This window comes from Melanotaenia boesemani, chromosome 2 (genome assembly GCF_017639745.1).
Source record: "Melanotaenia boesemani isolate fMelBoe1 chromosome 2, fMelBoe1.pri, whole genome shotgun sequence".
NCBI classification, from domain to species: Eukaryota; Metazoa; Chordata; class Actinopteri; order Atheriniformes; family Melanotaeniidae; genus Melanotaenia; species Melanotaenia boesemani.
Window position 1 is genome coordinate 7,366,519 of NC_055683.1, and position 72,089 is coordinate 7,438,607.

The window sequence follows — 72,089 nt, forward strand, 5'->3', positions numbered from 1 at the left end:
TGGGTCAGAGTTGCCGTGGAGGTAGGAACATTTTCCCACCAAGTTTGGTTTTTATAAATCCCAAAAGTTGACTATGAGCGGCGTACGCCGGTTTTTGTTGCTACAGGTTGATAAATGAGGCCCCTGGTGTAGCTGCAAACTGCAACAACATGAGGTGCAGTTAGTAGCTGCAGCAGCAGATGGCAGCATTTCCCACATGAGCCGACAGAACTACAGTCTCCACTGAGAGAAGAACAAGAGTTTTTACAACACCTGGTCTAGTCTAGTCCGTCTAGTCTAGGGACGGTGGTACCAAAATCTTCCCCGTCAATACGATACCATTAGTTTATGGAACTTTTCAACGATACTGATACCGATATTGATGCTTCTTGGCCCTTAAAGGAGAATCATGATTGTACAGTGTGCATTATTATCTTTATTACAACGGCAGCATAAAACATAAATAAAACCCACAAATGTAAATACCTGAGAGGCTTTTAAAGCGATAATAAATTAGTGATTTACATTTAAAAATATAAAATCTTTTGAAATAATGATAAAAAATAGTTAAACTACAGATTAATAAGATTATACTAATTAAATGGGAAGTTAATAAAGTATAAGTAATAGTAATATGTTAAATATAATAAAATATAATGTGTAATAACCTGCATTAAATCAGTAAAATATCTAAACCTCATCATCACTTACAGAAGCAGCATCATCATGACATCCTGACATCTGAAGCCACAATCAGCCGCCATGATCATGTGACACAGAAGGAATAAGTGTTGCTGGACTTCACACACAATTTTAGTGTCTAAAACTCTCAGAAGTGAAAACAAATGGCTTTTTTGTCTCAGCAGAGCGGTATCTCCATATTCACACAGTATCAGACCTGATATCTGACTGGCTGAAATCAAAGTATGGACTCCAGAGTATGGATACACCATCCCTGGTCTGCAGGGATGCCCACAGAGATTTTTTTTAGGGGTGGCCATATGGTGGCCAGAGAAAATAGCAGGGTGGCTAAAGGTTGTTAAGTCTGCGATGCGTAACTACACAAGTCCATGTAGTCTGCTGAACAAAAACATGAAGGGGGTCAGTTTGAGCTTATGGCACATAAGAACTTCTGATCAGAAGTGTTCCTAGAAAAAGACTAAGTGAAATTATCTGCCATTATATAGGGAAGGCTATTTTCATTTATTACAGCCTTGGTTGTGTGGGTGGGGGACCAAATTCAGCTAGGGGGTCTGGGGGCATCCCATACAGGGTAATATAATAATATTATATTATCCCATAGTGGCATATTGGGAGGGACATTTTGGGCATATCTGAACAGACTTGTTCCTCTCAATGTATATGGCAACTACAGTGTTGACCTACTCAAACAACCTTAATGAACATCAGCACACTGACTCTTCTCTCCATTAGATTGCACATTTATTATCAATTTGCATTTATTTACATTCTCATGTGTTTATTTTATCGATATTTGTGACCAAAGACAAAATTACAGGGGCAAAATGGCAAAGAGAGGGCACTCACTCACTCACTTCTGTGTGACCAATTAGCAGTAAACATGGAAATTATTATTCACCAACAACTCATGAATGGAGAATCACATAGTTGAAGCCCCGTCTCCTGTCGTTGTACACGGTCTAAGGGTAAACCTTTACATTTGGCTGTTTTGGTCCATCTGCTCGTGACTGGGACATGTCTAAAACAACAGAGAAAAGTTGTCATTATTATAAAAAAGTATAATGACAAGACCTTCTTTCAGAACTGATCTGCTAAACATCAATTCTGCCACCAGGAAAACATCATCCTCACCTGCTGGTCTATGAGCAGGTCCACTACCTGGAGACCTGGGCTGGTCGGGATCCAGCTGTTCTGAGCCCTCTACTGTAAAAGATATTGATCATCATATGCAAATAAACAGAGCCTGCTGTTTTTATAAGATGATTTAGTCTCAGAGTGTTACTACAGCCCCCAGATTACAACATCAGGATATCATTTTTAACTATTATTATTCATCCCCAGAGGAGAAATTCTTGTCAACACAGCACTACACTCTCAACATTACACTATAGCTAAAGCTGGAGTAATAGACAAATAACAGTTATGGAAGAAGCACAAGGACGGTAATGTTATACTCCAAGAAAAGGTCTAGGATTCTATCAACTCTGTGATATTGTTCTGAGAAATAAATCTAGTATAACTGATGTCCGTAGAAGTCAGGGAAACATTTGCGGTTGGCTTTAGTTGCCTTCAGGTGTAGCCACAGTGTCATTCTCTCTGATTCTTTCTCTGGCTGCCTAGCATTTGCTCTGTGCTGCTCTCCTGTAACTGTCTGTCTCTTAGAGAAGAAGGAGGCAATATCTTTGGAAGACTTTCTCTTCACTGTCTGCAAAATGACATACCGTTAGCACACACAGTGACTAATTAAATCATGACGCTATTACAGCAAATTCTTTATAATGTTAGCTGTCTAGCCAGTAGCATTCAGACAGCTAACAAGGTTGTTACAAATGTTCTCCATCTAACGAAGATAAGGTTAATAATGTTATTAACTACCTAACGTGTGCAAACGTTAACTTATGAATGGCTTGATTTGCTGAACATTGGCTAACGTTTCCTTCGTAGCATTAGCGCATGTAAAGGTAACTATATTGCCATTCATTCCAGGTCATCTACATCCACATGTTAGCGCTAGCCATCATCCCTGTAACTATTTAAACCCCACCAACAGTTAGCAGAAAACCATTAAACTGAAGTACTTGTGGTTTTATCATATACTTACTGACAAGTCTTTTGTAGAGCTGATTGTTAGAGTCCATTCTATTACCAGTGGCAACATTGCTCTTTGATCTTCCGAGAAGGGTCTGACTGCAGCCGGGGCTTCCCTCAAAGCCACAACAAACCACGCCCCCTACAAACTACGCCCCTTAAAGGCGGCATAAACAATCGAAGATTACTAAACGCAGAGGAAGCGGAAGAAAAAGGTGGCATAAACAATCGAAGATTATAGACGCGATGTCAATGCCCGTTCAGGTGAGACACATTTATATTATTTTGAAATGAAATGGCTATATCAAAATAACAGTGTCAATTAAATAGTACATTCGCCAACCAACCGCAGCTGCCAGAGAATAGTGATATGTGTGTTGATGACGGTCGAAGTGCTTTTTACAGTTATTTTTATTTATTTTAAAAATTAAATGTGTAAAGCATGGGTAGGCAACTCTAGTCCTCGAGGGCTGACATCCTGCAGGTGTTCAGAATTTCTCTGCTGCAACACAGCTGACTCTGATCAATGGGTGATTAGCAGCGCTTGGTGACAAGCTCTGCACAAGGTGGGTTACAACAGTGAAACTCCTATGCCGACCCTCAATGACTGAAGTTGCTTACCCCTGGTATAAAGTAAGGAAGTAGGCCTATGAGTTTTTTAAAATGGTATTTTATTCTCCTATAGACAAACAACACAACATTTCAGGATGGCACTTGCCCGGAGCTCGTTAAATTGGGAGTGGACACTTTTCAGTGTCCAATGTGCCAAAAGGTTGGGCCATACATGCACTTGTTCCACATTTACAAGGCCACCAGATTTCTGTGGTTAAATATGGAGGTAAGTTCAACCAGAATGTTTATTGCTAGCTGGAATCAGTGGTACTCAACTGTACATATTTCTGATGAAAGCATCTTTTCATAAAAAAAGTTATTACTTCACTGTATGATGCTGTTTTGTAAACATCAACAGGTAGGGAATGGGTGCCTCAGGTTGGTCAGGGAGATGGCAAATATCCAGGTTGGTTTAAAAAATCTCTGATATTTAATACTGACCAAGATCAAGTGAGTAGATGAAAAGGGAATTTCTAGACTTGCATCCATTACTTGGATGTATTCATAAGTGACACTGAGTCATATGCTTGACCATTTTCTAATATTTAACACTCTTGGTTTACTTTCAATCGACAGGGAAGGGATGTTTTTGTTGCTGACCTGTACGTCACCCCAACATGGCTCGATCCTGGAAACACTGATCCCCTGCTCCATTTCCCAGTAATTAAACAATCTAAATTTTCATTTTGTAAAAAGTCTTTGCTGGTCCTAAAATACTATGCATCAAGGCAAATGTAATGCAAGGATAATTCAAACAATTAGCTAAGTGTCAGTACAATCAGAATTTTTTTTAAACAGAAAGATGCTGACCAGAAAGATGCCCTAATCATCCCCCTTTGGATTCCAGGGCATTTTCTTCTGAGTGTAAGGACATTATACCATTTCAGATACCGTATACTGGACACATTTTTATGATTGCCATACAATATTAACAGAATATGTGAAGACAAGTAATTTTTGAATTTGCTGTGGCTTTTTGGTTACTGTGCAAACTGTATATTTTCTATAGGTAATGAGGCCACTCCAGAAAGAAATCTTCTTTCTGGATTCGCTGTACTTCAGAAGAGCTGATGGTTTCTCTAGTCAGGCCTACAGGGAGCTGTTGAGGTTTTTCGGTGTTGTCTGTTCTGGCGGTCACGTTACCCTGACCTGCCACTGTTTTGAAAACATTCCAAACATAAGTTCATCGTAAACACGGAAAGTTTTCTGTAAGATCAGACAAGATTTGTTTCTAGAGAGCTGAAATGGGCTCAAATTGACAATTTGTCAGTGAAATCAAAAGAAAAAGGGTTATAAACAAATCCTCCTCCATGAACTTGAAATGTTCTTATTTGCATGGTCCCGTTCTTGGACATGTTCCCCGTTCTGTGGATTACAGATTTTGATACTGTTCATATGTTATGTATCAGTTTTTTTTTCTCTCCCCAACAGAATCATAGCAGTGTATACTTTTTATGTTTTACATTGCTCTGTTTTTTGTTACTCAGAGGTCTTGCACAGCAGATTGTTGCGGGAGCCTGGACAGAGAAGACTGCCCTGGATTTGAAGGTATTTCCTGCAATATCACTGACAAATAGATTTGTAAATAATTATGCTATATTGTTAACTGTAACTGTCTGTTACACAGGATGTTCCTAAGCAGACACATGGCAATGACTGTGGTGTCTTCATGATAATGGTGAGCGTAATGTCATAAAGTAATTGTCAGGTAACCCTTGTGTCTTTATATGTATTTATTTCTATAATTTGTCATCACTACAGTATGCCTGGTACTTTGCCATGGATGCCTGCTTTGACTTCGGTGTTGTAAGTATCCTATGAAATTGAAAAATTATAACTAATTTTTTAAAAATTTTACCTATACAAAAAATCAACTGTGGTAGTAACACTATCTGGTCTTCATTAGGATGACATGTGTCTCCTTAGAAGATGGTGGTGCATTGTTCTCTTGGAGAACTTTGGGCTGAAAGGGTATGGTTCAGGGCTTCCTCAAAGATAATTCGATTTTTAATTAAATTATTAAAAACCCTTTATGATAACACTTGTCTCTTTTTATTCTGTGTCATGGAAATCTGTTAATTGCAGGTATGGAAGGAAGTTTGCTCATTTTACAGATGAAGGAAAGGCAACTCTTCGTGACAATGTACCACCAGTATTCAGGATCACACGCAAAAGAAAACTTGAAAGCCCCATGGTCAGTGAGGACCTTATACAGTATCCATCACTCCAGCCTGTTTGAAAATAGATCACCACTCAAACAACTATTAAATGAACATTTATAGCACACAATGTCTGTTGTTGATGGTACTGTTATTATATGGTTGCATTCATTCTAGTGACATCTGACACACACTTCATATGCTATTGATGCACCAGTTTAGCTAAGCTATACTATTAATGGACATTAAGTTACTGAGTGATTTTGAAACATCAGTTGTCCTGAAGAACACATTTATATTTTGCCTTGAGCTTTACCCATGTTTTTTGGTTGATCTCTTTTCAGAATAGAAAACTGTATATTTTGTCAAAAAACAATTTGTGATTGGTGCATAATTTTAATTGCAAAGCATCAATCCCCTCTGGATCCCCATAAAAGCGACGCAATTATTATTCACTTTCTGCAGAATCCACAGCACACTGACCCTGAAATTGATCACATGTACTGTAAGAGGCCTTACAGTTTTCCATCAAGAGAGCAGGTTCAAGTGAGTGAAGATCGGTGCATGACAACAACATAGTGTTTACAGCTGTGCACTAAGTCACGTGTTTTGCATGTCTTGATTAAGGACAATAATGACAGCAGTGACCAACGCCAGGATGTGTTCACCACAACCAGAGATGCTGGGATCCTGAGTGAGGACATGTCTTTCAACAGGCTAGTGGTAAGGACATGCAAACGATCAAGAAACCGAATGATTGTTTGCACTTGGTCCTCTAGTTGTGCCCAGTGACGGCTCTGTGTGGACAGCTCCCATAGAATAGCATGGTGTTTTCTCACCCCAGGTCTCTGTGGTCAGCCATGTTACAGTATTGGGGTGGGGGTGGATACGTATGTGTATTGTGCTACTGCATGTGTGTATGTACTGTACATAGGGTGTGGAGGGCAGGGGTGTATTTTTTAATATGTAAATCACTTTTTTTCATCTAATTTTAGGAACGAGCTCAGCAAGCTGAACAGAAGCGAATCCTTGCCAGTGAGCTTCTGTTAACATTTATCACTCAGGATGAATGCCTGCGACAACACCTCCAAGTGAGCTTAAAAATTCATTTTGATTCATACTCTTTAATTCAGTCAATATGACGAATGATTAAAGTGAACCTCTTTCGGTTAGCCTAGTGTTTATTTATTTGAGGAACCTCCCAAAAATGTTTATTATATTTACAGGCAGTCATCGCAGGAAAACTCACACCGTCCTGGGCATCAAAGGGAAGAGTGAGAATTTTCCTCGAGAAAGAAGACCAGCTTGACAGAGTGATGAGCTTCTTGGCCAGTCTGTTGGAAGCACAGGGAACCAAATGTCATGATCAAGTGGCATTTGTTATGGACGTGCTTCTGCCAGAGGTACATTTTTTTAGAATTGATCATGTTAACATGTTTTGTATGTATTACTATTGTAAGTCTTTTAAACTTAAGTTGTATATCTTAAACATGCCAGACTGATTTACAGTCTAAATGAAAGATGTCCTTTTTGTTCTCATGACACAGGCAACACTCCATGCTATTGCTGGTGTACATGCTGTTTCCCTGCACAGGGCCACAGAAATCTATGAATGTGGACTGCAATATGACTACAGGTATACTACAAACATGAGGAGTGTGCTAATACTTACATGTATTTGGACATTTATTATGAAAACCTCTCTGTGTGAATTTTCTGTGATTATTTCTTTCATTTTGTCTCATCAGTGAGAAACAGCTGTTTGCACATTATGCATCAAAAAACATGAGCAAGGAGGCAGAGCAGAAAATGCTGACATACAAAGAACAACTCCAAAGAGCACTCGAGTCCAAGGACTTTGTGCAGATGCTTTAGCTGTTGCCAATAAAACACTAAACTGTTGTTGGTTTCATTTGTTTCATATTTTTTAAAACTTTTAAACATTCTGTTTTAAGGTACATATTTTAAATATTTGTGAAGAGCTATTTATTTCACTAGTCTAAATTTATATAATTAAGAAATATTGTTTCAAAGGGCCAGCATTCTTTTCAGTTAAGCCGTAAGATCTTTTATTTTATTTATGAACTGTACAAATGGGACATGTTATGGCAGGCGGTGTAAGAGAGAGAGATTGCCATATATGGTACAGTATTACAGAAGCACTGAAAAAGAAAAGTAACTTCAGTCAAAAATAAGATACATCCATCATTATTTAAAGACTGGTTTAGAAATCTTTCCTGCTCTTAATGTGATTTATATGGGTTTCATGTGCTTCATTTCTTGCAGAAAGTGTTCATAATTGGGATTGGCGGATTACCACTTCTTTCTTGTGAAATTGGCCCAAAAGCAAAAACAGTTGACTTAGATGAATAACTTAAATAGCTAACCTCTTTGCCTGTTTATTTATATATATATATATATATATATATATATATATATATATATATATATATATATATATATATATATATATATATATATATGTGTGTGTGTGCGTTGGTGTATTTACTTGGTATTTTATATCTGGTGGTGAATGAAGTCAGTGGTGTAGATGGAGAGGAGCCAGAGCCAGAACTGTCCCTTAAGAAGTCCCCGTGCTGCAGAACACAGTGTCAGAAGCGCAATCCCTTGACCTCACACACAGACCTGTTGGTCAGGAAGTCCTGGCACACCATGATCCAGCTTATCCTTCAGGAGTTCTGTCTGGATGGTGTTGAAAGCACTGGAGAAATCATAGAACATGATTCTCACAGTGCTTCAAGGCCTCTTCAGGTAGGATGTCTGCAGAGGGAAGATGACAACATCCTCAACTCCAGTGTTTGGCTGGTAAGCTAACTGTAGAGGATCTGCTGAGGGTCGTACCACAGAATGCAGAGGATGGAGCACCAGCCTCTCCAGTCTTTGCCAGGTGAGGTGTCAGGGCCACAGGTCAATAGTGACTCTGTGGGGTGGGATGACCTGGGCACTGGATGTTTTCCACATCTGTGGCACCCTGTGCTGCTGATAGTTTAATGGGTAATTTTTCAATTTCATAATCCCTTTTTAGTATAATAAATCATTATCTTTCAGTGATATTTATGGCATGTGATATAGTAGACCAAGCTGTGACACGGCTCTTGGAAAACTGCTGGAGTAAACAACCTATTTAAATCTAAATAACTGCTACTAATTATTATTATTAGAAATATTAATTTTAGTTCATAATAACCTTCTGCACATTTGCCTCTTTTTTATCAATTGTTTCAAGCCCATTGTTTGCACTGAAAGGCATTTAATGTGGTGAATCAACCGTTAATGCTCCTGGTATGGTTTTATTTCCCATCTGTTTGCTTTCGGCATGCTTTGGAACTCCACAGCCACCGTAGCGGCTTGTGGGCGTGGTTTGTAGTGGGCGTGGTTTGTAGTGGGCGTGGTTTGTAGCGGCTGCGGGCTGCAGTCAGGTATTATTGGATCTTCCAGCTTCGGTGTCCTCGCTCTAAGGCCCTTTCAGTAGGACCCTACATGTGAGGTGCCCTCTGTGTGCCTGATTAAAATACTTTTTATTTACTTTTTTTTATTAGCTTTTGAAATAGTTTGACATTCAAATATAAACAAAGTGTGCTGTGCCGTGTTAATAGTAAAAAGAAAAAAAAAAGAAAAAGAAAAATACAATATTTTCTGGGGTGGCCAGCTTTTTGTTCAGGGTGGCACTGGCCACCCCTGGCCACCCCTTGGGGGCGTCCTTGCTGGTCTGGTCTAAGTGTCCAGTCTGCTCCAGAACCTTCCTTACAGAGTGAAGAACCTGGAAGTGTGTGAGCAGCAGCCATGGTAAGAGCTGTCTGAAACCATCAGATGCTAATGAAAGCTGCTCCAATGCTTTCTTTATGACCTCTTTGAGGAACAGCGTAGCTTCCTTTATGAAAGGAGATAATTCCATAACACACTTCATTCTGGCTGCAGCCTTGGAAGCAATGCTGGTGTTTATCCAGTTGTACTAACTGGTAAACGTGTGGACATATATGAGGACAGTGGGGTGAGTGTGAGCAGCTGTGACAACATGTTTTACTTTTCCTTCCCTTTAATCACCAAGCTTGATTATAAAGTCATATTATATATCTGAACATGTTCACATGACATATAGTTTCCATGTCAGTGTGATCAGACTGCATTAGATGAAATATCTGAATCCCTTTCTGTAGAATATTTATTGAACATCTGTAGTTTCAGAGCTGCAGAATAAAACCACAGGTGAGGCTCATTGTGGTCGGATTCTCAATGCAACGCTGTCATCTTTTCTTGGATCCTCTGAATTTATCCCACCACCTTTCCTAAACTCCATGATGTTTTCCATCAGGGTAAAGGAATTTAGGCAGGAAAAAGCATTGGGGGTGATTCTGTTTACTATGTGACTGAACCACTGGATGGAAACAACGTGATCAACAAGCAGGACGAGCAACGTTTCAACCAAAGCTGAGAGACAAAGTAGAGCATCTTTATTTAACCAGAGGCTCATTTATACCTTTAAGTCCTAAATAAAACACATGTTCCTTCATTTTAAAAGACGCGTTACTCTGGACATATTTCATTCAGAATATTTCAAAGTAGTTTAGAAAACTTTGCAGATTATTCCATCACAGAGATGTTTGAAGCTGAAACAGAGGAAAAACACGTGAGAGCAGCAGAGAAACCTGACCTGAGAGTTTCCAGTTTCCAGTTTTCCAGTCCATCACACAGCTTCTTCAGTCCTGAGTCCTGGATTCTCAGGTCCAGGTCCTTCAGTCTGGAGGACGGAGAGCTGAGAGCTGAGGACAGAGCTGAACATCCTTCATCTGAGAGGGAACAGCTGCTCAGTCTGAAGAGGAAATAATAAGACAAGTAATAATCTGTCCCATGATGTACCCTTATACCAGCAGCAGAATATTTCTCCACATCCTGCTATATATGTACTTACAGAGCTTTGCTGGAGGCTTTGACCACTGGCAGCAGCCTCAGAAGAACCTCCTCTGAAGGAGAGTATTTCTGCAGGTCAAACACCTCCAGATCTTCTTCAGATGACAGTAAGATGAAGGCCAGAGCTGACCACTGAGCAGGAGACAGTTCATCTGTGGAGAGACGTCCTGATCTCAGGAACTGATGGATCTCCTTCTCTAGAGAACGATCATTCAGTTCATTCAGACAGTGGAACAGATTGATGCTTCTCTCTGCAGACACATTCTCACTGATCTTCTCCTTGATGTACTGGACTGTTTCCTGATTGGTCTGTGAGCTACTTCCTGTCTGTCTCATCAGGCCTCGTAGGAGACTCTGATTGGTCTGCAGTGAAAGACCCAGGAGGAAGCGGAGGAACAAGTCCAGGTGTCCTTTTGGACTCTGTAAGGCCTCGTCCACAGCTCTCTGATGGAGATGTAGATTTGGTTCATTTGAACAAATGGAATCTGTTTGTTTATCTTCCATCAGGTTGACTCCAGACTTGATGAAGGTCAGACGGACATGAAGAGCAGCCAGAAACTCCTGAACACTCAGATGGACGAAGCTGAACACCTTCTCCTGGTACAGTCCTCTCTCCTCTTTAAAGATCTGTGTGAACACTCCTGAGTAAACTGAGGCTGCTGTGATATCGATGCCACACTCTGTCAGGTCTGATTCATAGAAGATCAGGTTTCCTTTCTGCAGCTGATCAAAAGCCAGTTTTCCCAGAGACTCAATCATCTTCCTGCTCTCTGGACTCCAGTGTGGATCTGTCTCAGCTCCTCCATCATACTTGACCTTCTTGACTTTGGTCTGGACCACCAGGAAGTGGATGTACATCTCAGTCAGGGTCTTGGGCAGCTCTCCTCCCTCTCTGGTTTCCAGCACATCCTCCAGAACTGTAGCAGTGATCCAGCAGAAGACTGGGATGTGGCACATGATGTGGAGGCTTCGTGATGTTTTCATGTGGGAGATGACCTTGCTGGCCTGCTCCTCATCTCTGAACCTCTTCCTGAAGTAGTCCTCCTTCTGTGGGTCAGTGAACCCTCTGATCTCTGTCACCATGCCAACACAGTCAGGATGGATCTGATTGGCTGCTGCAGGTCGTGTGGTTATCCAGAGGCGAGCAGAGGGAAGCAGTTTCCCCCTGATGAGGTTAGTCAGCAGCACATCCACTGAGGTGGACTCTGTAACATCAGTCAGGGTCTCATTGTTGTGGAAGTCCAGAGGAAGCCGACTCTCATCCAGACCATCCAAGATGAAGACAACCTGGAACTCTTCAAAGCTGCAGATTCCTGCTTCTTTGGTTTCAGTAAAGAAGTGATGAACAAGTTCCACCAAGCTGAACTTTTTCTCTTTCAGCACATTCAGCTCTCTGAAAGTCAGTGGAAATGTCAACTGGATGTCCTGGTGGGCTTTGTCTTCAGCCCAGTCCAGAGTGAACTTCTGTGTTAAGACAGTTTTCCCAATGCCAGCCACTCCCTTTGTCATCACTGTTCTGATTGGTTCATCTCTTCCAGGTGGGAGTTTAAAGATGTCTTCTTGTCTGATGGTTGTTTCTGGTCTGTCTGGTTTCCTGGATGCTGTTTCAATCTGTCTGACCTCATGTTCATCATTGACCTCTGCAGTCCCTCCCTCTGTGATGTAGAGCTCTGTGTAGATCTGGTTCAGAAGGGTTGGGTTTCCTGCTTTAGCAATCCCCTCAAACACACACTGGAACTTCTTCTTCAGACCACATTTTAGTTTACGTTGACAAGCTGCAGCCAGAAGTTCTGAAAGAAAAGAAGAAATAAGAAGAGTCAGTAAAGATTTGAAGCCTCTGAGGAATGAGGATGTGAATATGTGATGTTCATGTGTTGAGACATCAGTAAATGTGTCATTTATCCAGCAGCTTCAATCTTTAGAGAAATCCTCTTACTGCTCTGCAGACGCTCAGCCAGCTCCTCCTGCTTCATCCTCCTCAGGAAGTCCACTGTGATCTTCACTAACGCCTCTCTGCTGCTCTTCCTCTGCTCCTCATCCTCACCCTCCAACACTGAGCATTCTGGGTAATCTGGACTCAGAAGCTTCTGGATCTTCTTCAGCTCCTTCTTCATGAAAGTGATCATGTTGTCCTCCAGCAGCTGGAAGAGAAACGATATGAAGGACACAATCAGACTGAAATCATAGAGCCAAACATCAGATCCATGTTGGACACACTGACAATCCACTGGTCTACAAAGGTCAGCATGGAGATGATGTGGACAGAAGAGATGGAAAAGTAGTTGTTGTACATGTACAGACCATAAATATGGAGTCCAGCTGTGTTTGATGCTGCTGGGCAGACTGACCACTGGGAAGCTCTGAGCTCTGCTGGTCCACTCTGTGGAGGAATCAGGAAGAATCACATCACATTCTGTCACATGGAGAAGCTGCTTTCAGCTTTTAGGAAGCTCTCACCAACACCTTCATGAAGCTCTGTGCTGAGGTGCCCTGGAGCAAGGTAGCCACAGCCAGTGTGTGCTTGGATGAGACTGACTGATGTCAGATGGAGAACCATGAGAGGAACTGTTAGAGTTTAAACCAGAAATAGTTTTGGTTTGTTTGTGAGTCAAAGAAAGTTTTAGGGAATATTCTTTCCATGTGGAACATGCAGGAATTCTGTTTCCTGGAAGGTTTGGAAGCTTTCTAAAATAAAACTTAAATCTGCCTCTGAATGTTCAAGTAAACCAACTCAACATCAAGTTCAAACTATTATTTTCTCCATGTTCACAGAGCAGCTTTTCTGTGTTTAGGAAATGGAAACAAAGGTTTTATTGGAAGCAGCAACACGTTCAGCTAAAGTTGTTAAAGAGACAAAGTCAGCCAGAAAAAGAAGCTCTACATGGAGCAGCATGTTATTTCCTAACAGTGTCAGGACTGGATATCATATGTAACACACAGCATGAACAGTAAGGAGGAGCTCGTTCACACTGGAAACATGAAGCTTTCTGAATTCTTAGAGAAATCCAGCTGAGTTTGGAAAGAACTGGATCAGACTGGTCTGACTGGATTTAGGATCAAACTGCAGCTGTTTGCTGGTTGAACCATCTGATCCAACTCGTCTTAACATCTGAGCCCATCTGAATGTCCTGATTCTCAGAAACTTTAGAAGCAAAAAGATTCACAACACAAAGTAAAACCTGATTCTGAGAGTTCAGCTTCAACTTTTACATTTTAATACTGACAACTACTTACTGTCTGTTAGATCCACGACTTTGATGGAAATCAATCAAATGTCCTATTGACTGGTCGCTCTTCATGGACACACAGCTGGGTCCAGGTTCAGGTCTAACTTCATATCCAGGTCCAGTTTTAAGTCTCTTAACGTTCCTGATATAAAAAACAGAAATGTTATTAAATCTCAGAGTTCAGCCTAAAACCCATCAGAGACCTGCTGAAGTTCAGAACAGATGTTTTCAGAGGAGCTCATGTCTGATGAAGAGGAGCTGATGTGTGATGAAGAGGAGTTCATGTCTGATGAAGAGGAGCTGTCAAAGAGACCAGATGGACGTTGATGACAGACTCAGAAGTTCTTCCAGCCTGATCAGAGATCCACATCCAGCTCAGCCTGCTGATGAAAAGCCTCTGAAAGGCCTCAGTTCAGTCTGGAACCATACTGACACACTCATTCTAATTCTCTGATAAAGTCTTTACTGGTTGGTTGATCAGATGAATTCTGCTCTTTAGTTGACAAACTACACTGGAAACAAGCAACACTGGAACATCTGATGTTTGCAGGTAAACAGTGGAATTAAAAAGAAAGAAAAGAACTTTAACAGGATGATGTGAACAGATCTATGTGGAGAAAATGAATCATTGGAAAGTGATTGAGCTCATTTTGATGGAAAGTTCTGCTGAACTAAAATAAATAGAAAACACAGATTTCTGACTTTGGACGTGAACTTTAATGCTGTTCAATGAAGCTGTTTTCACACATGAACTGCAGCCTTGAAATGTTCCAGAAATGTTCTGGATGCAGGTGAGAAGACAAATTCCTGCAACATTCCCTCCTGATTTCTTGCAGAGATTCTGCAGCCAGCTGTCTGATCAGAGATCCAGAAACCAGGAGCTGCAGCTGCTTATTGGAGGTGGAACCATGGAGGAGGAAAGTTAGGACTTCATCTAAGAAGCAGCTCACTCTGTTAGAAGTCATAGATGTTAGAAGCTCCAACAGAGTCAGACTGATGTCCCAGAATGTTCCAGAAAAGCAGCAGCAGCTCATTCAGACACCAACATGTTCTTCCTTCTTCATCCAGCCTGGTTTCATGTCCACATCTTCTCCTGAAAGCTGCAGCAGATCTCAGCTGATGAAGCTGATGTGTCTCTGCTTTGATCGTTGGCTTACGGACCAGAAGGAGACAAAAATGAAAGACTTTGGTGACACAGCTGATCTGAGGAAGCTGCTCAGCTGTTTTCAGGGAAGAGAGCCACCAGATGTGTGGCAGCTTCCACAGCTAATGATCTCTGAACTGACTGGACTTTCTCCAGCTGATGAAGACCTTGGACCTGAACTTTAATCTGCTGCATCACAGATAGGATGCAGTTATTGGAGGATGCAGGATTTTCAGATGTGATCAATGCAGCATCAAAGATTCACAGTAAAATCTCTGATTCCTTCTTTTTTTTTTTGGATGATGCTGTGAAGGAGGAGGAAGCTGTAATGCGAGACTCAGCAAGACTTGGCAGGCCCTACAGCAAGACTAACAGAGGAAAAATAAAAGAAAAACAAGTTTGATATTTCAAACCACACCAACCCGGTCACTGTGGATCACAGTGAAGGAGATCTCACCAGCCAGACAGATTTCATCTAAGAAAGCTTCCGGCGGATTGTAATGGGCAAGTCCAACAACACTGTGGCGACGGCCTCCAAAACCAGCTCCAGTTCCAAAAGAGTTCGCCCGGCAGATTCCGTCGAAGTGATCAGTCAAGTTTCTGCAACCAGCAGCGATACAACGGATGTCTTAATCTCCATCGACACTTCCAGAGCAAAAGGTAAAAGCCATCTCCTTTCATCGGGTTCAACGCATAGGGAAAAAAAAAACGGAGGGTAGACCCAGGCTGATAGTAGCTAAATTCGTTCTCCACAAAGAAAAAGAGGAGGTGAAGTGTTGCGGCAGACAGCTTCATTGGACTTACCTTAGTATGAACGAACAGTTTCCTAGAGAAATCCTGGAGCGTTGCAAGACCTTGTTCCCCATCAGGAGGAAATTCCTTGACGGAGGAACCCGCGCTGTCATCTCGGTGGACAAACTTTACGTCAATTGACAGCTACATCGTGACCATAACACCACTCCCTGGCTCTACTGACCTCAGATATGTATCCACACTCTGCACACTTTGCACAGGTGTTATAAACGCTAATCAGACTCACTGGGCTTAAGTCACAGAATTTAATGTTTTTTCACATTATACAATAATACTGCCCGTCTCTAATGTTCACAAAATGGACAAATTTTTTATGGGTTCATTTTCTTTTCAACACAGGCACACAACATTACACATACATATTCATACACTTACACACACACACACACACACACATACACATTTATATTAACAAGAAGCATCCAACACTCACCTTTTCACCACAAGCATGACCATACTTAGATTTATCATGTGGAATGTGCACGGAGCTGGGACCAGAGAGAAGAGACTAAAAATCTTTAATAGATTAAATGATCTGCAGGCAGACATTGTGTTCTTACAGGAGATTCATATGACAAAAACATCAGTGAATGCCCTCTCTACAACCCAGTTTCCTCATGTTCACTCAGCCTGTTATAACTCCAGACAGAGAGGGGTAGCCATTTTGATAAATAGAAAAGTAACATTCAAAGAAATTAACATAATCACAGATCCAGCAGAAAGTTTCATCACAGTAAAATTATCTATTCAAAATATGAAGTTATGCTTAGCTAACTTATATGGCCCAAATGTTGATGTTCCATCCTTCTTTCACATTTTCTTCCCATCACTTTCTGAACACACAGATAGCACACTGATCACAATAGGGGATTTTAACATGGTTCTGGTCTCAGCTGATAGATTTAGTAACACTGTAAATCATCGCAACTGACAATCCACAAACACTGTTAAACAATATATGGAGGATTTTGGACTTTGCGATATATGGCGGTCTTATCACCCTAATATCAGAGAGTACATCTTCTTTTCCTCAGTTCACCATTCATACTCTAGGCTAGATTATTTTCTGGTTAGCAGCTCTTTGGTGAGTGAGATTTCAGAGACCCAGATTCACCCCATCACTATCAGCGACCATGCCCCAGTTTCCTTTACTTTGAGGAACACGAGAATCACACCACCGACTAAAAGCTGGAGATTTAATACAGCGTTGCTTAAAGATCCCGACTTCATCAGCTACTTCACAAAAGAGCGGTCTATATGCTTAGAAAACGATGACAAACCAGGAGTCTCAGCTTGGCAAAATTATCTCTTTTGCATCACATAAAAAAAGGAAAGAAAACTAAAAAATATTAGAATTAAGAATTAAATCATTAGAGGACGCCTACAGTGCTTCACCAGAACCAAAGATGACCCAAATAATGAAGGCTAGACTTAAATTAAATAAAATAATTAACAAGAGAACAGAATTTCTGGTGCAAAGATTACGCTTGGAGACATTTGAACATAGTAATAAATCTGGAAGATTTTTAGCTAATCAGTTCAAAATAAATAAAGAAAAATCTACCATATTAGAAGTTAAAGATTCAGTAGGTGATATTATGCATGACCCCGATGCAATAAACAAAATCTTTAGAGATTTCTATAAAACTCTGTATACATCACACTTAGATCCATCAGACAATGATATCCATAATTTTCTTAACAATATAGATCTTCCAGGTTTACAGCAGGAACAAGTCACGGCCTTAGATTCCCCCCTCACAGTGGAGGAGCTACATGAAGCCCTTAAACATATGCCCTGTAAAAAAGCCCCAGGTCCGGATGGCTTCCCAGCAGAGTTCTAAAAGAATTCTGGTCAATACTGGCCCCAACATTTTTCAAAACATAACAAACTCTGCCACCATTACTGTACTATTAAAACCAGGTAAAGACCCCACAATACCATCTAGCTACAGACCCATATCACTGATAAATGCTGACCTTAAAATAATCTGCAAAGCATTAGCTGGAAGGTTAGAGAAAGTAACTCCTCTCATTATACACCCTGATCAAACAGGCTTTATAAAGGGCAGATATTCCACTGTTAACATGCGGAGACTAATTAATATAATAGATTATTCTACCATCAATAACCTGGAAACAATAATAGTTTCTTTAGATGCAGAGAAAGCTTTTGATCGTGTTAACTGGAAATATTTACTAGCTACTCTAAACAGATTCGGCTTTGGCCCATCTTTCATTAACTGGATTAAAATCTTATACAGTTCTCCTAATGCGAGTGTTAGAACAAATGACCAGACCAAGTTTTAATCTACAAAGGGGTACCAGACAAGGTTGTCCACTATCTCCCTCACTTTTTGCTATATTTATTGAACCGCTAGCCGCTGCAATTAGACAAAATAAAGCTATTAAAGGCATTCAGTCCAAAAATATATTTCATACAATAAGTCTTTCTGTTGATGACGTTTTACTATTCCTCCAGAACTCACAAACCTCTCTATCTGAAACAATCTCACTAATTAATAAATTCTCATCACTGTCGGACTACTCCGTTAACTGGTCTAAGAGTACAGTTCTACCCATCAACTGTAGCTTTCAAAATCTACCCAGCATCACCTTACAATCGGGTAACATTAGATACCTGGGTGTAAATATTCCCTCCAGGCTCTCAGGAACTAACAAAACTTAATCACACTCACCTTCTTAAGACTATAAAAGATGATCTTGCTCGCTGGAAATCTCTACCCATTTCACTCATGGGGAGAGTTGCCACCATAAAAATGATGGTTCTACCCAAAATCAACTATTTGTTTTCTATGATTCCCATGAAACCCCCCTCTACCTGGTTTAAATCGCTAGAATTAGACATCTCCCGATTTCTCTGGAAAAATAAACCTCCCCGGATCAGTTTAAAAACTTTACAGAAACCGAAAGATAGAGGAGGATTAGACCTGCCTAACTTTCTTCCTAGCTAATAGGTTGCAATATGTCCTAAAATGGCTTAAACCTAGTCCACTAGATGACCTGTGGATAGACATAGAACAAACATTTTGTAACAATTTAGAAATTTGTAATCTTCCTTTTGTCAGCTTAAGTATAAAAAAGCTAAAGTGCTTCAAAAGTCAGCACGTTGCTGACAGCCTGGTGGGCATTTCTCCCAAAAAACCAACTCCTCAATAATACCATGTAAACTCACACCCATTTGGAACAATCCTGATATTGTACTAAACAAAAATATGCTAAACTTTAATCAATGGATTAACAAAGGAATTAAATACTTTGAACATATTATCCATAACAGACACATTTTATCGTTTAATACACTCTCATCACAATATGGGATTAACAGCAACAGATTCTTAGAATATCAACAGCTCAAAACCATAATACACACAAAATTCCCTCTTCAACAAACAGACCTAGAACTTTCTCCAATGGTAGCAAAATTTATGGACCTCTGTACCCCAGTTACTCTCAAAAATATACAGATTAATGTAAAAAATTCCCTACCCTACTTCAAGATGGGAGATAGATTTATCCATCAATCCTAGTCAACCATTTAGGCTACAAATATGTCTTAATGCCTTTTATATGAGGTGGCCCCTTCCCAATCCCCTCACTTTGTGACCTCTCTAGACACTACCACATTTAACACTACAGTACTACACACATAACACACACACTCACACACACTGAGGGAGCACTGAGAGGTCCTGCTGCCTGTCAGCAGTGGGACCCAACACCACCTCATGGCAGCCTTCCAGTTTTTAATTGCATTATAAATAGCTCACGCTAATGCACACTTACAATTCAGGTGGGCGGGCACAGGGGCGGTGGTCTTTCTATGCCCCCATGCCCTGGGACATGCTCGGGGTCACGGGGTGTGGCAGGGATGGGCCTGCTGACATATTCTTGTCCCTGGGGTACCTAGCCTTGGTATTGATTGGCATGGTCTGCTGTGGTTTTGCCTGGGGCAGTTGGGGTCCGTCGGGTTCCTGGGCGGGGCTCTACTAGGGGGGGATGGGTGGCCCTTGGATCTGTGGTGTGCCTGCCCTCCGTGCGGCCCGCACTGCGGCGCCCGGCAGGCCTACTCACCGTCTTCCAGGGCTCCCCAGCGCAACAGGGCAGTGATGCCGGGCAGCTCCGGTCCCCTCTGTTCTGGGTTGAGTGGGGCTGGTGCTCTGGCTGCTTTTGGCTGTCCTGGGCTCTGTGCTCTGTTGACCTGCCAGGCTTTTGGGGCCACGGGCTTCCCCCTGTCTAACCTTGATGCTTCGGGGTGTGGTGTGGTCATGGCCCCCTTGCAAGCGTATATTTCATCATTGCTGCATGCTCACACGTGCATGCTAACAAACGTGTTTGCCTCTCCATCTGCTTCCAACTAGATGTTGCTGATGTTTGTGTGTTGGTACGTCTCTCTACAGGTATGTTTGATGATTGTTGTACTTTTCATATCATCATTATCCTATTTTCTTTATGTATCGTGTAGTACTGTGATAGAAAATACGATTACAATAAAAATAATAAAAACATCAAAGGCAGCCATTTATATAACATGTCTCCCTTGGTAGAGCAAATCTGTCAAACGAAATATGGCACACAGACCACCGTTCCGTATGTTAGGATGCTGGACAGGACAGGGTTAAAAAAAAATCTGAGTTCAACTTTGACTTTAACATTTTAATACTGACAACTACTTACTGTCTGTTAGATCCAGGACTTTGATGGAAATCAATTAATCGTTTATTTGAATGGTTGCTCTTCATGGACACACAGCTGGGCTCAGGTCCAGGTCCAGGTCTAAGTTGATTCCTGTGAATAAAGATGGTTTAATGATTTAACAGCATTTAGTTTGCAGAAGAATCTGGAAGACAAATCAAATCTATCACATGATGATCATGATGCTGCAGATTCGTCTCAGCAGAGACGTCCAGAAATGATGAACCTGAAACTGGTTTTCATCTGAAACCTGATCCAACCTCCACTGGACTCTGATACTCACTGCTGGTCTGATCTGAAATAAAGAGGTTTATCCATCGACTGGTCGCTCTTCATGGAGACACAGCTGGGTTCAGGTCCAGGTCCAGGTCCAGGCTGGTTCCTGTGAATCCAGATGTTTGGTGATGTGAGTTGTGATCTCTGACATGGAGAAGAGTCATGGACAGTTAGAGATGGACATCTCACCTCTGAGTGGTTTTAGAGGGAGGGACTCCCTCCTCTCTGTCCTGATCCATGATGCTGGATTCACATCAGCTCACACACACTTTCTACCTTCACCTGCAGAGGAAACACACATCATTCATCTGAACATCTACTGAAATCCTCCTTTCCATCATCTGCTGCTCCTCCTCTGATTGGCTCTGAGTTTCTGCTTCATATCAGAGTCAGATGGATGCAGTCAGACAGCAGTGAGGAAGAGGAAGCTGCCTTCAGCTGCTGGACTTCTATCAGGACACCAGATGGAGGGATGGAGCTGCAGACCAGCCTCAAAAGAGGAAACATTTCTCCTCCTTTTATTACCATGAACAGAAAGTGAAACTAAATCAGATGAAGATTTAAAACAGGAAGCAGGAAAAAAAGTTTGACATTTTCTGTCAGAAAGAGAAACTAAAGGAAGAAGTTAAAGAAGGAAAAATGAAGTGATTCCAGTTTGGATGGAAAGTCTGACTGAAGGAGCTGCGGAATCACACACTGTAGGTTCTGATCCGTTAACCTGCTTCCTGTCAGCCGCTCCTCATCTTCCTCATCTTCACCTCTACAGGTGGATTATCTGCTCCATCACAGCTGCTCACACTGAAGCTTTTTTCCACATTTAGGATCAATTTTCATTTCAGCTGTTTCACTGAAAATATTCCTGCAGCAGTTTGACTCAAAGAAGGTGAAAGTGTTCAGATCAGAGCGGAGACCAGTTCTACAGAGAAGCTTTACTGGTAATCTCCTGGAAACTGGAATAAAGACAGAAATAAAATGAGGGTTTAGTGTCAAACAGCAGATGAATGTGGTTCAATCAGCGGTTCCAGCATCAAACTGCAGGTGTGACGAAGTTCAGCAGGAAAAAGTCAAATATTTCCATGGTTGAAATTACGGGGAGCTACGGGGAGCTCGGCTCCCCTGGAAAGCTGAAGACCTCTGAAAACCTCACCTTGGACACTGAGGGGCTTTAACCCCTTGTTGTCTGTTGCATCAAACTTCTTCTGGCCTTTATATATTTTATTTCTGTATATCTGATTATTTATTTAATTTATTTACATGTTTTTATCATATATTCATTTCGATGGTATCTTTTATCATTATTTATCAATTGTTATTATGAAGAGAGAGCCCCACTGTCACCTTAATGGCTGAAGATTTGAGAAGTTCTGTCACCGTCGTCCCAGGAAGGCTTCAGCCCCAGAGTACTGAAAGGATGTGCCTCTCAGTTGTGTGGGATCAATTCTGTCAACGTCTGCAAGATCCTGTTGCAGAGGTTTTATCACTCGATGATATCCATCGTCATCTTCTATGCTGTATTGTGCTGGGGCAGCAGACTGAAGACAGCCAACACTAAGACTCAACAAGCTCATCAGGACAGCTGGATCTGTCCTAGGAGTTGAACTGGAGTCTGTGGTGGAGGTGTTCGAGAGGAAGATGGTGAGGAAGCTCCTCAGTATCGTGGACGTCTCTCATCCCCTGCATGCCACACTGACGTCTTGTCAGAGCTCTTTTAGCCGTAGACTGAGACCACAGAGGAGCTCCACTAAACACCAGAGGAGGTCTTTCCTACCTGAGGCTATCAGACTTTATAACTCCTCCCCCTTCAGCAGCAGGGAAACAAATGCAAATAACTGGAAATAAGAACTGCAATATTTATCTGCATATACCTGTTCATAACTATAATTTAACTATATATACCTGTTCATAACAACAAGAACAACAAGACAAGAAGAACCGATTCCTGTCTAAGGGAGCCAAACCTTTGGAAGAGACAGGACTTTATTTTGATGAGCCCACCATGAGGTCAGTTCCATATAAGTAAAGACTAGGATCATACCACTATGTAAAGGAGGAAGGGCCTCCTAGAAGACAGGGATGTAGTGGTACAGACCAGGTTCACAGAGAGAGCTGGAGGTCATATTTAAATTACAAGTACAGGGCTCCAGACTAAGTTTTAGCATTGGTTGCACACTGTTTTGCCAAACGTTTTACTTTGGGTGTATCAGCAAAAAATTTAAGTGCACCCTGATTTTAACAGCGTTGCTCTCAGCAGCTCGGTGCATCCTGAAAATATTCACAGAGCTTCACTTTTTTCACAACTTATGTTACAGCCTTATTCCAAAATAGAATAAATTCATTTTTATTCTCAGAATTCTACACACAACACCCCATAATGACAATGTGAAAAAGGTTTTATAGAGAGTTTTGCAAATTTATTAAAAATAAAACACTAAAATCACATGTACATACACTTTCAAAGCCTTTGCTCAAAACTGTGTTGATGCACCTTTGGCAGCAGTTACAGCTTCAAGTATTTTTGAATACAATGCCACAAGCTTGGCACACTTATCTTTGGGCAGCTTCGCCCATTCCTCTTTGCAGCACCTCTCAAGCTCCATCAGGTTGGATGGGAAGCATCGGTGCACAGCTATTTTTAGATCTATCAGAATCAGAAAGGTTTTTTATTGCCATATGAGTGAACAGGTTCACATCATTAGGAAAATGCTGTGGTACTTGGTGCAGACATAAAAACAATATAAGTTATAAGTTTAAGCATGCAATAAATATAAAATAAAAATTTTAAAACAAAATAAAGTCTCTACACTTTAACACAAAATTACAAAATATACAGGATGGGTATGGAATTAGAGCATAATCCAGAAAGTATGCTAAAGTGACAGTAAAGTAGCTTTGGTATGTTTGTCTCTTTTTGCATGAAGCACAGGTCCTGTGACTGAGACAGAGCGTTTATGGCCTAGAGTTCTTGTTCATGAGTCCAACAGCAGAGGGGTAGAAACTCTTCTTGTGGCGAGAGGTTCTGGTCCGGATGGACCGTAGCCTCCTGCCTGAGGGGAGTGGCTCAAAAAGTCCATGACCAGGATGAGAAGGGTCGGCTGCGATCCGGCCCGCACGGCCCAGTGTCCTGGAGGCGTACAGGTTCTGGAGAGATGGGAGAGTACAGCCGATCACCTTCTCAGCAGAGCGCACGATACGCTGTAGCCTCTGTACGTCCCTGGTGGTGGCTCCAGCGTACCACACGGTGATGGAAGAAGTGAGGATGGACTCAATGATGGCTGTGTAGAACTGCACCATTGTCTTTGTTGGCAGAGATGTTCAATGTTCAATTGGATTCAAGTCTGGCTTCTGGCTGGGCCACTCAAGGACATTCACATAGTTGTTCTTAAGCCACTCCTTCAATATCTTGGCTGTGTGCTTAGGGTTGTTGTCCTGCTGATAGATGAATCGTCACCCCGGTCTGAGATCAAGAGCACTCTGGAGAAGGTTTTCATCCAGGATGTCTTTGTACATTGCTGCATTCATCTTTCCCTCTATCCTGACTAGTCTCCCAGTTCCTGCTGCTAAAAAACATCCCCACAGAATGATGCTGCCACCACCATGCCTCACTGTAGGGATGGTATAGGTCAGGTGATTAGCGGTGCCTGGTTTCCTCCAAGCATGATGCCTGGCAGAAAAAAACATTTTAAAAAAACTTAAAGCTCTAGCTTCACTGAACTCATTGAAACTAAACATTTCAAACTTTGACATGGCTCATGGGTCTGTAGCAGTCAAAAAACATTCATCTTTCATCCAGGTTTGCTGCTTCATGTTGTTCAAGCACAGTGAAAAACTGTGAGGATTAGTGAGGGTAAAGGCCCATTTATGCTCAACACAGAAGGCAGATACGCAGACTGACGGTCTGTTTCATTTGTCTTCTGCATTAGTTATGCAAGTAATTTGGTCTGTTTTCACTGAGCTTAACAATCTGTCGCTTGATGCAGAAGACTAAGCAATACCACCGGAAATCGCAGGAGCAATATTGAGCTAGGCACAAACCAGAAGAGAAAAAGAGTAACAAGAAGAAGATAACACAGAACTACAAAATAAACAGCACCTGAAGAAGAAGATGTAGACAGAAAAGAAGTTGAGAGAAACTGCTTCTTTCTTCTAGTTTTCTTCTTCTTTTGGTGTTTTCATCGGGATAAAAGCTATCCGGATTTGGGAATCCCATTTTTCAGGACGGCGGATTACGTAATCCACCTTACTTTTACCTCAGTTGCTCAAAGCAAAATAGGACTGGATCACCCTGATTCAAAATCCCGTTTTTCAGGATCACCAAACCGGATTTCCAGTAAGTAAATCTACATACCAATCTATTGTACCTTATATGTATATTCTATAGATATTACAAACTTTCATATTGTCTTAAAGCATGAATGTGTGCAAATTAGGGCTTTTAAATGATTAAGGTTTTTAATGATATTAACCACAGCTTTCAAAATATTCATGATTAATCACCATTTTGCCTGAAAACTGCCATTTTTACTGTATTGTATCAACAGATCGAGCTGATGCTACAAATATGACTGACCTTCTCTTGGGTAAACGTCAGATGTCCAAGGGTCAGTAAATGCAGCATGTAATGTACTTCTTTATGTTAATCATCTCTATCATGTTTTAGATCATAGTGCAGAATTCACACATCGTCATCTCACCAACCGTCTCCATGGTGATTATTTCTGTCCTAAAACCAGCAGATGTGACGACTGAAGTTAAACAGCCGACATTGATGAAGTAACTCTGATAAAAACTGATGATCTGGATTAAAAACTGCTTTGCCCTTTGATCATTGAAGTGTGAGTGTTTGTGCAGCAGTGATAAAAGTCCTACAGCAGCATCACCCAAAGTAAACACCTGCTGATAAACTAGATCTTTAGTTGTAATAATCAGTTCAATATTTCATAAACTCTAGACCTAAAAAAAGAGGTCTCATCTGTGCCCCCCTTTTCCTGGTCAGTGCTCCTGCCTGCCCCCCAATAAGAACTTTTCTAGACACGCCCCTGCATAGCTGAAGTATAAACCCTGTCTATCACCAGCCAGCTACTGTGTTAGAGAAGGTCCTGCCAAAAACATTGTCATTTTAATATATATATAGTAGAGGATTATACCCATTGATTACCAAGCCTAGCAGAACAACTTTGACTGGTGTAACCTTGATTGACAATATTTTTATAAATGTCATGGAGAATAATGTTAAAAGTGGGCTAGTAATAAATTATATAAGCGATCATTTACCCGTTTTTGTAACATATGATGGGCAATTAATTAAAAGGAAAGAGGAAGAAATATATAAATATACAAGAGTAAGAACTGATGAGGCAATTACTAAATTTAGGGAAGATCTGCTTAAAGAGAAGTGGCCTGGGGTTTATGTAGGAGATGTAAATGCAGCATACGAGACATTTATAAAGATTTGTCACTTTATGATAAGCATTGTCCAAAAATAAAATCCATATATATAAGTAATAATAATACAAAGCTGTGGATAACAAAGGGTTTGAGGAATGCATGTAAATAGAAAAATAAACTTTACATGGACCTCATATCATTTAGAACAAAGAATGCTGAAAATCAATATAAGCCTTATAAAAACAAATTGACAAATATATTGAGACAAGCTAAGAGGGATTATTATAACACAAAGTTAAAGGAAAATAAAAGTAATATCAAAGGTGCCTGGAAAATTTTAAATAAGGTAATAGGTAATAGCTCTGCATCCATGGGTTGGCCTGCCTATTTCGTTAATGACAATGGTAAAGTTATAAAAGACATGAATGAAGCCGCAAATGAATTCAGTTCTTTTTTTTTTTTTTGTTAATGTGGGTCCTAATCTTTCTAATGCTGGGAAATCAGGTGAGGAGCAGGTAGAGGGTAACTGGGATGGAGGCTGTAAAGTGTTGCAATCTATGTTTTGGGAGATGTGAATGAAAATTAAATTAGATCAATTGTAACTAAATCTAAAAACAAGACATCAGCTGATGGTGACGGTTAGACATGGTTATTGTAAAAATGACATTTGATTGCATATGCAAACCACTGTGTTATATTTTTAATCTTTCTTTCCATAAGGGTATTTTTCCAGATAAAATGAAAGTTGCAAAGGTTATCCCACTTTTTAAAACAGGAGATGAGCATGAGTTGACCAGTGTCTTTACTTTCACAATTTTCTAAATGCTTGAAAAACTGTTTGCAGTATGGATTCAGAACAAACAGATCTACAGCTGTGGCACTTATGGAAATAGTGGAAGAAATTACAACTACAATTGATAACAATAAATACACAAAAGAGGTTTTTATTGACTTAAAAAAGTATTTGATACTATAGATCATTTTCTTTTAATGTCAAAATTACGGACATATGGGGTGAGAGGACAAGTCTTAGACTGGTTAAGTAGTTATCTGGAAAACAGACAACAGTACAATTTGCTGGTAATGAATCAGAGTGTATGAGTAATTAATGTGGAGTTCCTCAAGATCCAGTTTTTGGGTCTAAACTTTTCGTTTTATACATTAATGGCATAATTGAAGTGTCAAAATTGTGGCTTTTTTTTTTTTTTTTTTGTTGACACAAAATTTTTAGTTCAGGGAATGATTCAAAAGCTCCATCAGAAAGTACAGTAAAAGAAATAGTTGAACTTAAAAATTGGTTTGATAAAAACAGGTTATTTTTAAATCTAAACAAAATTAAATTTATGCTTTTTTCAAAAAGAAAAAAAGAGGTTCTTTTGAATATAGATGGTGTTAACATTGACAGAGTGTTTGAATTTAGGTTTTTGGGAGTGATAATGGACGACAAACTGACATGGAAATCTCATATAGGTTATATTAAAATGAAGATGTCAAATAATATATATGTTTTGAACAAAGCAAAGTATGTGCTGAATTATAATGTATTAAGGATTTTGTATTGCTCACTTATTTTGCCGTATTTAAGTTATTGTGTAGAAGTGTAGGGTAATACATATGTGAGTAATATAAAGCCTTTGTTTCTTTTACAAAAAAGAGCAGTAAGAATTATTCTTAAAGTCGACTCAAGAGAGTACACCAACAAACTGTTTATGAAGTCAAGACTTATTAAAAATAAAGATTTAGTTGAGCTACAAACATTATTAGTTATGTATAAGGCAAGAAGCAAACAATTATCAGAAAGTTTGCAGAAGTTGTTTGTTTTTATTTCTGAAGACCAGAATAATAGAAGAAATTTTCATTTTAATCACTAGTTTCTAAGGACTACTTTAAAACAGATGTGTATTTCAATATGTGGTGTCAAATTGTGGAATTCGTTACACATTGAATTAAAGATGTGTGTAAACATCTTTCAGTTTAAAACTATGTATAAAAATAGAATATTTAGTTTGTATGAACTTGCATGATGGAATTTGTGTGGATTGTAATGTGTTTAAGGATTTTTCAGTATTTGTCATATAATTAGCTGACAGAACATTTAAATTTTATGTTTTATTTATAGACGGGCAGGTATTATAAGTTTAACTTCTTCCTGCTCTGTTTCTATCGTGGTGGTGCAACAAGAAGTGTTTTGATGTTGTTGTTCTGTTATAATTTGATGTTTTGCAAATAAATAAATAAAATAAAAAATAATAGTTTTTTTTTAAAAAAAGTTCTTTGCTAGGAGTTGTTACTAATGCCCGCCCTACTCTGGTTCTGATTGGCTCTAAGGTCACAAAGCCCTGTGTTCTGATAGGCTGCTGGTTCCTGTCATTTATAGCAGCCTCTGCGCGTGTCCTCCTGCCTGGTTCCCTGACAGAGGCAGGCTGGCTGTCACCATATAATCTAGTCAGAGACGGTGGAGACGGCAAAACCTGGTGAACGTAAAGATTGTTATCACTAGATCGCCGCGAATAATATCCAGAGAAACTTTATTTCGCATTATAAACTATTTATTTATTTAGGGAAGATACATTTAGAAAGACGAAGTTGGGCTGGGTCCGGACTGACGTGCCTAACGATCTAGATTCGGACCGGAGTCCAGAGGGTCCTTGCTGTAAACTAAGAAATATCTGTTCACCCTCTCGCCATTTTTCATTCATATGTAATAGTTTGCTTTGTGGAAAACAGTTCACTTTAACTTGGACTGGCACAATTTTCCGTAGCTGAGCAGCTTCTATCAGCGAGCAGCTCGGGCCAGAGTGCTGGTCGTCCTGCTGTCACTGGGGGGAGGGAGGGAGGAGAAATGCTGTCACTCACCAGAACTTGTGCATCATCTTATGCTGGGCTCACACCAAACGATTTTGACGATCGCAGACTGAAAACGGAGGTCTTTAGGAAATCTTAGGAGTTTTCCTGGAGTCCCAGCGCTCCCGTCATCTCCGTCGTTAGGTGTGAGCTGCAATCTTTCCCTAGTCTTGGATCTGCGACAATATCAAACATGTTTCATATTATCACAAGTAGCAGTAACAAAACACGATCAACAACCAATAGATGAGCTCTGACAAAAGCAGAAACAGGGATCCCGACAGAACACCGGCAAAAACGGACGAAAAAACGGCAAACAAGAAGGGTGATGAAACGTGGTCGGTGGAGCGTCCAGAAAGAGGAGCGATGGTTATGAAGAAGTAAAAGTCTGCTGTGGGTCATTTATGTGTTACAGTATAATGATCTCATAAGAGGACGGGATGTGTATTGAGGGGTGCAGTTAGAAATTTCTTAAGAGTCCGTATCCACTTTTAAGACCAAGCTAAAGACTCAGTTGTTCAAGGAGCATTTCCACATTTAGCTTAACTAAATAAGTTAGAAAGATTTGTCCAGCTTTTTGGCTCAACCAAGTACTGAAGAAGCTGTGTGCACTTATGCCCAAGATGATATTGTGTGATGAAATCGTGATCCTGTATTTAAATAAAATGACTAATAATAAAAAAAAAAAAAAACAATTATATGCACTGCACTAGCACTACATGACAGCACCTGGGTCCAACTGGACTCAAAAGCGGTCTGACTTTCACTTAATTATGACGTCCCATCTTGTTTGAATTCATGCTTGTGTTGTTCTTACTCTCAAATGTAAGCAGACCCGGCGGCATGGACTAAAAGCAGTTTTTCGTTATTTTATTTGGGTCTGGGTTTTGTTTTTTTAATCGGAGTATCCACCTTCCTTTCAAACTATCTATCTTGATGTGTCAATCCTACAATCCAACCAATGAACAAAGGCAACATGTTAGCCAATTACAAACGGAGGGGGGCGGGTCATTAGGTCAAACGATTAAGTTCACCGGTCCGGTTGCTGTGAGATTAGCTGCTTTTTGCCGTTGTCGGCATGAACATACTACATACTCTATTGTGGTTAAAGTGGTTAAATTCTTGCTCCATCCTTTCTCACACATACCTCACAGATACTCCGTTGATACTCCTGGTCAATTTAACTTGCATTACTTGCAGGCAGAAGGGTCAGCTGCTTAGTTCTGCTCCTTGTGCTCCCTAGCTGCTGTAGCTACCTTCCCCAGCTAAATGTGATGCCCTCCCTCTAATTTGTTTCTGCAGCCGGGTCTGAATGTAAGTCGCTTTGGATAAAAGCGTCTGCTAAATGACTGTAGAATAGAATGTAGAATAGAATTAATAAGTAGCCATTCCCTGTGTAAACCACTTTAGGTCAGGTGCAAAATACAAATATAAGCATAAGCACAAAATCAAAAGTTTTGTTATTTGATCAGTTGTTAGATTGTACTCAGTTTCTTCCTGAAATCCGCCTTCTAATCCTGCCCTCTGTTGGGATCAGGATAACCCTGTTTTATTTATTTATTTTTTTAATCAAAGTTATCCAGATTCTGCTCCAAAGTTTTGAACAGCCCAAACTGAGGGTTTTATCCAGATAACAACCAGGATTGGATTACGTGATCCAAGTGAGTTTCGGAATCCGGATTTCTGTTTTGAACAGGCCATTTTCAAGATTTGATCTTAGAAAAATAGCCTATATATTACACAGAGAAAAAAAAGTCAAACACTGGTGCTTAAATGGTCTGTAAAAAAATGCGTGAGAGTTGGCGGCCCTTTTGACATGATTTACTTTCTAGGTTTCACACATTTAGTTGCTCATTTCCGGCCAATGTGCTGCTCTAAATACGTTTTGTAAGTTATATATATGTATATATATATATATATATATATATATATATATATACACACACTTCAATTTCGAGTCTCCTCGTTCACTTCGCTTCTCAGATTGTTCTGGTCTTTGTTCCCTCATGTCCTCCTCTGTGGTTCTGTTGGACCACTTCTCCACCGTCTTGGTTCTGGATTGTTCTGGACCCTCAGTCTGATAAATCAAACCAAATAAAACGGCTTCAGTTTTACCTTCAGATGGAGGACTTCACGGAGAAAAGCAGCTGCACCACGAGGACCTGACGGAAAGTGAAAGTAAACCCTGAGATGCGTTTACTGACTTAGTTAGAAATCCGACACATGGCAGTCGGTGCTGTTGGAGTTGAACTGCTCAGAACTACTGGAGGTTTCCACAAAGAGACAGAAACCTGATTTTGGACCTCTGAAGCTCTTAAAGCCACGAGCGTCACTAGGTCTTAAGGACCGGGGGGGGCTTAGCCCCCAGGAAATGCACAGGATGTGAGTGGATGTAGCACACAAGCATAAAACTTCACAAATAACTAACAAAGACTGAGAAATCAGTGCGTTATGATTAATCAATTACAGAAACATGTTAAAAATTAACACATTTAATCGTAGAACATATGTCTGTGTACAGTTTCCTACACTGATTACACTGATGCACATGATTGGCACTATATTTAGCAATTTTTCAGACCCCTTCAGTGATTTAAAGAAAAAGCGACCATCAACAAGTCTACTGACATTGTTTTGGTGGTATCAGAGACTCTTGGTGAGTAACATTAAAAGAACATGCAGTGTACTCTTCTCCATTAGCAGCCGTTGCTGCGTAAACCCCTCCTTCCCCCGTCCAGCAGAACACACTAAGCCTGGTCCTTAAGCAACATCCAGCTTCCAGCTGCAGTCAGAGCAGGACATGATCACCTCTGCTGCATGACCAGACTGAAGCTGGCGTTGACTGGTCCCACTCTGGTTTACTGTCAGACATTAATTTACTGTTAATGAAGAGAGTGGATGAAAACATAAGTGCTGTACCATGGTGCAGACTCTTAATTATAGAACAGCAGGAGCTGTTAGTTCAACTATTTGAAATTATACTTTAACTTTAGGTCTGATCAGGTTTGGCCTGGGATATATATCTGTTTCTTTTTTACTGTTTTAAATGCATTTTCTCCAGACATTAATAGAGTTTACAATATTAATCTCTGTCTATTAATTTAAAAATAAATTTAAATTAAAAATATTTTGCTTTTTGGGGTAAATTTTGTTATGCGATTAATCAAGATTAATTACAAAGTCTGTAATTAATTAGAATATTTTTTTAATCGAGTCCCACCCCTTTTCTATATAAGTGGCTTTCTCCACTTTCGATTCATTACTCTCCTAGTTTTGTTCTTAAAAAAAAGAAAAGGAAAATCTTTAACAACACTGAATTACTAAATTGTTTAGGGGGGTTTAAGAATATTTCAGGATGGCTTCAGCCCCCCTAAAATAGGCCTAACGACTCCACTGATAAAAGCCTTAAGTTCTGGTTCCAGTCTCTTGACTGGAATTAAGAATCAGTTCTTAAACTCTGCACAAGACACAACATTTTTATGGACGAGCAGAAGGTTTCTGACCAGAGGAACTTTCTCCATATGTGTGAAGAGTTCCCCAGATCCCCCTCAGAGCTCTGCTAATCTGGCTGTTTTCTGCCTGTTCTTTTATAAATCTGGACTCTGGGAAACGTCCAGCTTCTACTGGTTTAATGTGGACCTTCCAGCTCCTTCAGAGATGCTGCGTGTTACAAAGGATTTTCTAACCCTTATTGACTCTTTAACTTTCCACAGTGTGTGGTTGGGCCGACTGAAGAACAGAGACACACTGGACCTGGTTTTATCTTCTGGTTTGTCTGGTTCCAGTCTGAGGACTTGTGAGGCTGGCTCTTCAGATCATAGGCCGGTGGTATCTGACACCGCTCTGCCTGCTAGCATTTAAAATCCTGTACATGAATGTGCCGGCTCCATTAAAACCCAGGCTGCCAGAAACTAAACGTGAGCCTTGGTTGGATGAAAACCTGCTGCTGTTAGACGAACGTGGCAAAGCCGAGTGAAACTGGAAGCAGGACGAGCTCCTGGAGGCACTTCACATGTTAAAGGACTGTTGACTTCGCTATCAGCAGCCATGAAAGATGCTAAAAGAAAATATCTGTCAGTTATTATTCTGTCAGACTCCAATAAGACCCACATCCTTTTTAACACAACACATGTTGTTCTTCATGATCCTCAGACTGTCTGCAGTGAAGCTTCATCTGAGGCTGGTGAGACATGTTGGAGTTTCTTTGCGGATGAAGTGGCTAACATCAGGGCTCAGATGTCTCCTCCTATCACCCATCCATCAGTCTCTGGCTCTTGTCCTGCGTCTTCCATCAGTTTGAACCTGGATCTTAGATTTCTTACCAGAGATTGTTGATTATCTGAAGCCTCCGGGTTCCCCTATCCACATCCTTCCTCCTGGTTTATGTAAAGAGGTCATTTCCACTCTGGGACCACATGTTCTGGCTGTTATTACCAGCAGCCGGTCCTCAGGTTGGTCCCAAGAAGCTGGAAACATGCCGCAGTGCAGCCATTAATAAAAAAGCCTCGCCTTGATCCCAGCGTTCTGTCCAGTTTTACACCAATTCCCAAACTTCCTTTTATTTAATGTAGAGAAAATAGTTTCCAAACAGCTGAAAGAGTTTTTAGAGGGAAATAATATTTTAAAGGTTTTCTAGTCTGGTTTTAAGTCTCTTCAGAGCACAGAGTCGGCACTACTGAGGGTTTTTAATGACTTTCTTTTAGCCACAGACTCCAGAGATCATGTTATCTTAGTTTTGTTGGACTTCATCTGGTTTTTATTGTTTTATTTGTGGTCTTATTTTTACATTGTTTAATGATGTTTTTACATTTATTTTATGTCTTTTTAAATGTGTGATGTGTTCTAACTGTTCAGCACTTTGCTCAGTACTTACTGTTTTAAAGTTCTTTATAAATAAAGTTGGCTTGGCTTACCGCTCTGATTAGTGCCCCCTTGATGCTACATAAAGAAAAAATCAACACAGTGCAACTTAAAAAAAGAGAATAAAATGTCTAAAAGGACTAAAGTAGAATCCATGCAGCCTGTGAGAAGCTGAGCCTGTTTTAATGTATTTCATGAGGATCTTCCAGCATCTTCAGCTCTCTGCAGGTGTTGGCAGTGTGTAACAGCAGTACGGCTACTAACACTGATACAGCTGCTCAACATGCTCTCAGCAGAGCAGCTATAGAGATGTGAGAGTTTAAGTGTCCAAGTAAAGTCCTGCTGATGTAGACACCAGCTATTATCCATCACTAGACACTACCAGCTTTTCCCTCTGGCTGCTCACTGTCCCCACAGCAAAGCATCTGCCTCCATCAGACATTAAACTCATCTGCATGTTGATCTGCTTTTACATCGGATGTCTTTGCAGATTTCCCGGCTTGGCTCTGACACGAGGAGAACTCTGGCTTGTGTCCCTTTGAGGCTGCATTCTGCATCAATAAATACTAGAAGACGCTCATTTCCAGCAACGTATCCTTGCTGCTTCTGTTGCTGGAAATGATGAAGAAATCCCAACATTACTGGCTTTGTGGATCAGATGGTTCAGTCTGGTCTGATTATATAAATAAAGTTATTCAAATCATTCTTCCTGCTTCTGTTCCATCAGGATTGGATCCTTGTGATGGACTACACACCTGTCTGAGCTAAACCTCTTTAGAACGGCTCCACGTTGTCCAACATGCTGCTGCCAGGCTTCTGATAAATCCTCCAAGTTTCCTCATGTGACTCCGATCTTGATGCAGCTGCACTGGCTTCCGGTTTATTCCAGAGAGAATTCCAGGTTCTTTTCCTGATCTGGAGATCTCTTCACGGACAGACACCAGCCTCTATCAGAGGGCTTCTGAAGCCGAGTCTCCTGCAGGTCCCTGAGGTCCTGTGACCAGGGCCTGCTGATGGGCCCATACAAAGTTAAAAACTAAAGGAGGCGGAGCTTCTGTTCAGTGGCCCCCAGACTCTGGAACTCTCCTCCTTTGGACTTGAGATGGTGGATTCTGTGGTGGCTTTTAAAAGTCAGTTAAAAACATCTTTTTAAATCTGCTTTTTATTCCTTGTTTCTTTGTTTTTACGTTGTCGGCTCTTGTGAAGCACGTTGTGATTTTCTGTCTTGAGAGCTGCTGTATAAATAAAGTTTTACTGACTCACTAAAACACTTGAATGATGCTTTAAAAGAAAACGTGGCCACTTGTTGGAAAAATGGAAACAGAAGTAGGTGTGGTTTGTTGGTTTAGCATAAAGAAAGAAGCAGCAAGTGAAAGCTGCTGATCTGATGTGAGACCAACAAGGACTTTTAACAGTCAGTGTTAAATGAATTACTGGCTCTTATTACACTGTTGTTTTATTTTCCAGCTCCGACCTGAAGCCAGGAACAGACGGTGAGAACGAGATGATGGAAAAGCTCAATTCAGCCGAGCACATCAGGGTTTATCCACACAAAGCTAACATGGAAATGAAATGAAATGAAATGAATGAAATGAAAAATACTTTATTAATCCCAAAGGGAAATTCAATATTGTAGTAGTAGTAATTTTTTTTTTTTTTTTTTTTTTTTTTTTTTTTTTAAACAATCACATTAATTAATTAAGGGCTTTGTTCTTCAGCCTGATAGCTGCTGGAAGGAAGGATCTTCTGTATCTCTCTGTCTTGCATCGGACTTGAACAAGCCTCCCACTGAACACACTCTGTTGTTTCGTCACGGCGTTGTGTAGAGGGTGTGAAGGATCTTCCATTATCTTCGTCAGCTTGTACAGAATTCTTTTTTTGATGATCAACTCCAGCGGCTCCAGAGTTACTCCAAGCACAGATCCAGCTTTCTTGATCAGTTTGTTAATTCTTTTCAAGTCTCTGGTTCTGATGCCGCTGCCCCAGCAGATTGCTGCAAAGCTGATTGCACTTTCAACAACAGACCTGTAGAACATTTGCAACATTTTGGTGCAGACGTTAAAAGATCTCAGCTTCCTTAAGAAGTAGAGTCTGCTCTGACCTTTCTTGTAAATGTACTCAGTGTTGCTTTTCCACTCAAGTCTGTTGTCCAGCTGAACTCCAAGGTACTTGTATTCCTCCACCACCTCCACCTCCTCTCCCATGATGGAAACACTTCTATGTGTGTTCTTGTTCCTCCTGAAGTCAACAATCATCTCCTTTGTTTTCTTGGTATTCAAGATGAGATGATTGTCACCGCACCATTTCACAAACTGACCGACCAGTTCTCTGTACTCTGCTTCTTGTCCATCACTGATACACCCAACAACTGCTGAGTCATCAGAGTATTTCTGCAGATGACAGAACTCAGAGTTGTACTGGAAGTCTGAGGTGTACAGCGTGAACAGAAATGGTGAAAGTACAGTCCCTTGTGGTGTTCCAGTGCTGCTGACCACCATCTCAGACACACAACCTTTCAGTCTCACAAACTGTGGTCTGTTTGTGAGGTATTCGTAAATCCAGGTGGTTGTGGAGGGATCCACCTGGAATTTCTGCAGCTAATATCAGTGATACTGGGAAAGAACGGCTTCCTGGACTTTTCATTTAGTAAAGACGTCCTGATACCAACAATAGAATCCATGTGCAGGAATAAAAAGCAGAATTCTGGCAGACCTAGCAGTGGAAACTTCTTTCTAAACGTCTTATTTACCAGGTAAAAATATTGCTGAGTCATGTTTCCATGTGTGTAAAAATGGAATAGTGAGCGTTTCCATGTATTACAGGATGTTTTACAGAATATACAAACATTTACATACAATAGTTCTATGGTTCATTAAAGAGGGAAAAATAGAAAAAAAGGAAAAATATCAAGAACAAATCCCTGATTTAAACAAGTTTTATATCTGAACTTGTTTTTCTAACTAATCACATGACCTTTCTTTCTAGAAACAACTTCACCAAATTCTTAAAGCTGATTAATAATTAATAGAAACATTAAATGAATGCTGCCATGTATTAAATGAGCAGTGAGGATCATTTTTAAAAGAATCTAAACTTTAACAGTGTTGTTGTAAAGAAGAAGGTTTTCTTCTTCTGTGCTGGATATTGAGTCTCTATTTTTATCTATTATCTATTTAGTGATGAGCAGAGAAGTGAAGTGTTTGCAGCATCATCAGACATCAGAGCTGATACAGCAGATGTATATTTGTAGACATTTTACAGCTGCAGCAGCTGATTTAAGATGAAAACATCAGATGGAAACAGGAACGCTCCTGTGTTTTTACCACTTCATCCATTATTAGCTTCTAGGCTTTATTTAGCTTCTACTGGCTGCAGTGGAAACTGGGAACCTTCACATTAGTGCAACACAGAAAGAAACTGTTCTCTGCAGCAAGAATTTCATTGGAACAAAGACTTTTTCCACAGAGATTTTTATGCTGTTTAGTTGTACGAGAGCGGCTTGATTCCAAATATTCCTTCTGATGCTGGTTTCTCCACATGAAGCTGCTTTTTACTAGATAAGCTCGTTTATCCTGTTATCTGCTTCCTGACTTTCATCTATTGAGATAAAAGCCAGAATGAGAAGAAAAGTCAATCTTTTCCTCCAGATGTGGAGATGTAGCTGCTGCAGGTTGGGCCAGTCTAGGCTTCGTTATTCTGAAGACAAAGACCTTCAGAGAACAAATGAAAACACTTCTAGTTCACCCCTGAAACAGCAGCTTGTTGCTGGAAACTCATTTTAAATGGAAACAAACTTCAAACTGAAATCATGTGATAAGCAGACGTCTGATATGAGCAAAAAGGGGTGAATTTGTCTTTCCCATGTTTGCATGTTCCACATCTTTAGCGGTGAAATCTGCTGGGAGCAATTCTCCCAGTGTTCATTTCTTTTCCTTTTCTTCACACAAAGATTTTTACAGCAGAAAAAAAGACTGACAGGATTTATTTTTGTCCTCCAGACAGAAAGTAAAGAAAACCTTGTGCAGCTTGGCCTCAGATTCCTTCAGTGACATGAGCAGAAGAAGAGAATTGTGTGAAAAGGATCCTAAGTGGAAGGAAGGGAGGGAACAGAGTTAAAGACAGAGCTGACTAAATGGAGCAGAGTTCAGCCATATTAAGCAGGCAGAGAATAAAGGTAAGGCCTTCCTGGAGTTTATGAAGAGCAGATTCACTCAGATGTCTGCAGACAGCAAGCGTGCAGAGCTGGAGAAGGAGCTGCTGAAGTGTTGAAGGACACTCTGGAAGGTCTGGAGAAGCTCCACGTCTTCCTGGATGCCGTGGAGAAGCTGGCCGCCACCTCACTGCATGTGTTCGCTGAGAAGCAGGTGTTACACCTGCCTGAAAAGATCCCACTCAGTCATGTTCAGGCTGCACCACTAATCTGTCCTCTCCTCCTGGAGGTTCAAAGAGATGCACAAGTTTCCTTCCTTCCCAAACTTCCCAATGTGGAGGTGTTGGCTTCCCAGCTGGACAGATACATGCACATCACCAAGACCATTTGTGAGGAGATGAAGAAAAGCTGAACTCATATTTAGTCAGCAACACGTTTTATTCTTTATACACACATTTTTAAAGCTACACTAGAATAAAAGTGTGATTTTATTGGAGATGATTTTAACAGGAAACTGAAGTCAGCCGTTGATGCTGCAGCTCCACTTAAAACCAGAACTAGAAGATCCAAACTCACACCATCGCGGAGAAACGAAGAAACCAGAAACCTGGAAAGAAGCTGCAGGAGAGCAGAGAGGAAACGGAGGAAATCAAGATGAACTTTTCATTTAGAAAGTTTGAAGGAACAAGTCAGAGTTTACAATAAAGCAGTGAAACAGGCCAGAACGCTCCACTTTTCATCTGATTCCACACAATAAAAATAATCCCAGATTCCTTTTTAAAACAACACATCTTTTAATAAACCCAGATTTGAACAAGTCCTCCATGACAGCATCACATGCTGCATGTGAGGACTTTGCAGACCACTTCAGAAGTAAAATCAATGCTATTAGATCCAGTTTTTATCTCAGCGACATGTTGATCTTAACAGACCTGAAGCTTTGTTTTTACCCGAGGAAACACTGGAGAGTTTGTCCTGGTTGATGCAGAGATGCTGCTCCAGTTTTCTCCCAACTCAACCAACAAGCTGCCTTTTAGCTCCATTCCCACATCACTTTAAACATGTGATGCTTTCTTTGAGCGTGAGCTTGTAGACGTGGTGAGTTCCTCCTTCAGACGGGCGTCTTCCCATCTGCCTGTAAAACAGCAGTGGTGAGGCCCCTTCTGAAGAAGAGGAATTTACACCCAAACCTTCTGGAGAACCACCGACCTGCATCCAACTCACCGCTTTTATCTCACATGATAGAAAAAGTTCTTTTTATTCACTTACACAAGTTTCTGAATAAACAGAATATTTTAGAAGGATCTGAATCTGGTTTTAGGACCAACCACAGAACCGAGACGCCCTTTTAAACATTGTTAACCACCTCAGGTGGAACTTGGACCCACAGAAACTTCCAGTCCTGGTTCTACTGGATCTTAGTGCCGCCTTTGATCCAGTAGATCAGCAGGTTTTATTAGACAGACTCAGAAGTCTGGTGGGCCTCTCAGGTCCTGGTCTTAAATGCTTTTACTCCGATCTCACAGATCCACAGTTTCCAAGCTTGAACTGAGCTTTTGTTCCTGGACTTGAACATCTGCGAGTCTCAGAACATGATGATCCCACCACTCTCCTTCTGTGGGACACTTCCACATCCCAAACATCCCGTTCATCCACAGGAACTCAGTACACTCCTTTTCCACCAGCACTTTACTTTCTACAAGGCTTGAAAGCAGCTGGATCTCGTCTTCTCAACACACAACTAGCAGCGTGAACCTTTGACACGTTCCCTCATCTCTGCAGCTGCACAGCTGAACATCTTTGAATCAGGAGTTGTTGCTGCATCTTCAGGTAGAAAAAGATAGAAAATGGTCAAACCTCTTGAGCCCTCAGATATGAAGTGTTGCATTCTACCATTATTCCCATTAGCTGAGCAGGACCACTGGCCTTGTTTGTGTAGGTTCTGGTTCAGAAAATCCACTTCTAGTGTCTCATACAGCCGTTCACAGATGCTGAAAAGCTGTCAGTTTAACAGCTTGATGTGTGTCCAGCTTGTTGCTTTCCTTTCATTCTCACATCCCCCCGTTCCATAGAAGGAATCTGCAGCTGCAGGAAAACTTGTCCAGGTCATCTTCTCCACACTGAGTAGAGCAGCAGCTTTCTGGAAGGATCACAATGTGAAAACATCACCAGTGAAGCTACAAGATGTTTGAACTGGCTTTTTACGCGCGTTCATTGAACGCCGCAAAAAGCGGCGTTTAATGACCACCAAAAACGTCGTATTTTTCGGCGTTTACTGAAGCTTTAAGAAACGGCGAATTTTAAGCCGTTTTTGCCAAATAAAACAACGCTTTTAACGCCGTTTTTACCACAAAACGGCGTATTTGACGCCGTTTTTATTACAAAGGCGCCAATAAAGTGGCATATTTTGACCACTTTGGCTTGCCATAGGGCCGTGTTCCCTCCTCGTGTTCTGGGAGGGTACAAGCAGGGGTTATACATCCGGAAACTACACCTGGCTGGAATTTTACTGGCACCATCAAAGTGTGGCAAACTTTCCAAACATCATCTAGAAGTAGCTTAGACACGACAACAAGCTACTCCAGACAGTTACTAGTTACTGAAAGGAAGAAGCAGCTTGATGATGACACACTGCTACATGACTGGCTTCTAGAAGAAACCAACATAACACAACAGAAGTCTCTATTAAATAAACACCATGTACAGAGAAGCAGCCATTTTGGGACAGGTGTTGTCGGCTACTAGAACTAAAGGAGAATAGAAGGTGAAGATGGTCGACTGAAGTCTGGAGGAGAAGAGAGAGAGGGAATGAATGGGATGATGTGTTGGCTTTGGGAGCGATCCTTCCCGTCATCCCCACTGGACTGGTATGTGCAGTAGAACATACTTACTACATACATGCTGGAATATACAGATGCAACATGTTACAGACGTGTGTAGCAGCAACTATTAGTCCAGGTAGTGAAGTATATGAGGTACATGAGTTACATCATCATCACCTCATTGTGTCACAGGTGTATCTGTGTTGACACATCCCTCCTTTAAACAGTCCTGAAATATTACAACTTTATTTATAAAACACTGAATGTTCGTCTCCACGAAAACACAATCTTTCATTTCATTCACCCTTTTGTGTTTTTAACTAATTTACTTTAATGAATTTCTAGTAAATTTGAATAATTCTTGAAACATTATTTGAGAAATTGAACTTGTATTATTTAAAGACGTCAGCTTCATTTTTCTTCTCATGTTAAAGATCTGCCTTGTAGCTTCATGTCTTAAAATACTGGATTTAACTGGTGAGGAGAAAATATCAAACAGGATTCCAGTCCAGATCCGGATCAACGGAACGCTTTCAGTCTCTTTTTTTAAACTAGAACTGGAGGCGGTGGGCGGGGCTTCTGTAAGAGTCCGCTGTGATTGGAGGATGGGGCTGTGGGTCACGGCTGGTCTTTGTAGTACCGAGGTTGGAGAAGGACGTTTCCCTGCGGAGCTGCATCACCTCCCAGAACATCCGCTCCGCTGCAAACACACAGTGAAGAGCATCTTCTGATCAATGTGATGGATAACTGATCCTGTTATCTGCAGCTCGCTCATCAATAGTTCCTACAGTTGGATTATTGGACGGAGCCAATCAGAGTTTACCAAACTGAAGACCTTCCAGCTGGACAGTAAAGCTTCTAGTGGAAAAAATTCACTGGAATACAACCCCAGTCCCAGAAAGGTTGGGATTTTTATTTTTATCCCGTCAAGCTCAGCGTTTATTTTTTAGTTGCACAAAACGCCGTTTTTAACGCGAGTTAAAGTGCAACAAAACGGCGCTTTTTACGCGCGTTCATTGAACGCCGCAAAAAGCGGTGTTTAATGACCACCAAAAACGTCGTATATTTCGGCGTTTACCGAAGCTTTAAGAAACGGCGAATTTTACGTCGTTTTTGCCAAATAAAGCAACGCTTTTAACGCCGTTTTTACCACAAAACGGCGTATTTGACGCCATTTTTATCACAAACGCGCCAATAAAGTGGCGAATTTTGACCACTTTGGCTTGCCATACAGCCCCCTCCCCAACCCACCGGAGGAGGATGGTTTTATGATCCAGGTACCAGCAACGGGCAGGATTTGAACTAGACGCTTTTTACTGGCGACTTACGGTTCTCCACCAACCCCACCACGCCACCGAGGACCTTCACACTCACACTTGTTCTCGTGGTGCTTTTATCTTTTCGTTTTGGCCGTTGGACGTGAAAACTGATGTGGTGAATGAAGAGGTTGGATCCCAGGTCCTCCTGCCTCCAGAGTCTTCTCCTACCAGCCTGAGCTGTTCTTCCAGATGTGTGAAGCTTCACTCTTTACTTTAGACTGAACTCTTAGAGGAGTTGAGAAGCTTTAAATTCATGGAGTTTAAACTGGAATTCATCACCTGCAAGCTGTAAGATTTGAACCTGCAGCTTGTTGAACTTCAGCCAGGTCTCCATGCCCCTGAGCTTTCCTCTCATACAGCTGCAGCCTCTGCAGCTTTTCTAACTCCTTCATTTGACATCCAAAGGGTTAAAAAGTCTTTCCATCAGAAGGTTTGATCACAGTTCTACTGATAATCCAGGCTTCACCATCAGGGTGAGCCGTTCTCCCAGACACTCTGATAAACTTGAAGTTCTTCACTCTTTATTTTTGGCTGTTGGTCTTAAAAACCAACATCAGTGTTTCTACAACATTTAGAGGATCTGAACTGGAAGCTTCTGCTTCCAGCTGCAGCTGAACATCATCCTGAGCTGCCCAGTCACAGCTTCCTCAGGGTTTCTGAGCAGGTTCCACTCTTTAACTCAGGAGCTGAATTCAGAGCTTTGATCACATCTTCAGCAACGAGAATCTGTCCTCTTACCAGCTGAGCTGCTCCGACTTCACATCCATCCGTCTTTTCATGGATAATTAAACATGTAAATACATAAAAACATCTATAGAAGTATCAATAAATAAAAATACCACTGAAAAATGTACTTTTTTGCTATGTTATGTATAATATCAATACTTTAAAATTTCCAGATTCTTTAAAACCTTTTTTTCTCATTTTTTACTATCCAATAAACATTATCACAATTTACAACTAAATTTTTTTTATTTTATTAATTTATTCTGAATGCATTTAATTGGCACCTTTGTTTATTGAATGAAATATTTATTTTCAGTATTTATATATTTAATTCTAAATGAAAAAGCTCTCCATACATTACAGCTTCACAATGGAGCTACAAAACCACAAAACCTTTATTCACTGCTATCTGGAACTGAACAATCCACTATTTCACATTATGATTAAATTGTCAAGAGCTAAGAGTTTTCTTTACATTAACATACGTGTACATTTACACGTGTGTAGTAATCCTAACCACCTGAACTGACTCACCTTATAATACGTACAGAAGTCAGATTTATTAAGTAAGAAATATATAAAAGATAAAACTAGTTCTCTCCTGCCTTGGAAATGTTTTAACTCCCCTTGAGGAGCTTTATGGATATAATGTGACAGGACAGCAGAGGTGAGGACCCAAACGCAGACTGATGAGGCAGGAGACAAACCAACGCCATTATCCAGGATTTAATATCAAGGAACAAGGAAACCGATACAGACTGAACACGAACACATTTCACATACGAGACAATTCAAAGTGAACATAAAACATTAAAATCATTACAAATGCTGCAAAAAAGCAGAAAAGACAGAAACAAACAGCAAAAATCACAATAAAATGATAAATTAAGTTAAAATGATTAAAAGCCAGATAAGTTAAAAGTTAGCTGCGGATTTCATGCATAGGTGCAGGAGAAAAGAAAAGTTTTAACCTGATTTAAAGTGTCTACGTTTGTGTAGTGATGTGATGTATAAATTTAGTGGCGCTGTCACTGTATAACGCTGGGAGGTACAGAGAAGAAGTTCTCCAGAGAAAATGTGTGTTCTGAACAGCACGTTAGCTGTACGTTGTGGAGATTCCTGTTATGGAATAAAGTCATGTAGTACTTCAAAACGTGTCAAGTTACTACAGTTTGGTGAAAGTTTAATCTCCACTGGCAGTTTGTTCCACTTGTTTGCAGCATAACAGCTAAATGCTGCTTCTCCATGTTTAGTCTGGACTCTGGTCTGGACTAGTGGACCAGAGTCTACGGATCTCAGAGCTCCGCTAGGTTTATATTCTCTGAATTTATCCCAGATGGATTCTGGGCCTAGACTACAGCGTTCTTTGTCTTTCCAGGACGAGCTGTTAAAGACCAGCTTCAGCCAGACTGTGTGCTATATCTCTCATCAACCAGCAAGACAAGACTGTGTTGTGTTCAAGGGACAGACTGCATGTGGGACACTCTGCACACAACATGCAAAAACACATGAACAGGAGTTAACAGGTGCATATTAAATGATATGATCCATACCAGTGACATAACCCTGCTGCTGTTTCCAGGTGTGTGAAGCTTTGAACTCCATGTGTTACACACGGGAGAAATTCAGCCATGCTCCGCTTCATGAAAGGCTTTATTCATGCTGATCCCTGGAAGGACGAGGAACAGTATAGATCAGTGGTGGATGCTGTCAGCTGTTCTGCCTGACCGGCTACTTCCTCTAAGAAATTCCAGCTCCGGACCGGTCACCCCATTAGTAGAGCGCTACTGCCACCTACTGGTGGAAAGCAGCGCAGCTATCCTCTCTAAACCAGCTACAGATTAACTGGAACATAAACATATGTAGACGTCCGAGTACGGATCTCACCTGGAACCACAAGGAACAGTATAGACCTGCGTCCCAATTCAGGCTCTGAACACGTTTTAGATTTTATAACAGAAAACATTTTACATATAAGATGCAACTTAAACAGCTTCAACTGAACAAGGCCGAAGACAACAGATACAAACGTGGAGTTTTATTTATTTTATTTTACATAGAAAAATGAGATAATCTGCAGTTTCTTCAAAATATCAAGAGTTCTTGTTGCTTTCTGGTTCTTCACATTTTCAGCTGAGCTGGTTTAAGATTTCAGATCCACAATAAAAAGATTAAAAAGGTTTAGATCCAGAACATTTACACTTGTGGACATGAAACCTGCCAAGAATGATTAATAGCTGAATAACAGAGTTTACATCACTGACAATCCTTTCAATATAAAATATAAGATGAAAACATTAATGTGGATGTTGATGTTTAACTGAGCCCAGACGAAGCTTTCCATGTCGGACCAGAACTGTTTGGTGGGAACACGTTGGAAAATATCTGGAAAATTGTCTCTTTGTTAGCTTTGCAGAACACACAGGCATCATCAATATTTATCTGGAATCTTTGAAGTGTTTCCTGAACAGGAAAAATCTGAAGTTAAACCTTAAAAGAAACTTCTTCCAGCTTGTTGTTAATCCAGTAATTATGAAGAAGTTTAGCAGCTTTTTCCCTGTAAAGCAGCCGTGGTAGAGTCCCAGAAGAACTCTGCAGCAGCTGGAAGTGAACCGGACGCTTCATTCCTGATTTATTTGTTGCTCCAACGTTTGTCTGTGAGATCAACATCAGCCATGAAAACGTTATTAAATTCCGTGTTAATCTCTGGGAATGACGTGTTCTTCAACATGTGACGAGCCTGCAGGAGCTGCATTTAAGACAACAGCCAACTCTTCAGCTGTTCCAGGTAAATGACTTTTTTAAGGAATTCTGAATGTCAGAAGTCCCGTTTTTATCCAACAACTGACCTACAAACAGAATTCCTTTTCCACACCATGTGGGATAAAACAGATTTATTCTGATAAAGAAGTCCTTGTTGTTCCAGATATAACATCTACGGGGCTGAAGTTATGTTTAGAAACCAATAACCACATAAAAGAGCTTGTTTGTGGAAGTCAGCCGGATTTAAAGGAATTTTACCAACAGAAAAATCACCTTTCAACAGAAAATTAAAGCCACCAGGATGATTAAACAGAGAAGCTGGAAAAGCGTTCCAGATGCTGTCGGGTTCTTCAGAAATTCCAGAATCTGTTTCATTTTAAATGTGTTGTTTAGGGAGTTAAAGTCCAGAACCTCTAGACCTCCTTGTTCCCTACAACCTCTGATGAAGTCTTTCCTGAGATAACGGGCTTTTTCCTCCACATGGCATCATATAGTATTTATCCAGTTCTTTAATGATGTTTTGGGATGTGAAGCGACGATGAGACATTTATAGATCTGGATTTACCTTCTGCTTTAGAAATGAAGACTCTGCCACATAGAGAGAGATCTCTCATTAACCAAGAACTCAGTTTAGATCCTGTTTTTTCAATAATTGGATTAAAATTTAAGTTGTAACGTTCCTGTTTATCTTTACAAATTATAATTCCAAGATGTGTCACTTCCTCATTACCTGGTATTCCAGCGTAATGGGACCAGTTCCAGTTTTCCAGAGGAAACTAAACAGATGTGTCTACATCCATTTGAACCCTGATACATCACTAAATGAATTTATACAACTCACTGCGCTTACTATGTGATGATGATCCCTTAAAAAACTGCCGTATCATCAGCGAGCTGACAGGTTTTAAACTCCTTACCTACAGCAGGAATTCCCAGAAAAGGGGACGTTTTGATGTGGGTGCCATTATTTGTGCTACTACCAGAGAAAGAAAAGGAGATCCAGGGCAGCCTTGTCTACGTGGAATAATGAATCTGGTTGATGAGCCAGATTTCAGTTTAACAGAACCAGAACAAACATTATATAAAGTCCCAACTGCATTATGGAAATAATTCCCACATCCAGAGAAGGAAAAGATTTTACAATAAAGTTCTGCTCCGTGGTGTGAAAGGCTTTGTAAGAAGCGATGAGCAGAATGAAGCTTCCATCAGGTAACAGGTGGTTGTAATCTATCATGTCTGATATTAAACGGATGTTGTTGCTAATGAGCCTTTTCTCCATAAAACCAGATGCTCTTCGTCTGTTTTCTGACTCCAGCCGTGTTTAAGTCTTCCAGCAACAATCCGAGCAAATAACTTTCATCATTGTTCAGTAAACTGACGGCTCTCCAGGTTTCACTCTGGAATTTATCCTGGTTTGGTTTGCGAATTAGTGGGATTATCCCTGTTTTAAGGTGGGGGGGTCACCTTTTCCAGTGGCTTCTTGGAATCCAGCTAGTAAGAAGGAGGAAGTTTATCAGTGAATCTTTATAAAACTCCCAGTCAGGCCGTCATTCCCGGGAGCTTCATTTTCTTCCAGATGTTCCACACATTCCACACGTTCTGGTAAGGAAATCTGTCCATCACAAATATCTCTAAATTCCTCGTTTAGGTTTTAACATGAGTAGAAATGTTGTTTAAAAAGTTTCTGAGTCAGAAGTTGTGGGGCTGAAGAGCAGAACTTCTGATAACAGCTGGCCACATGTTTGGAGATTACATCCTGATCACTGGGAACGTTCCCGTTTACCATCACGTTACTTACTGGAGCATATTCAGCGTTCCACTTTTCTAATCCAAGAAAATATTTAGTATATCTCTCCCTGCTCCATCCGTCTGCGTCTGGTTGTGATAAAGGCGGCTTTGGTTTTGTCCACATACATGTTGTCATATGTTGTTCATATTTCATTCATTCCCAATAACAACCATGTTTACCAGAGTCACATGTTTGTTTCCAGAATCTACCAATGATGGCATCAACGTCCCTTTTTACATCCAAATTATTAAGTATTGATCAATTTCCAATATCCTGAAACAATGTTCTGAGTACAACAATCATTAAGAGCAGTTCTACTGAATATTCCCTGATGAGCTGTTAAGATGGAGGCTTCTATCATCACGTCTTTGACCACATCCACAAGATGGTTGGAGATGAGCCAGAAATCTGTTGGTGATTGAAAGGAAAGGCTCCTGTTGCACCAAGTACACCTCCTCTGTTCTTCCTTCCTGTCTCACCACAGACCCACAAGTCCCAGTCACACACATTTATTTTAAGCTTGGAGTCTGTATTTTTGGTTTTTGGAGGCCATCAATCCACATCATCATCCTCATCATCGTCATCATCATCATCATCATCAGTATTGAAGTCGCCTCCACACAGAATTTTATCTTGAGAGGATTTTAAATGAAGTTGCTTCGTCTCATCTCAGCAGTTTGGAACAGAGTCTGATTTCTAACTTTATCATTGGAGCATAAATATGAAGCATTAGAAATAGTTTCTGATCTATTTCACACACTAAAATAATGATTCTTCCTGAAGCTTCTTCCTCACTCTGTAGTGTGTGACCTTTAAATGGAGCTTTTAAGATGGCTGCTCCTGCTGATCCATGACTTCCACTGGAGAACCACGTCTCACTGCTCCACTCATTTTTCCACAAAGTCTCATCTGCACGGCTTTCTGGAAGAAAATAAAAACCTGCATTTTTACTTCTGCAGAACAAAAATCCAGCTTTCCTCCGTAATAAATCTCTTCAGCCTCTGACATTAACAGAACAAGCAGAAAAAGACAGAAAGAAAACGATCTTACAATTAACTGTAAAAGCTGAAATAAAACCTTTTCTAAAGGCATCAGGAATCTGCCATAATTACACTGAATTTCTGCTATAAAACATTTATTCTCATTTTAAAATGAGGTATGTAGCGTCCCAGTGGAATAAACACTCTTAACTGATGGTCTGTAGAGGTTTTTATTCCATGTAAACATTCTTGAACCAAACCTAAACCAACGTATGAGCTAAACAAGAAATAAACACAAAAATGTGCGTTACATTTCTGCATGGCGTTACTTCTGATACCTCAGTTAGCTTACAGCATCACAATTTAGCCATGTTTACATCCATAAAAATTCAGATTTTTTTACATGTCTTAATGTAGTCATCGCATTTACCTTGATGCCTGTTTCGACTGGTGCTAAGGCTGGTTCTGTGCTTTTTATTGCGTCTTATGACGCATTTTAGCTCCGTGAAATACACTTTAAACCGTTTGAGCTACAACCCTTTCAAAACAAGATATTTCCGGGTTTACAGGAAGTTCCAGAATAAAATCCATGAACGATACAACCCGTCTGTGTCAGATGACGTGACACTCGGGATCGCCGCAGTCCAGCGCCATGTTGGTTGTAGAGATGGGATTTATGGCTCTTTGAAGGGAGCCGGATCTTGAGGAGCCGTTCTTTTCAAAGAGCCATTCAAAAGACTGGCTCGTTCTCACAATATCTTACAAAATTTCACAATATATAAGAATGACAAAAATCAAAATATGTACCAATATAAAATCTACTATACAGGATTAAATAATTATGGAAAAATATAGATAAAAAAGGATAAACCTGAGCAGTCAGTGCAAATTCTAGTAAATGTTTTGGATAGAACTCACAGTATTTGTTTCTGAACAATACTCTCTGCCCATAGATGCTTCACATGAATGGAGAGTGTTGAACATCAGACTTCTATGTCACTGTAAATGACCTTGCTAACATTTACTTTATTATGAAACTGGTTCATGAAGTGTTTATGTACTTTTAGAGCTTTAATATAGCTAAAGCTTTTATGTTTAAAGGGTTCAGAAGAGCGAGGTGTTGGAAACTGATTGCAATTGCTGAAGAAACATATGCAGCAACAGTGCGAAGCCCATGTGCAAAGTAAGGTGTGCTACACAGACAATAAAAAGGGGAAAACGTTAAAATTAAGTTTTAAAACAAGCTGCCTACGGTTCTTTAGCACCTGGTAGATGAGGGAACAAGGTTAGTAAAAGTGTTGTGTTATGTAAATGATATTTTGTTATGTTTCACATAGTTTAAAAACTTACTGCTAAGTAAGTTACGTTTTTGCCCAGTAGAGGGTGCTCATGTGTGTTGATAAAGGTTATGCTTAGTCAGCAATGTAGTTTTACCAGTTTCAATGTTAATATAACACAATGATAAATATAGTTGCAATATGTTGGCTGTATTTCATTTGATTACAATGTAAAAGGGTAAAAGACAATGTTAAAATGTTTAATAAGTACACAGAACAGATATACATAGCAATAGCACTCCAAATAGAGATTGTTAAGAGGAATTAATGATAAGGTAATTCATGAGGTATAATAAATAAGGTAGAAAACATATTTTTTAAGAGTTACTAATTGTATTTTGTTTATCTTGTAGCTCTTACGGTGTGTTTACATACACGGCTGCTCAATAAAATTGTGAACCATCAGTTTGAGAGATCATCTTATCAATCGGGGATGCTACAGTCACACATGTTATTTATTTTATTTTTATTTTACTGAAACTACTACTTATTTACTTATTTATTCATCTATTCGTTCATTCAGTCATTTCCAGCTGGAAGGAGGGTGAGGGGGTTGGGCTTGGCATGTGTGTATGTGTGTGTGTGTGTGTGTGTGTGTGTGTGTGTGTGTGTGTGTGTGTGTGTGTGTGTGTGTGTGTGTGTGTGTGTGACTGTGTGAAAGATTTCATTGAGCGTTTTTATTCTTATGTTTATAATCATGTAAAGAACTTTGTGTTGCCTGTGGCATGAAAAGCGCTTTATAAATAAAGTTTGATTTGATTTGATTTGATGAAGGCAGTCTCATATCTGTATATAAAAAGAATGGTTCACAAATGAACAGCTCACAGCTGTGAATCGGTTCCCATCATTCATTTAAAAGAGTTCAAAAGAATCGATTCGTTCATGAACGTCACATCTCTAGTTGGTTGCATCCTCCTTGTAAATGACTGTTCATGTCTTTGCTGCGTTATAATCTTTGATAAAATGGGAGTCTCGTGTTGTGTGTAAGAATGCCAAACTAAGTCACACTACATAAAAGGTAGAAAAGTAGCTACAACGTTAGATTTGTTCGGTTTCCCACTTTTAAAGAGGCTTTGGACAGCAGGTTGAGGATGTAACTGAGGCGTTGGATGGCCCCTGTCACAGCGGTGAGGGAAGAACATCACTTTCACCACCATCTCCCTTCATGTGTGTTTGCTCTCTGCATTTTCATAAAGGAAAGAAGGAGAGTTTTTGTTGTTGTTGTTGTTTTTATTGTGTAAGTAATGTTAATGAATAAACTTTATTTGGCTTTTTAAAGTCACTATATTCACATTGGCTTCACTTGTAAACTAGAGGCAAAGAGGGAGGGAAATAGAAATGAGTTCATCTGTTTGTGTTTGATCAGTGTTTATTTTATTTAATCATCTTATATCAAAACTTCACAGAGTGAATGATTTTAGAGATGCAGGTAAATACCAAGAGTGCTCTGTGAGATCTGATGGGATGTTAACTGGTTGGATTAAGTGGTTAAAATTGTGAAATGTAATGAAGCATCCGATGTTAACTAGTTTTTTAATAACACCAAACATGTGGTTGCAGGTCACCCAGCTTAAGAAATGATGGAGGCTCAGATTGTTCACCATTCCTGCTTCTAGGACACACATCAGTTACACCCATAAACGCTGCACGTCTGCAAGACGAAGAAGACGGATCAGCTGAGGAAAGAGACGCTGCAAGCAGCAGAGATGGAGTCCACCAGGATGCAGACCCTGGAGAGCTACAGACCATGAAGAGGACACCTGATGCTGGAGAGGAAAGCTTCAGCTACAGACCAGAGGACACATAAGGCTGGAGAAGATGGTGATCAGCTGATCAGAGGATGAGACACATGATGAAGATGATGTGTGTGTACAGTCAGACAGTTAGAAGTTTTTTTTTATGTTATTTGTGCAGCAAAAATGTGCAGTTTTTTTTGTTTTTGTACATGATTTAAACATGAATAATAAAGTGTGTCAAAGGAATTTTTGAAGCATTTTGACTTTTCGTTGCCTCTTAAACACATAAATAACCAGTGTCAGTTTAATAATGAAAATTACTTTAAATTTTAATTACATTAAAAATCTTGTGGAGATAAACACTGAATAGAAACATGATTGTTAACCAGATGAGAAGCTTGACAGTTTTACTTTTTCATAAAAGTTTTTATTGAAATTCTCAGTCAGAATAAACAGTAGCAGCACAACGTTAAACAGATCAAATTTCAATAAAAGAAAATACAGAATATGCTCACGATATAATAAAAACACTGAAGTTGTGGCAAAATATCTTCAAGTCATGTAGAGAGAGAATTCCACATCTTTGATGGCAACACTGAAACAATAAAATGTGCAATTGTGCTAAAATCAGTGCAAAAAATGTGTAAATTAGTCACCAAGAGGACCAATGAGAGCAGATCCAGAAGTCTTCTTTATCTGCTGCAGGCTGTAGACCTCCATGATGACCCAGAGCTTCAGTGGAGAGTCGGTCAGGTGCTGGGAGTGCAGGACCTGTAGACACACACTGCAGACACACAACAAGCGTTTACAACAGTGTTCAACCGTTTGCTTTATTTAGCTTCATTTATAAGGACGTTTATATTATTACAGTTTCTGTTTACAGGCTGATGCCAGACTGACGTGTTAGCTGAGTAATTATGTTGTATGAACATGTGGTAGGATTATTAGATCATTTAAAACTTCTTCTGAGTTATGTAATATAAATATGAAGTTGTTTCTTTTACAACATTGTAATGTACATGAATCATTTATGCTCAGAGTTTAAATAAGTAAAGAAAACAGACAAAACAAGTAAAGTAACCCTAACCAGCATCATAACTTCACTAACAGCAGGTGAGCTTACCTTTGCAGTGAGACGCTGTTGTTCAGTCCTGCGGTGGAAATGTGAACAGATCCTGCACCCAGACATTCCTGAAATGTCCGTGAGCTTCCAGAGATTTGTAGTTTCTCAACTGTTCATACGTGTAAACACTGATACCATAAACGAGGTAGCTTGTTATGTCCAGCGATGAGGTTGGAGGTAGTAACGTAGCATCAGAGCTCCATTCCTTAGCTGTGGGGTTGTAAGGATCTAAGTTATTTAATGTTGACAGTTTGGACAAATACGGATCCCGGTCTCCTTGATAAGCTTGTCCCTGTACGGTGTCCTCTCATCATTCTTCTTCTTCTCCATACTGGCGACTGAGGAAACGGCTTTAAAATGTACTACTAACTAAAATACTGCTCGTTGTGTTGCTTGTTTATGTCCAAGATGCAACCAACATGGCGCAGGGTGGGGTGTGTGTGTGTGTGTGTGTGTGTGTGTGTGTTTAGGATAAACAATGTAAATAATGTAAATTCCAGCAGCTTTACCTTCTCATAGTAAAAGGTTGAGTCTGAACAATATAATAAAGCAGCAAACCGACGATATCAAAGCAACTTTATCAGTTTTCCATCTCATCAGGACGGATTTCTTCACTCCGCTGCAGTAAGCAGTCTGACCTTCTTTCCTTGCTTCTCCACCGCAGGACAAACACCATTTCTGGCTGTTTGTCTAAGCCGTCTACTATTCATACTATTCATAGTCATTTTACACCATTTCACACCAATTAAAAAAAACAAAAAAACGCCGCTTTGCTGATAATGACTAAATTGTGACATTTTGCTTTTGTTATGTAACCGAGCTTCCTGGGGTTCGCCTAAATGGATAATTCATAATAAAGTAATAAACAGAGACGAGACATCAAGAGTTCCTTTTCGCCGTCTTACCGCTTCTTTATTCACCACCGGACTACAAATCCCAGCAACCTGGGCTACAGTCAGCCTGCCCTACGGTAACTCTGCAGGGACACACAACTTACTCAACCTTAACTCATAACAAACCCAGAAGGTATGTTACAGTTATAATGAAGCGTGACTGAAAGTGTATAATAGTCTGTAGAGCGGTGGAAGTCACCAATATCTCACATTCAGTGTCTGCAAGCTCTGGTTTTCATGTCAGCTGGTTAAAGACCATTTTATGGCCACAAAACTTTAAATTAGCTGCTTTTACAGAGACATAAAATTACCTCCAGGATTACATAAAAACTGTAAAGCCTTCAATTCTTGTCCCGCCTGCCCGTCTTATCACTATGGGGAGCCGAGCATTCAGCCGCTCTGCTCCCCATCTCTGGAACTCTCTTCCCCCCGACATCTGTACCATGGACTCGCTTCCTCTCTTTAAATCACAACTCACAACTCAAAATTTGTTCAGACAGTCCTATTGTTACACATGGACTCCAGGGAGACAAGGGAACGTTACCGACACTTTATTATTGAACAGAACTCAAAACAAGAATTATACTGATACCAGTCAGAAGAGGTAACGGGGATGAAGAGGCCAGGAAAGGAGAGGGAGTGAGTCCAATAGGAGTGGGGTTTAAGGTCCGACAAGGAGTGACTGAACTGGTGGAGTATATAAGGACCGGAGAGTCAATTGTGAACAGGTGTGGCAGGTTGACTTGATTATGATGAGTGGATCTGGAACTGGTGTGGAGGATCAGGGAAGTGAGGAGTGAATGGAGGAGCGGCAGAAGAGACTGTAACACCTATGTTATCTAGTCACTCTCCATCTTCATGTTCTCCTCCGTTCCATTTTGTTTTGTACTTATTGTTTTTAACCGTTTTAAAGTTTGTCACAGACGCTGAGAGACCAGGGATCCAGTGATCATCCCAGAGTAAGCTGCAATAGAATAAAGAAAAGCAGAAGAAGAAGCAGCAGTGTTTGTGTCCCCCCACCACCAATAAATACATAAATAAAACATAAAAGTGTTGAAAGGTAATGCTGAAGATTCTGAGACCTCAGATGTTGAGAACATTTGTTTTATCTGCATGGAGCCGTCTTGCAACTCAAGGCCAAAGGAAGTGTGTGTAAAATGTACCCAATGTAGTCTTTGGACCCACCAAGCTCGTCCTTCAGGGCTTCCAACTTTCATTTGTCAATATTGTGATTCAGAATAAGAACATAGTCAAACAAAACATGAACACACTGGCCTGTTTTTTTTCTGTTTTTATATGTAAAAAGTATATAAACTAGATATCACACACGTATCTTTTTTACACAAGTGCAGATTGTTCATTAAGCAGCCACACTGTTATTAAAGTTTGTTCAAGTAGGCTTATTTACACACACATTCACACACTCCTGAGTTAAACACTGAATGTTTGAGCTGTAGTCAGTAAAAGAGAAAGATTTTGTTTGGATTTTGCTTTTCAATAAATCCATTTTTGAAGCATATTATATGTTGTGGCATCTGTTTACGCTTCTTTTGTGTAATTGTTACGACTCTCCCCAGTATGTGTTACAACCACACCCGGTAGTGGGGTAGGTTGTAACAAAGGACGACCGTGTGTTTGACATTAACATGCCACGTCTGTCATATTCTTGCAGAGTTTTGGATTGGTGCTTTTTTAGTGAACAAATGTGGGTTTTTCATATAAAAGTTTGAGAACTATATTTAAAAAATTCAGTGAGTTACAGGTGTTGTAGCAAAAAGTGTTACAACCATCGCTGGTCTCCCCTATTTTAAACATGGAAGTTTTGTTTCACCATGAATGAACATGTTTTAGTGGTTGAGGTTCTTATTAATATCATCTCCCTTTTTCCTGAACAGCTGAGTTATTAAATCACTGCAGATCAGATCAGCCTGTCAACAGGCAGCAAACCCTGATGATGTGATTAGAAATATAGTCGCCCTGACTGGAGGCCACTTTCATTCATCTCCTGTTCATTGGAAATTAGCCGCTGATGTAACTCACACAATAACATTCATCCTGAAATTATGCTGCTGCTAGTTTTAGTTTCTTCTTCATGTCTCGGAGGGAAAAGTACAGAATCTCTCTCATCTACTGGTTCACTGGAGCATCATCATCATCATCATCATCATCATAAAGAAATAGATCAGCTTTTTTAAAGGAAATTTATTTATTTGCCACTAAACATCTCAAACATTCACAAAGAGGAAAAACATGATAAAAACCTTAAATATGTAAATATACTAAAAACATGGTTCAACACAAACAACAAAACAAAGAAAAAGCTGCAGGTTCATTAAAAAATCTGACAGCTGCAGGAACCAAAGACCTTCTGAAGCGTTCGGTAGAACATGGAGGTACAACAAGACGTTTCTTCTCATGAAAACAACCTCAGAATAAAAGTTAAATGTTTATTAAACAAAACAAAGAATTAAACGTGATGGAAAACATGAAAAAATCTAAAAATTCCAATGAGTCACTGGATTGAAATAAAATATAAAATGAAATTTCAGATAAAATATCAAAACCACTGAAATAAAAGTGAGAGGAAATAACATTTATTTTTCATTAAACATCAAATATTTTCAGAAAAAGTCTAAAATAATCTGAATGAAAATAAAGATAAAATTTAAATGTGAAAGTTTTAATGAAAATTCCTTAAATTCTACATTTCAAGTAGAAAGTCAAACATTTGTGGTAAAAAATGAAGCAAAACATGAAATTTGTGATGTGAAAATGAATCTTTAATTCAACATGTGAAAATGTCAGAAAGTCCAAATAAAGACAGAATGAAGCGAACAAACTAAGAGTGAAACACTGGGAGGATTTTCATTTCCAGCATCATGAAGTGGAACTAACTGCAGCTGACATGAAGTCAACACAACATCCTGATATTCAGTGTGAAGCTTTGACTGGAAACAACATGTGGATCCTGGAAGAAGCACAGCTTCCATCTTTTTTTTTTTTTTTTTTTTTTTTTTTTTTTTTTAACCTGTCTTGTCCAGCATCGTTGCAAACAGAATGATTGTCTGGCTGCTGTCTGGTGCTGGGCAATTTTACTCTATCAAGCAGGGATTTATACTACATGTATAAAGTCCCTCTTGATGACATGAAAAACTTTATTAAATCAGACTCTTAATGCTGGACTCGACCGGAGGGGACAGAGAGAGAGAGAGATAGAAAAGAAAGAAGAGAGAAGAGGGAGGGGAGAGAGAGGGACAGAAAGGGTGTGGGGAGTGCGGGTGGGGACTTAAAACATTATACAGAAAACCATGTAATCCATACTACTTGCAACATATATAGCTAAGATCATCCTGGCCAGTAGGTCATTACACAACTAGTTGATAATAGTAACAATAATAATAATCACAATAATAGTAATAATAATAATAGTAGTAGTAATAATAATAAGAGTAGGAGTAATAATAATAATAATAAGAACAGAAATAATAAAAAAAAAAGAAAAAAAATATGATAATAGATATAAGTGAAACTGCTGTATTCAAGAACACGCGCAGAGCAACCTGTGTGGATATGCTGGAGAACTCGGCCACACGGCGACGCAAAGACTGTGTGGAGACGTTCAGGAAGGAGTGACCATGCAGAGTGATCATGCAGATGCCACCTCACTTGAACAGAGGCCAGAGTCAGGCCAGCGGTCCCGAGACCCAGGCCACCAGCCCCCCCGCAGGCAACAGATCCCGACCGGTCCACAGAGACGACCACTCGCCCGCCCAGGAAGGCAGCAGCAGGAGACCCCAGCAGGAGCCGCCCCGCGGACACAGGGCACCGGCCCCGGCAGGCCGAGGCCAGCAGTCCCCGACCCCCCCGGGCACCGGCCGCCCGGGACAGACGGGGCAGAGGGCCCGGGCCCAGGAGCGCAGGGACACCCCCCACAGGCCAAGGGCCAGCACGCCACCCGGGGGGACCCGGCCCGCCCAGACGGCCACCGCCAGAGGCCAGCCCCACACCCCAGCGCCCAGCCGCACACCCCGAGAACCAGTCCTGCCCCCCCCCCCCAGACCAACACACACAAACACACACACTCTCCTTCCACTCCTCCATTCATCCTCCCACACATACACCATCCAACCCTCACATACTCTGTCCTCCCACACACACACACCATCCTTCCACCATCCATCCTTCCACACACACACCATCCTTCCACCATCCATCCTCCCACACACTCACCATCCTTCCACCATACACTCTCCCACACCTACCCCATCCTCCCACACACACATCATCCCTCCACCACTCATCCTCCCACACATACACCATCCTCCACCTTCACACCTCCCACACACATACACACACACCATCCTTCCACTACCCATCCTCCCACACATACATCATTCTCCTACACATACACCGTCCTCCCTCTCCTACACCAAACATCCACCTTCACGTACCCCATCCTCCCACACACACACACACCACCCCTCCATCACCCACTCTCCCAAACATACACCACTCCCCCAAACACACACCATCCTCCCTCCCATACACCATCCATCCTCCTGCACACACACCATTCTTCCACCATCCATCCTCCCACACACTCCCAATCCCGGCACCATACATTCTCCCACACATACCCCATCCTCCCCCACATACATCATCCCTCCACCATTCATCCTCCCACACCCACACCACCCCCCCTCCCACACATCCACCTCCACACACCCCACCCTCCCACACACACACACCATCCCTCCACCACCCATCCCCCCACACACACACCACTCTCCCCCCACACACACACACACACACACAAACACCATCCCCCCACCACCATCCTCCCGCCACCCCACGCCGCGGGGGGACAGCCCCAGCCAGGAGGCGAGGAGACACGAACCAGGCCCCCACCCCCCCCACCCCGCCCCAGCCCCCCACTCCCCACCCCCAAAACAGCACCTTCCCCCCAGGGCCAGCAGCCAAACCCCCCGGGGCAGCCCGCCCACGCCCCGGGCCAACGCGACAGGCCACCCGGCCCGCCCCGCCCCCGGGCCATCCATGGAGACAGGGGCGCTTGAAGACCCCATCCCCCCTCCCTCCCCCACTAGTGAGGGAATATATTATGTGCTGTTTGCAATTAAAAAAAGAGGGTTAAAATTGGGGGGCAGTAACTGCATTGAGGAGGGGGTGGGGCCACCTGAGCAGTCCCACCCACCTGACCTTGCATGTTCCACCCCCCAAAACGTGTTTGTATGTTGCAAATGTTATTTGTGCTCAGTGACTAAGTGGAATTAAAAGCTGGGAGGCATGCTGCCGCTCGGCGAAGCAACGGGGCCACGATGATGACCCCCCTGCCCCGCCCAGCGCAACAAGCACACCCCCCACGGCCCTACCTGTGTATGTAGTGAAGAGTGGGGAGGGGAGGGGTCAGGAGATGTAGGTCCAGAGGGGGGTAAGCCTCCCCCCTGGAAGACGACCCGCCAGTGGCTTAGGGCGCCCCCGTCCCCCGCCGGCCCCGAAGGGCGTCACAGGCCCAGAGCAGGCACCCCAACCCAGGCACGCCACGAACCCCCCCAGGGGCCAGCCCCCAGCCCAAGGGGCCACTTTCCTCTTTCTGAGTGGGAGGGGGGCGAGGCGAAGGAAGGGAACCCCAGGCCCCCGCCCCCAACACCCAGCCAGGGCGCCCCCCAGAGGACACGTCCTAACCCCCTGCAAACGCACACACACTCTCACACACCTCTATACACCAACACCTCAATACGTGCACATACCTCCACACACACACACACGTCACGCACATACCTATAAACACACACACCGGTGCCCACATACACACACACTCTCATACCCCTCCATACACATACACCACTACACACACACTCACATACATACCTGCATATACACACAAGCACCTCCATATATACTCACGCCTCCACCCACTCCTTCACTCCTCCACACACACCTCGACCTCCACGTGCACACATTCATATATACATACCTTCACACACACCCACATCCCACATAGACCTCCACACACACACCCGCACACTACTCACACACACACATACACGCACACACCCAGACCTTCATACACACCCACACACACATACAGCACACACGTCCCTCTACACCCACCCACACACCATCATACCCACAGACACACACACACACACACCCACACACAAACACACCCCCACCCAGGTTCCGGGGCTGCGACCAAGCACCAGGGCACGGACCAACCCCCGGCACGGCACATCAGGACGGGCCCAGCCCCCCCCAGCAGCGGCAGACCCCCCACCCCCAGGAGCGGGGGGAGACCCGACGCCCCAGAGCCCAGGGCCCCCACCCGGCCCACCCCGGGCCCGACCGGCCACCCGGCCAGGGGCCGACGGACACCGACCCAGGCACCCCGGCAGCCACCCCCCACCGCCACGAGGCAGCCCCACCCCGGGGCCCACCCAATGCCGCCCGCCCAGACCGGAACCCCCAGCCGACCCAGCAGCGGTAAAGATAAAATTTAAATGTGAAAGTTTTAATGAAAATTCTTTAAATTCTACATTTCAAGTAGAAAGTCAAACATTTGTGGTGAAAAATGAAGCAAAACATGAAATTTGTGATGTGAAAATGAATCTTTAATTCAACATGTGAAAATGTGAGAAAGTCCAAATAAAGACAGAATGAAGCAAACAAACTAAGAGTGAAACACTGGGAGGATTTTCATTTCCAGCATCATGAAGTGGAACTAACTGCAGCTGACATGAAGTCAACACAACATCCTGATATTCAGTGTGAAGCTTTGACTGGAAACAACATGTGGATCCTGGAAGAAGCACAGCTTCCATCTTTAAAGGACTGGAAGAGGAAGAAGTTTCCAAGGAACCATTTAGAAGAGTTTCACACACAAACTGATTGAATCCATGAATCTGAAAAGATGTTTCTGAGTGAAAGAGACAGACATGTACAGACTGAACTATCTGTTCACCAGTCAGAGTTTCTCTGCTACCATCACACTCTTTACACTCAACACACACACACCCAGGAACCAAACAAGGAACCAAAGACCCCAATTCCAGCATAGAGAGGATGAGTGAATGTGGTGATGAAGGTGTGGAGGTGGATCAGTGAGTCAGAGGAGACTCTGTAGAAGGACAGAGAGCCAGCAGGACAGTCCACATACACTGCTACTCTGTTAGAGACAGAGGAGGAGGAGGAGGAGGAGGAGGAGATGGGTGTTTCTCTGTTATTGTGCCAGACAGAGTAACCTTCATCATCAGAGCATCTCAGACTCCAGGACTGATCATTGTATCCAAACCGACAGTCTCTGTTTCCTCTTCTTCTGATTTCTCTGTAACTCACTGATATAAAAACGCCTCCTCTCCACTCGACCTCCCAGTAGCAGCGACCAGTCAGAACATTTTCACACAGCAGCTGAGGCCATTTAAATCTGTCTGGATGATCAGGATATGACTGAAGCTCCTTCACATGTGTCACCTTCCTGTTGTTGTCAGACAGTTTGAGTTTTCTGTTCACTGTGTTCATGTGGATGGTGAGTGGACAGGAATCTGATGGAGAGAACAAACACAATCCAGCTGCAGTTATTGATCTATTGACACTTTGATGCTGACTGATGAATGAGTGATGGGACAGTGTGAAGATGGTTGAATGTGATGAATCCAATGAAAAACACACTTACACTTCCTCACACCTCCTGGTCTCAACCATGGTTCTCCAGCAGGTTCCACCCTGAAAGGAGGAGGGGGTCAGAGCATGCTAACATGGACATTACATGGCTCTCATACACACTTTGTTCTACACTGAGAAAGGAACAGTTCAACATCTGGACACGTCCACCTGATTGGAGCATCTCCAGACTAGAAGGAGCAGAATCAGGAAGCTGATTGGTCCACACCCACACCAACAAAACTGCTTTGTGGAAGTCCCAGTTTCTTCTTTCAACCATCTTCTCCTTTTCATCTCTTCACAGATGAAGAACTCTGCAGAAACTCCTGATCTAACCAAGAGCTGCATCTTCTCTCTGCCCTGAAGTCTTATTGATCAGCTTCTGACAATAATCTCCTCTGCAGAGCAGATTGGCTCAGATTCTTTGTTGTGACTCAGCTGGGAAATGTTAAAGTGGCTTCTTTTCCTGCACATGAAGCTAAATGACTGTCAGAGACTCTGTTTGAGGCCATGATGTGTGTGTTTGGAGCTGTGACGGCTTGTTTCCTACTGACCACTAACAGCTGCTTCATCATCACACTGAGGATTTGTTCCCTCACATTATTCCTGCAGATCCTGCTGCTGTGTGGACACAAACACATTTCTTTCTAAAGCAGGAACAAATCAGAGGGATCAGCAGCATCAACTCACCACACTTCTTCCACATCTGATCCAGTCTGCTGATTCATTTCCAGTTTGAAGTGCAGCCACATCACCAGCTTCTACTGACTCCAACATCTACACTGTTATTGAAGGTGATTGATCATCTGATGGATGATTGAATTAGTAATTACTGAATCAGCAGCATGGGATCATCAAAGCTCTAAAGTCCTGAGTGAAGAGGAGAGGTTAGACTGCCTCTGGTGGTCAGACATGGACCTGCAGCTGCTGAAATACAGGATGTGACAGGATTCAGGAAAGTCTGTCTCATCTTTCCTCAACATCAGCTGTGAACATACTGAGTCCTTTCACGTTAACCAGGAAACCTGATGTAACATCATCATCTTCATCACAACACACACACACTGCCATCTCCATCACCTCCTCCAGCACCCGATCCAGCCGTTATCACATGACTGAAGCAGCATTATCAGTGGTTATTAGTCCATTCCTACGGGACAGTAGGGCTCTACTCCGCCTCCTAGTGGCTCCAGTAGGTCCTTATCATCTATTTACACCACTGATCAGCAGCACTGATACAGGAAGACTCCTGATCCAGTCCCACAGGAATCCAGTCCACCGGCAGGTCTGAAATCTTTAGCATGACGCTGCATTTTCTGGTAAAACAACCTACATTTAAGTCATGTGACTGCTGAGTGAATATTGAGTGTAAAGTGACAAAGTCTGGACAGAAATCCAGTGACTCTCTCAGTCATTTTCATTCATGTCCTCATTATGAGTCCAGATCATCAAACACTAAGCCAGACTTCAGGAGCATGAAGAAGTAAAGAACTTGTGTTTTCCTGTCTAACTCCTCTTTTCAGATCAGATCAGGGGGAGGGGCTCCACTGACTGTCTCCATCATTGTGATCAGCTGTGTGCAGCTAATTGAAGGAAACTGATAAAAACTGCAACGACACTCATGTGTGACGTTGCACGGAGCACCGGCACCAACAGAAGACGACATGAATGAAAGAATCTAGAGGGAACGTGTCTTCAGGGACCAGAATACTTCCTGCTCTATACGTGTCTCATCTAAATTCATGTTGTGGGTCTGTTGCTGTGATTCAGCATCAGGAGCCTCCAGTAAGTGGGAGAATCACTGAGCATCATCATTCATGGGAAGCTTTTCATCCATCATGTGTTTAAATGTATCTATACAGAGGTAGGAATACAGGTCTGATCAACACGTGCACATTTCCACATGGACTGATTTCTAAAGAGAACTTTACAAGAACATGACTGTTCACACGCTTTTATAAATATCTGTGCTAAGCTAAGCTAAGCTAACATTTCCTGGAGCATCTCTGTGTCTGATCCAGGGTCAGAGGACAGAAAAGATGTTTCTATGACAGAATGTCCCTTTAACCTGCAGAGATGTTTCCAGACTGAAGAAACTCGGAGCAACAGACAGTTATCACTGTTGTTCCTGCAGATGTTCTCCTTGGAGACTCTCCTACTCACATATCTGCTGTGAGCAAAGGAAAAAGGCTCCTACATGTGTGATGGTTCATATAACACTCATATCCAGCATGAAGCAGGACTGAGTGAAGGACAGAGAAAATGTCTGCAGATCTTCCTCCTCTATCAGACATTGTGTGGCTGCAGCAGCCTCTCCATACCTGAGTCTGTGTGGATCCTTCAGTGCAGCCATCAGCAGCTTCACTCCTGAGTCTCCTGGATGGTTGTATCTCAGGTCCAGCTCTCTCAGATGGGAGGGGTTGGAGGTCAGAGCTGAGGCCAGAGAAGCACAGCCTTCCTCTGTGATCAGACATCCTGACAGGCTGCAGAAAACAACACGTATGACAGAAACTCTGAGAGAACTGCTGTCAAACTAAAGCTGAACGTCATCAGATGTTCAGAGAAACTGGACCTGTCTCACATTATTGGCTTTGTGTCTTCATTTCTTCCAAGTTTATGACTTCATGACTGAGTTTGTGACAAATGTCAAATTTCCAGGTTTCTACAGAGATCCACCAATCATGTTTTTAGGTTTTTATCTTTTTAACGGCATCAATCCTCCTTCATTTAGCCTGGTGGAGTTAGAGACAGGCTGTTCTGCTAACTCTACTTATTCTGATTAAACATGTGAAACAAAATATGAACTTGAAATTATTTTATTGTGGATGAGAACAGAGTTGACCTGGGAGTTTAGTGTCCCATTCAGTATCTTAGCTGTTACTAGGATTGATTTTTTCTGGGTGGAGATATCTGATGTTTCTCCAGGTACAGTGGGGCAAAAAAGTATTTAGTCAGCCACCAATTGTGCAAGTTCTCCCACTTAAAAAGATAAGAGAGGCATGTAATTTCCATCATATGTATACCTCAACTATGAGAGACAAAATGAGAAAAAAAATCCAGAAAATCACATTGTCTGATTTTTAATTAATTTATTCGCAAATTATGGTGGAAAATAAGTATTTGGTCAATAACAAACGTTTATCTTAGTACTTTGTTATATATCTTTGGTTGGCAATGACAGAGGTCAAACATCAAAAGTCTTTTCAAGATTTTTACACACTGTTGCTGGTATTTTGGCCCATTCCTCCATGCAGATCTCCTCTAGGGCAATGATGTTTTGGGGCTGTCGCTGGGCAACACAGACTTTCAGCTCTCTCCAAAGATTTTCTGTGGGGTTGAGATCTGGCGACTGGCTCATCATCATTTTGACCCAACAGGGTGAGATCAAAGGAGATTATCAGTGGTCTTGTATGTCTTCCATTTTCTAATAATTCCTCCCACAGTTAATTTCTTCTCACCAAGCTACTTACTTATTGCAGATTTAGTCTTCCCAGCCTGGTGCAGGTCTACCATTTTGTTTCAGGTGTCCTTTGACAGCTCTTTGGTCTTGGCCATAGTGGAGTTTGGAGTCTGACTGTTTTGTGGACAGGTGTCTTTTATACTGATAACGAGTTCAAACAGGTGCCATTAATACAGGTAACAAGTGGAGGACAGAGGAGCCTTTTAAAGTTACAGGTCTGTGAGAGCCAGAAATCTTGCTTGTTTGTAGGTGACCTTATTTTACTGAGGAATTAACCAATAAATCTATTAAAAATCAGACAATGTGATTTTCTCGATTTTTTTTTTTTCTCATTTTGTGTCTCATAGTTGAGGTATACCTATGATGAAAATTACAGGCCTCTCTCATCTTTTTAAGTGGGAGAAGTTGCACAATTGGTGGCTGACTAATTACTTTTTTTGCCCCACTGTATCTGTTGGAGCCACTTATCCAGTGTTGGGAACATGGCCCCCAGTGCTCCGACGACCACTGGTACTACTGTTGGCTTCACCATTCAGGCTTTTTCCAGCTCTTCCTTGAGTCCTTGGTATTTGTCCAGTTTGTCGTGCCCTTTTTTCCCCCGATATTTCCATCGTTTGGGATGGCTATATCCTTCACTACGGCTTTCCTTTGCTGCTTATCCATGATCACAATGTCTGGTTGGTTGGCCTCCAGCATTTTGTCAGTCTGTATCTGGAAGGCCTACAGGATCTTGGCCCTCTCATTCTCCACCACTTTGGGAGGTGTTTCCCATTGTTACTTAGGGGTCTCCAGTCCATATTCTGCACAGATGTTTTGTATACTATGCTGGCTACTTGGTTATTGCGTTCCATGTATTCTTTGCCTACCAGTATCTTGCACCCTGCTGTGAGGTGCTAGATTTTTTCAGGGGCCTCTTTGCACATCCTGTACCTGGGGACCTGGTTTAGTAGGTCTGAGATCCTGCCCGGTGCTGTAGATTTTGGGTCCTGCCTGGTGCAGTAGACCTGGGGTCCTGCCTGCCAACAGGATCATGATAGACACTCATCATTTTAATAAAGGTTTGTCGGAGTAGCTGTGTTCTGGCTGGCTGCTAAGGCTCATTAAAGCAAACAGGAGGAGCTTCTTCCCTCAGGCTGCCAAAACTATGAACTCTATCCTGTAGTGACACTGGCCAGTATCCTACCTTCTGCTGAAAAACATTTACTCATGTCACTTTAACAAGGTTTAAATTTTACGCTATCACTTACATTGTAAATATTGTATATATAATGCATCCAGAAAATATTCACAGTGCTTTACTTTTTCCCATTTTGCTATGTTACAGCCTTATTCCAGAATGGAATAAATGTGTAAACAAATTGAATAAATAATTTTTGTCCTCAAAATTCTACACATAATACCCCACATAGTGACAATGTAAAAAGTTTTTTTTTAGAGATTCTTTTCATTTTATTAAAAATAAAACACTAAGAAATCACATGTACATAAGTATTCACAGCCTTTGCCTTGAAGCTCAAAAGTGAGTTCAGGTGCATCCTGTTTGAACTGATCATCCTTGAAATGTTCCTATACCTTAAAGGGAGTCCACCTGTAGTAAATTCAGTTGATTGAACATGATTTGGAATGGAACACACCTGTCTATATACACTACCGTTCAAAGGTTTGCAGTCACTTTGCCATGGGATTCAATAGGGAAGTGTGGTGAAAAAGTTAACTCAGGACACTGTTCGCAGGATGACCTTTAAAAACAGCCTACGTGAGTAACCGGCCGGGACCAGATCCAGAGGATAAACACACACGAACCGGGAGCAGAGTGGCCTAAGGGTTCCGAGAAAAGCTGGGAAGAAGGCCAGTTCTTTTCCCTTATCGGGATGTTGTAAGAATGTTTATATGGGTGAAAGGTCTGAAAGGAAACAGATGTGAGGATAGAAGTTTCTAGAAGGTTTTGGAAGGAGAGGAGGGGTCGAGGAACGAGCTTAAAGAGTCCTGCGTAGCGGGACTCTGGTCAGTTCGTGCGGTCTGAATTTACCAGCAACCTTTGTGCACTGCAATAAACCATTTAGAGAAAGTATCGGAGTCAGATTCTCTTTAAAGCGCGAGTGAAGTTAACTGTCAAAGCCGGAGCCGACCGGGGAAGAGGGGGAGAAGGAAGCAGAAAGAAGCTCCAGCCGGGAGGCGCGCCCCTTCTCGTGGACGGAGTACGGTCTCGGAGCCGGGGGCTCGACCGGACAAAAGCCACAACATAATTGGTGACCCCCGACGTTTTTCTCTTGATTATCCCGCTGGAGTGAATATCAGAATTCTGGCTAATTTGCTTTCTCTTCTTTTCCCCGATGAAATTGGCCAACGAAACGCGACACTAAACCGAAGAGACACGGACGGAGAAACGGCGAACGTATCAACAGAACCCGGTAAGAAGCGATTGCAGTTGTATTTGGGTGCTGGTGGGACAGACGCACGAATTAGTGTCGGATCACAGCATAAACTAACTGTCAAAAAGATTAAGATTATAGAAAAGTAAATAAAGAAAAGTAAAAAGTAGATATAAAAGTTAAAATCTGAAATAAAATACCTTAAAAAGGTTTCTTAATATAATGTACTACTAAATTCCTTCATAAGACAACAAAATATATGACAAAGATTAACAGATAAATGTAAAAAGAAAAGGCATAGTGTACTAACCAGAAAATACATGTTTTGTTGTAACTATATCAATGACCAGCAGATGGTGGCAGAGCGTTACTAACCAGAAAATACATGTTTTGTTGTAACTATATCAATGACCAGCAGTTGGTGGCAGAGCGTTACTAATTTGGAAATACATGGCTTGTTGTAATAGAAATAAACGACCAGTAGATGGTGCCAGATACCCACAGATGAAATGATGCTGAATGGATGGAGTGAAAATGGACATGAATGCAAGATTGAGTAATAACAGCTGAAAACAAGTATTCGTTGGGTTTTATTCACGGTCTCGCTTGAAGAAATAAAAGCTGTACAGCCAAACCATATGAGTCCTGTCATATTGGTTACACAATTGATAAATGGGTGATGTTGTGTTCAATGTGAAGATATCACATCCAGTATTATGGCTGGATAATGTATATGGTTTTTGAAAAGTACAAGTTACATTCATACGTTTGAATAATAAACTGCCAGAACATATACCCACCGGATGTATATGTATATTGAAAAGTGTGTTTCTTGTCCTGACAGCAATCAAAAGTGACAACTTAACCATTTACTTAACAGATACTAATAAAGAGTAGTAGGCCTAAAAACCAGAAGCCAAAGCTAACATTAGCAAAGATTAGCTGGCCAACCAGGCCAAGCTAATAAGCCTTAGGCCCAAAACAATACCATAACAATAGCTAACACCGGCTAATATATTGAACTTAACGAGAGAAGTTAACATAACATTAAAACAAATTAAACAAATTATAAGCTAATAGCAAGTAGCAACATTAGCTTAACATTAGCTTAGCATTAGCTCAACATCAGCTCAACATTACCATAGCATTAGCCCAACTTAGCTTAACTTAGCATAACAACTGAAGCTAACAAGATATTAAGCCTAACTGAGCTGCAATACCCTAAGCTAACAGCATTTAGGCCAAGCAAAGCCATTTATTAAGGCTTTAAATCAGTAATATCCAATTGAAAACATGTAAGACAATAAAGCCAGGAGAAGCCAGGATACCGAAACGCACGGGGTGCGACCTCCTGACCGAGAAGCCAGGATACCGAAACGCACGGGGTGCGACCTCCTGACCGAGAAGCCAGGATACCGAGACGCACGGGGTGCGACCTCCTGACCGAGAAGCCAGGATACCGAAACGCACGGGGTGCGACCTCCTGACCGAGAAGCCAGGATACCGAGACGCACGGGGTGCAACCACCTGACAAGAAGCCAGGATACCGAGACGCACGGGGTGCGACCACCTGACGAGAAGCCAGGATACTGAGACGCACGGGGTGCAACTTCCTGGCAACAAGAAGCCAGGATACTGAGGAAAGCATAAAGAAGCTGATTCTGGTAATAAACCAGAATTAACGCACAATTAAAAATAAAAGAAACTCATAGCTAAAGAGACAAATACATTTTAAACTAGTTTTCTTTACCTTCCCTTTTGTCTTTTTGTTTATTTGATTTCACAAAGCATTCATTTTTATTTTTTGGTTTTGTGTTCTTCTGCCACTCAAAAATGGAACAAACACATCTAAAAACAACAGCTGTACAACAATTAGGAGGGGAACACCCCCTACTAAAGGTTGAAATAGAACAAACATCAAAACTGTGGTCAGGGATAACAAAAAACATCTCACCATGGCCTGAAGATGGCACTTTTGACACAGTTCAATGTGAAGAAATGCAGATTATTCTAAAAAACACACCCATTAAAGGAATTACTGAGAAGAAAAAAAAAAAAAAATAAAGAAAAGAGCAAACTAGATAGACAAATGCTAATTTTAGATTTGTTTCTACAAAGAGGCAAACTTCTGCGGAAGCAACATAAACTGATGGTCAAACAGGTAAGAGTGGCTGAAGGGAAAAGCCAAAACACAATAACAATGGCAGACACACAAAACCCACCCCCATATGTCTGCAATAATATTATGAAACAAATGCCAGCAAAAGAAATTGAACTAGAGGGAAGATACACTCTGTCTAAAACGCCAGAAAAAGGACAAAAAATATTATACCCTTCCCTACCAAGAGAAGAAGACAGCGAATACGACAATGAAACGGAAGAAAAAGAGGAACAAACAGGGTACCACCGTGCTGTGGCAAAGAAAATCAGGGATATGGAAAAGAAAGGAGCTGAATTGATTATCGGACCAGAGACGACCAGAACACTGAGGTCGGCTAAAGCAAAAGACAAGACTCCAGTAAAGGACAGAGTTGAGTGGGACCTGATCGACGGAGAACCCAAATGGGTGGAGACACCAAGAGCACAAAAGGTCAAAATTAAGAAAACTGATAAGTCAAATACACACGCCAAAGCTACAAAGACTACAGGAGTTAACGTGAACCGAGTACAGGAAAAAGGACACCTGAAAGGAAGACTGACACTTCAGACCGACATAAATAAAGATTTAGAAGAAACAATGGAAGAACCAGAAAACATGGAGGACATAGAGGAGGGGGAAAGAGAAGACGAGGAACCACAAACCAGTCAGATGCAACCCCTTATAGCGAAAGGAAGACAAATATATTATCAGCCCTTCCCTAACGTCGACATTGATATTCTCATATCCAAGCTCCCCAGACTGGAAGCAGGAGCAAATAAATGGATCCTAATCTTGGCAAACCTATGTGAAGGAAAAATTCTTTCCCTGGGAGACATTAAGGCGATCTTAGCCCGAACGGTAGGAGTCCTGGAAATGTATAACATCTTTGAGTCAGCAGAACTGGCCAACGTGGCAAGAACCCAAATACATGATGCAGATTTTTTTAACAACTACAAAGAAGACATCTGGCAAGAACTACGAAGAAGATATCCCCTGAGAATCTCAATTGACTCAATATCATTAGGAACACTTAATGATACAGATGACCCCATGGCCTTTATTCACCAAGCCAGACGTGAATGGATAACAGAAACGGGAAATATGCCAGAAGTTGACAACGTCCACTCCTCCATGTTCCGGAGAAAAATTATCCAGGCCCTCCCTGGCCCGATACAAGACAAACTACTGGACACAGTTGGAATCTTCAATATGACATTCGAGATGTTTACAGATAACGTCACACATGTAATCCAAAGATACAGGGAACAGAAACAGAAATTGGCAAAACAAGATGGAGAGGCCATCAGAAAACTAACACAATTACAGATCCAAGACAAACAGGATGAGAAAAAACGGATCCAAGCAGTGATGACGATGCAACCACAACAACAGACTGTAACAAACAACCAAAATAATGAAGGAAGGAGATTCCAAGGACCAGCCCCATACAGACCAGGGGGACAATTCAGACCAGAAGGACCACGGCCAAGGAGAAGAGACGACATAAAATGCTTGAACTGCGAAAAATGGGGCCACTATGCTAGAGACTGTCGTTCACAGACAGTCTGCAGAAGATGCAAGAGACAAGGCCACACGGCAAGAGACTGCCGAGCGCAGAGGACCCAGGGTCCAGTGAACCCATACAGAGGACCACCACAGGACTTCTGACTAACTAAAGATGACAAAAGCTACATCCAAGCCCTGATAAAGAACCCAATGGAACAAGATCCAATCATCCAAGTAACCATTAATGGAAAAAATCTACCATTCCTGGCAGACTCAGGAGCAACATTCTCATCGATAAAAAATGAACTGGCAGGAGAACTACAGAGATCCAACAAATTCATTTTTGCAGTGGGCTTACTTGGTGAAGCAACAAAAATGCAATTTTCCACACCAGTTGACATAACGGTCCAGAACAAAACAATAAAAATTCCCCTCCTCATTTCAGAGAACACACCGGTTAACCTACTAGGAAGAAATGCCTTGTGCAGGCTACAGGTGGCCATTATCTGCACACCCAAAGGAGTGAAGTTGGAACCAATCCAAGAAATGCAGGTCCAAGAAACCGAAATGGACCAAACCCCAACAGTTTACTGGCTGGGGGACATCAGTGATGAACTTTTGAGGCCAATAGAGATGTGGAAACAATACATGATGAAAATCATCCCAAAAGCCAGACCACCCACCTGCCCAACCCACTGCACACTTAAATACTTTCAACAAGATCCTCCCACAGCGGATGACTGGACCAAAGAAAAGCCAGACAGGGTTAACCTAACATCAACAGCCATCATCATCGGACCGCAAGGAGCAGCAATGAGTATCGAACCCAACGCCTACCTAACAAAGGAATTTGAGGTTCCAAACAGCGTCCCCCACATCACAATACTCATAAATGAAGGGTACACTTCTAAAGAGTTGGGGCCAATGATGAAAGAAGCCGGAAAACTACGGATATGGACACACAAGGAAAACCATATCATGGAGAGCCAAGATGGAAGGTTCCTAAAAATAACTTCGGACGCTCAAGGAGATGCAAGACCAGAAGTAATCCTGCTACCATGCGATGAACCTACAAGGGACCCAAAACGACTGATGAAGGAAGAAATGCTGTCAATCGTTCCATCCGAACTGTGGGCGAAAAGTGACACAGATGTCGGACTGATGAAAAATGCACAACCAGTCTCAATCAAGCTGAAAGAAAATACCACCCTCCCATTTGTGCCACAATACCCGTTCTCAGATCATGTGCTAGAGGGAACCAGCAGAACCCTACAGAAACTGGAGGAACTAGGAGTGGTGGCAGAAGAAATGTATCCAGTAACGAACACCCCAATCTGGCCGATTGAGAAACCGGGAAGGAAGGAAGTCAGACTGACAAACGACCTGAGGAGACTGAACGAAATTGTTGAAGATATAGACACAGACATTCCAAATCCCTACATCCTGTTATGTAACTTGACACCAAATCACAAGATCTTCACGGTAATTGACCTATGCTCGGCATTTCACAGTGTAAGGCTTCACCCCGACAGCCACCACCTGTTTGGATTTAAATACGGGCA

The 72,089-nt window shown here is 41.5% G+C and overlaps 1 protein-coding gene and 3 long non-coding RNA genes across 8 annotated transcripts; 2 read left to right on the plus strand and 2 right to left on the minus strand.

Annotated features, from left to right (window-relative positions):
- Positions 1 to 1,684: 1,684 nt before the first annotated feature.
- Positions 1,685 to 10,528, minus strand: LOC121655276. 3 transcript variants are annotated; one of them, XR_006013126.1, is made up of 4 exons: positions 10,471 to 10,528; positions 10,213 to 10,371; positions 1,813 to 1,884; positions 1,685 to 1,699 (listed from the first exon to the last, which is right to left on the minus strand). It is a non-coding gene; the product is annotated as an uncharacterized LOC121655276 (long non-coding RNA). The 3 variants fall into 3 exon arrangements; XR_006013128.1 differs by lacking the exons at positions 1,685 to 1,699; positions 1,813 to 1,884 and adding exons at positions 7,993 to 8,321; positions 8,403 to 8,540; XR_006013129.1 differs by lacking the exons at positions 1,685 to 1,699; positions 1,813 to 1,884 and adding an exon at positions 7,993 to 8,321.
- LOC121654643 (PWWP domain-containing DNA repair factor 3A-like) lies at positions 3,587 to 7,442 on the plus strand. 2 transcript variants are annotated; one of them, XM_042008864.1, is made up of 7 exons: positions 3,587 to 3,607; positions 6,006 to 6,086; positions 6,168 to 6,263; positions 6,536 to 6,631; positions 6,767 to 6,943; positions 7,088 to 7,176; positions 7,289 to 7,442. In XM_042008864.1, the coding sequence occupies exons 1-7, from the start codon at positions 3,602 to 3,604 to the stop codon at positions 7,413 to 7,415; spliced, it is 672 nt and encodes a 223-aa protein (XP_041864798.1). In that variant the 5' UTR covers positions 3,587 to 3,601; the 3' UTR covers positions 7,416 to 7,442. The 2 variants fall into 2 exon arrangements, with proteins under 2 accessions (XP_041864798.1, XP_041864805.1); XM_042008871.1 differs by lacking the exon at positions 6,006 to 6,086.
- On the plus strand, positions 3,653 to 5,344 carry LOC121655447. 2 transcript variants are annotated; one of them, XR_006013206.1, is made up of 7 exons: positions 3,653 to 3,787; positions 3,958 to 4,041; positions 4,180 to 4,245; positions 4,391 to 4,929; positions 5,009 to 5,059; positions 5,143 to 5,187; positions 5,288 to 5,344. It is a non-coding gene; the product is annotated as an uncharacterized LOC121655447 (long non-coding RNA). The 2 variants fall into 2 exon arrangements; XR_006013209.1 differs by having other exon boundaries at positions 4,869 to 4,929.
- Positions 10,529 to 23,850: 13,322 nt separating the features above from the next.
- Positions 23,851 to 31,040, minus strand: LOC121655670. The gene is made up of 3 exons (XR_006013268.1): positions 30,990 to 31,040; positions 28,887 to 29,050; positions 23,851 to 24,306 (listed from the first exon to the last, which is right to left on the minus strand). It is a non-coding gene; the product is annotated as an uncharacterized LOC121655670 (long non-coding RNA).
- Positions 31,041 to 72,089: the final 41,049 nt, after the last annotated feature.

Excerpts from the sequence above, each read along its gene's own strand:
- LOC121654643 (XM_042008864.1), top strand. Across the intron at positions 6,264-6,535 it reads TGTCTTTCAACAGGCTAGTG|GAACGAGCTCAGCAAGCTGA; the intron begins GTAAGGACATGC and ends ATCTAATTTTAG. Across the intron at positions 6,632-6,766 it reads GCCTGCGACAACACCTCCAA|GCAGTCATCGCAGGAAAACT; the intron begins GTGAGCTTAAAA and ends TTATATTTACAG.